General features: G+C 40.2%; 1 protein-coding gene across 1 annotated transcript; it reads right to left on the bottom strand.

Moving 5' to 3' along the window:
• Positions 1–3,042: 3,042 nt before the first annotated feature.
• On the bottom strand, positions 3,043–7,291 carry p2ry12 (purinergic receptor P2Y12). Its single transcript, XM_056267987.1, has 2 exons — positions 7,159–7,291; positions 3,043–4,704 (listed from the first exon to the last, which is right to left on the bottom strand). Exons 1-2 carry the CDS (start codon positions 7,164–7,166, stop codon positions 3,615–3,617), a joined length of 1,098 nt encoding a protein of 365 aa, XP_056123962.1. The 5' UTR covers positions 7,167–7,291; the 3' UTR covers positions 3,043–3,614.
• Between the last annotated feature and the right edge of the window lie 56,443 nt (positions 7,292–63,734).

Below are 63,734 nucleotides of genomic sequence, written 5' to 3'. Positions count from 1 at the left end.
GGGAATATTCCCTTCGAAAACAAACTCAGCCACTGCGTCTTCAGCGGTTCGGATTTAGGAACATTAAAATGACTGCTGTGTTCGTTATTACACCCAAGAACAGAACACCACAATCGCTTAGACGCCATTCTGCTCATAGACAGTGCTCCAGCATATCAACAATGACCACCCCGGTCCGCGCGGGCTATGATTGACAGCTCGCTCACGAGCGAGGGCGGGTCTGTGTTGAAACGCTGCTGTCAATCAACAATCGTGGGAGGGGCGTCCGAGCGTGTGACGTCACAGGCTCGAACGGCTCGATTTGAGACAGGGCAAAAAACATATAAGGAGATAAAAAAAAAACACTGGATGGATTTTTATCATTTTATGATGGTTGTGTACAGGCACTGCCAACACACATTTCAGTACAATCAACTTGTAAAAATTATATGACCCCTTTAACTTTTAGGTGGCAAAATATTTTTTAGTAATTCTATGAACTACACTGCGCAAAACAAAAGTAATACTACCCACCGGATGAGGGTCGGCCTCCACAGAACATAAAATATAATTATTATTTATTTTTCGTGTTTGCATTTATGAGGAAAATAACAATGTTTTGGACGTGACAATTCTCCGTTACGGACATGACCGCTCTGAAAGCGACTTTAAAACTTTCGCAGAGACCTCAAAACAGAAAGCACAAAGCCTTTCTTTAAAGTGAACTTCGTTTTATCTTAATTTTAATCAATTTTTCATCAACCAATTGCCTGGATTTAATAAATAAGAAGTAAATATAGTAGAAAATAGATCATCATGACCGGCGCGTGAACTGGACTCTCGTCTAATAAATTAACCGAAACACAGCGTATAATGTACTTGCCTCACAGACCTGATAAATATATAGAAAGCTTGAAATGTCTACTTTTTTACAGAACAATTCAAAACGAAAGAAATCAGACTCTCTGCTTATATAATCCGTATGAAATGTGCATGCGTTCACTACTGCGAAGATCGCGAGTCAGTATCGTCACCTTTATGTTTGCAGCCGACACTGACAAACACTTGTTTATTAATAAACAATTAAAATGTCTCCTTGCTATATTTGACATATTCATAATCATTACTTTTGCCAGTTCTTTGTGGCAGCTTTTAGATACTTTATTGGTAGCGCCACCCTTACATTTTACATGAACGCGTCACCACTGCATCAGCACCGAAAACATGATTTTTTTCAAAAATCGTGATACGAACCGAATTGTAGGTTTGGTCTATCGTTACAGCCCTAGCAAAATGAGAAAGCAGGAGTTAAGTTGTTTGTCATGGTTGTAAAAAAAAAGAAAAAAGGCTATCTGAACATCTTTGCCAAGCGCAAACCGGTACAGAAGTAATCAATAAATTATCGGGGCGGGTCATGCCTTTTTTCACAATCATTTTGTAGGGTCATAGAATAAAATGACTGCTGGCGAAGGGAGGGTCAAGTCTTTTTTGACTACAGATCTCAAATCTCCTCCGGTAGCCCCTTAAATAAATAACGAACAGTCCCTTAGATCTTTTTTCGCATACCCCCTGAAATCAGTCCACGTACCCCTGGGGGTACGCGCACCCAGTTTGACAACCGTGGATGTAGAAGAATGCAGATTAACGCTGCTGTGTTTAAAGGCGGTCAGGCTAGACTTTTCTCCATTGAATTTCATTGACCGCATATGAATGTGGGAGACCACAATCAGTTTCACATTGAGCTGTGTGGGGCAGTTTGGGGAACTCTGACCTGGGAGTTCAGGTGACATGAAGATGAGTGACCAATAAAAGATCAAAACAAATTGTCACAGACATTTTTCACATTTTAAATTCAATTAATTTGTGTCATTTATTAATTGACATGTGGTGCTCTGAACATTTTTTGAAGGTTTAACTGCAGCTTTAAGACTTTACAGTCTTTACAGTCCCACTTACCTTAGGGACCCTGCTTCATGTTCTCTCCACACTTGCCAAATTAGCCCTCAATTCCCTGCTCTGTTGAGTCATTGTACATGATGGCAGTGTCTGACATGTTGAAATGAGAGAAAACAGATGCTCCACGTCACTCACAAACTCAGGGTCTGAGGCGAAGATGCAGGGAATATAATTACAATATAACAATAGAGTTCCTGTGCCAATCTGTGGAGCACAGTTCACGGCGCAGTTGTCCTGTAAAAACTATCTGAGAATGTTAAAGGGTTCGTTCACTCGGAAGTGAAGATTTTTTGAAGATTTTTAACGCTTCCTTTTACAGTACAGTACTTACGTGTACTTACAGTGTACTTACCTAGAAAGTACTGGCTAATATAAGGTAAGTACATGGGTTAGGGGTAGGTTCAGGGTTAGTACCTAGTTATTACCCAGTAATTATAATTACTATAATAAGTACATAGAAAGTACATGGGTAACAGGACTGTAAAAGGAAGCGTTACCGATTTTTGATTTTCAGAGAGACATTTTTCATAATATCTTCTTTTGTGTTCCAGAGAAGAAAGAAATCCATAAAAGTTTGGAACAAAATGAGGGTGAGTCAATAATGACAGAATTTGTTTTATTAATTTATCACTTTAAATATATTTCTTCCTTTCTCTGAATAAGTTGCACAAATAAGTTATTTTATTCTATTTAGCCTCCAATAATCAAAGTGGTCATGGATGTCCTACATGAATTTTTTTAATTTTCGTTTGATAAATATGTTATAATGGCCTGTATTTATGATTTAATATTATTCTTCCTTAGCCTTACTTAGTGAAAACTGGCTAAAGGAAAAATGATTTAATTTAAAGACAAAAAAAAATAAACATGATTTATTTTGAGATGTATTTTGTGTGCGTTTGTTTTGGTGTAGGAGTATGGTATTAATTTGATTAGTTTGGGTCTTAAAAACATTACATTTTATGTTAAAGTGTGCATCAACCCTCGAACAGACAGTTCGGGAAGCAGCTTTGGTCCCACTGTGACGCACAAGAGGAAGAAAAACAGTGATGTGTTGCAACAATCAAATGGTTTACAATAAATCTCAGCTTTTTGCCATAGTCACGGTTTTATTTTTACAGTAGTAGTTTATTTATTACAAATATTGACTTCACAATGAACTGGACTTGGAAATGACTGACAGCCTTGAGCTGTAGAATCATTATTATCTGTGTCTTCATTACAGTAATGTCTTTAAACATGACCTGAAATAGTGTGATGTCCACAATACTTGGATTCATTATCATGAAAAATGTTAGTACTTTTGCATGTCTGGATGCCTGGCACTAAAGGTTTGTCAGTGACAACAAATACTACGCATCACACGCCTTTATAAATTAGTAAGGATCAGAGGTACTTCTGCTACTAGCACATGACATCGGTGGACATGTATGCTTATCTTAACACAACACAAGCTTTTAACAAGATCACACCTGCAAGAGGCAAGAGATCTCTCCTGACATGCTTTCCTCCGCTAGCCAGTCATGACATGTGAAACCTCTTGATTTGAATCAAGGTTGAGGTAATTAGGTTCTTGAAAGAGAGTGGAAGTTGTTAAAAGGTTTGATTCATCATGTAGCTGTTACAGCGTAGAGTAGAAGTGTAGGAGAAGCACATCAGAAGGACTGGGCGCTTGTCCATCACATCGGCGTGTTGTCCACAGGAGCGCTGGTGGAGTCGGAGCCGAGATCCCCACAGCGGCCGGGAGACAGGCGCAGGGTGTTGAACAGGGATGTCCGGAACGACTTGCAGAGGAAGAAGTAGATGAGTGGATCCAGCACTGAATTGAGGGAGGTAAGCCACAGCGTGCTCTCCTTCAGCTGGAAGAAGAACAGCTTCTGCTGGCAGTTGAACATCTGTCCTCGTGTCTGGCTAATAGTGTATGGCACTCGGGCAAAGTGGAAGGGAACAAAGCACACAAAGAAGACGGCCAACACCAGGAACACGTTTGCCTGAATGCTGTTCTTGTTGAGCGGCCTGTGGGGAACATCCGCTCCTCGCCTGGCCTCGTGTTGAGCTCGTGTGCGGGCGTACGACTTGTAGAGCTCCTTTGAGATGAGCGTGTAACATATTATCACTGTCACAAGGTTCCCCCAGAAGATCACCTGGCACACGTGGTTGACCACCTCATGCCACTTCAGTCCCAGCTCGGTCTTGAGGTCGCTGCACTTAATGCGGCCCGAAGTTTTGAGGCGGCTCGTCAGGATTACGTTGGGCAGCACGAGAGCCAACAGAGAGGTCCATATGCAGGCCGAGAGGAGCTTTCTGTGGAGCAGGCGTCTACGGCTGGTGCCTACGAAGGGCCACATGGTCTTTCTGCAGCGATCGATGCTGATCAGGCCGAAGAACAAGATGCTGATATACATGGTGAGGTAGAACAGCACAGAGGACACGCGGCACACAAACACACGCACGCCGACAGTTGCTAAGTTTGCATCGGCGAGGATCTTAAAGGGGAAGGTGAGGGTCATGATAATATCAGCCACAACGATGTTCTTCAGATAGATGATGAAGTGAGATTTGCTGGGGATCCGGAGGAACACCCACGCTGCCAGGCCGTTGAGCGACGCGCCCAGGAGGAAGAGGACGCTGTAGAGGACAGGGAACACGGCTGTCTTCAGAGCGCCCTCACGGGAACAGGCCTCCAGGGACTGGTTCCTGGTGCTCTGGTTGGAGTAAGTGTCCGTGACTTCTGCCAGCGCCGTCGGGAGCTCCATGGGTGTGTAAGCCCTGTCGCATAAAATACACACCGGCTAGATTTAGAATAGCATAGTACCATTACGTACAAGTGAAACTTAAAAAATTTGAATATCATGCAAAAGTTATCATTTTTATGATTATGGCTTACAGCTTATGAAAACCCCAAATTCAAAATCTCAGAAAATTAGAATATTACATGAAATCAATACAGAAATGTCGGCCCTCTGAAAAGTATAATCATGCATATGTATATAGTTATATATACTAAATATATTAGTTTCACCTTTTAATTTGAATTACTGAAATATATGAACTGTACGATATTCAATTTTTTCGAGTTTCACCTGTATGTGACTAAAGATGTTTAGCCAACTTTAGGCCACAATGTTTTTTTTTCCTTCTTGACTCATAAGTGTATAATACAAATGCCATATCATAGAATTATCTTTATATTAAGTGTCTTTAGCTACTATGGACTACATTTAACCCTTGAAAAGCCCTTTTGTGTTCCTGGTCAAAAATGACCGGCCTTTTAAAAATTGCTTGTAAATCGCTTATGCTATATTAATCAGCAAATATTGGATTCAATCTTTTTGTCGACTTGTTTTCTTTCAATTGGGACAGGGTTTTTTTTTCTTTTTGAAACTGATTGATCGTAAGCCTCATTGATCTGAGGATAAAGTTCATCTCTGTGTAAAAGAAAGCCTGTAATACTTAAAATAGTGTGTGTGTGTATTCACACATGCACAGGTCCGAGGTCTTTATCTTTGCAAGCACACATGTACATATGTCAACATGAACACGCGCCTGAACACTAAATGATTCTCTGATTTTCGATCTCCCACATTTATTTTCAACAGATGGTCATTTTTGATCAATATAAGCTCAATGAAGCCTACAAGCAGTTAGTTTCAAAAATAAATACAAAACTAGAAATACTTAAAAGAAAACAAGTTGTCAAAAAGACTGAATCCAATATTTGGTAATAATATAGCATAACAAGACATTTAAAAGCTACTTTTTGTTGGCAGGTCATTTTTTACCAGGAACATCACAAGTGTGACTTTGTGCCATTTTTCAAAATAAAAGCATTTTAAAACAATCTTCCTTGTTAACCATTAAAGCACACTAGTGTGATCAATTGTACAGAATATTTGTAAATAGTATTAAATGTGGCCAAAATTACCCACAAATAATGCTTTTTTTGGTCAAAAATGAAAGTGCGTAAGCTCAAATGAAGGAGGTGCAAGACAAAAGCTGAGGTAAAACTCTCCCTGCAGTAAAGCAATAATACGCATTCTGGACAGGAGACCACCAAGAAAGAGCACAGGACATGGTCTTGCCCAAACCTTTCTGTGCACCCCTCTCTCCCTCCTTGCTCACTTTCCCCCTGATTCAAGTCACTAAAAGTTCTCTAAGAAGATCTACATACTACATATTATGTATCTTTTGAATCTATTGTTTCCCTTTAATGTTTGGTATAATTTTAAATGCCTCAGTGCGATTGGTAAAATGGTCTTAATTTCATTGCAGTCATTGAACACAATAAGGATTGAACAACATATCCCCCGAAACCAGGTGTTACCTGCTGGGGCACATGAACAGACCCAAAACAACTCAAAACATATTTGTACAAGCCTTTTGTTCTGGTCTGTGTGTAAGAGTAAGTGGCAGAGCAGTCTTTGAGAAACTGAAACCAGGAAAACCCCCATGCAGTGCTGTGTCAGTGCAGTCTCGAGTCTTTAATCATTTACTTCATTAAATCACAAGAAAATTCCTCACAAAACAAATGTTGGGGAAGTAGTTATGCCCTGGGTGAGTAAAGTAAGGAAGTTTTAGTCCAATGCAATAATGTTAATTAGCATTTTTGGGAAAAAGAATATCCTCTCCAGGTCAAAATGACCTAAACACAACATTAAATAAATCATTTGATAAAAGTAGATTTTTGTGTACATAAATGTTTCTACATTGTACTTATAGTATTTAAAAAATACCTGCACATAATTACAACTGTAATATATTTCTGTAACTCCATATATAATGATCAATGATGGTTCTTACACCGTAACCCACTCGTACCTCTAAAGCGGTCCGAACCCGTTTCTCATCTCAATAGCGGCACAGCTTTGCAACACAACAGGAACACAATAAATACATTGTACTTGTGACTCTTTTTCATAGTAGTTAAAGACACCTAATATACAGTTTTTTTAATAGAATTTTTTTTTTTTAATGAATTATTTAAAATATATCTTTCAATATTAACATTTAAGGTAACCAATAATTAAAATGATTTCCTTAAAAAAAAAAAAACCTTTAGAGTAGTGGAGAGAGATCGATTAATAAATGTATTAATAAGTAAAGATAGCAAAACTCAATTACACAATGTAAGACATTTTGTGATGGTCCACAGAATGTATTACTATTGGCTTGTTTTGTAAATCACTTTAGTGTCAAGAGTATTATGCAAAATGTAACACTTACCTCAACATGACTCCAATGTGATGAGTTTTCCTTGAGATCGGTCTGAGTCACTTCATGGTTTTAGCAAACCAGCTTTATTTTGGACCTTTCTGAAACGAAACGAACCTTACTCTCTCCCTTCTGCTTTTTGCTTCCTGATATGCCATGCAGACACAAGAGGAAGTTTAAAACTGTCTGAAATCTGCTATTATGTCAACTATGTTTTAGTTCAACACTGTTTGTGCTGACCAAACCAAAAAGATCATGCATCAGTTTGTGACCGTAAAACCACTGCAAATGCAAAGGTGAAACACATTAGACCTCGAATTTAATGTATTTAAATGGTGTCAAAGTTTATTTTCATAAATGTAGTGTTTTTCTCAATCCATGTTGTTTTAAAGCAGCTTTACAGAAGATTCAGCCTTAAAACACACCAGTGAGGAACCAGACTCTTCTGGAGGGAACATATCGTCCCCTGGTATTACAACAAATGTACATATACTAAATATTATACAGAGAATACGTTATACAAGTCATGTTGACACCACCGACTCGTTGACAAGCCACCACCGGGTGTGCCCAGTCCCGAGTGACTGGAGAAAGGATGAATTCCTTAGATGGGCAGGCCTTCCACTCAAGGGGTGGGGATACTCGGTGGTGTCGCTCCTCTGCGAGCAACACATGGCTTGGTAAACCTGTGGGGTTTACTCAGAGACAATACATAGCCGCTCTCCAAATTCGGGCATGTGTATACCCCACCCAAGAGTTTCTACACAGAGGCAGGAGCAAGGCGGGGGCTGCCTGCAGGCGCTGCTCATTTAGGTTAGAATCCTGTTCGCACATCTTAGGGCAATGCCCAGCTATGCAGGAGGGTAGGATTGCCCGGCACTCGAAACTGTGCCGTCTCCTCAGAGCTGAGGCTGAGGTTCACGGATGGGAGGTTCGCCAAGAATGGGAGTTCAGAACCCTCCAGGGGGAACTGCTACGACTTGACTTGGTGCTCATCCGGGATTCCAAAGCCTTGGCCATCGATCTAACGGTGCGTTACGAGTTCGCTCCTGACTCTCTTTCCAGAGCTGCGCAGGAGAAACTTGAGACTGTAAAGCCTCCTCACTTGAATCGATGGGATTTGTCGAGAAAGCTTGCAGATCCCCAGGCCGCCATCCCGGTTCCTTGCGTAAATTATCCCATCACAGGTGGATAGTGGAAGGTGGAGCCATTTCTTCACAAACCTCCTGATCGTCCCATCTAGGCTTTGGAGTACACCGTCACTGACCTCACAGAGGTCAGCCTGGTAGAAAAGTCGTGGTACCGCATACTGATTTAGGAGGATCGCCCTCTGCAAGGGTTTAAGTAGTGATTTCCCGATCTTCCGGCACCACTTGTCTAAAACCACCTCCAGGTCAGGCCTGTCAACCCCTCCCCAGGGGTTGAACTTGACACCCAAATATTTTATTGTGTCAACTATACTTGTTTGCTGCAGGGCCATGCCCCCCAGAACCCATGGGGCGCAGTCATTGACCGTAAATTCACCGCTGCAGGGCTTGACCAGGAAGCTGTGACACTTCCTCGGATTGACGCGTAGGCAGGTGTTTTGACAAAACTTGTCCAAGAGCTGCAAGTTATGTGCCATATCACTCCAAGATCCTCCAATCAGCACCAGGTCATCAGCGAAAGCAAGAGTCGTTACTGAATGACCGGCCACGGTGTACCCCTTGCCATAGCGTTCAAGACCTTGGATAAGGGAAGCAAGGGTGACATCGGGTCCCCCTGCTTAACACCAACCCTCACTGTAATATCGGGGGTGTTCCCACCTCCGACCTCGACATAGGTCGTACTGTTCGTGTAGATCTGCTGGATTAGATCTACCATATGAGGATCCACGTTTATCTGCCCAAGAGCTGACAGGATGTGCTCATGGGAGACGGTATCAAAAGCCTGTGCAAAGTCGACAAATACCACTGCAAGTGGGCTCCGCTCTTCTTTGCAGTGGCGGATGAGGCCTTGCAGCACCTCGATGTTCTCCGCACATCCGGGGCTGGGACGAAACCCCCTTTGTCTAGGGTGAATCGGGCACGTTTCTTGCATTCTCTTATTCATCACCCTAGTGAAGAGTCTCAAGATCATTGACCCGATGGTGATCGGCCTCCAGCTACCAACCTCCATCACCGCTCCTGGGTCAGATGTCTTAGGGATTAGCACCGTGCGACTTTTCTTCAAGCTAGTCGGAATGACACCTGTGAACCACCACATGTTAAAACAGTCGAGTGAGGGTTGGATCTTGTGGTTTTTATGTATTTCTTATTTTATTTAACCAGGAAACATCTCATTTAGATTAAAATCTCTTACAAGAGCGTTCTGAGAAAAATGCGCAAATCCTGGAACACAAACAGTCAACAGATTTAGGTCTCGTCTGCTAACTGATTGGCTTTGGGTTTTCTTTCTAACTTGTGAGAGGCTGTAGCTACATTTGGTTGTGCGAAGCGTCAAAGCTCTCCCAAAGGAAACCTAGATGCGGTAAACTAGGGAGTAATTTACAGTTCTGTGCACAAAAATACAGGGCAAATCGCGTCAAATAATGATTCGGGGACAGCGCAGTTTTTACAATATCATGTATGACAATCGCGGGATAAGTGGCAAACATAATCATTAGTGTGTGTATGGGCGTGCGCGCAAAGAGCACTAAAACTTAGTAAAAACTTCACTTAGTATGATTTATAAGCCTTTTTCCAAAAAAGAAAATCCCCACAAGGACAAGGTTTTCCTATATTGCCATTTTTGTAGGGACAAAGACAAAATGTCCCCACAAAGATGGCAATTTCAGAAATCTTTGTCCTTTTGGGGATTGGGATTTTATTTTTTAAACAGCTTATAAATCATACCAAGTGACGTTTTTTGAAAATGCAGAAAAGTTATCTGTGATAGGGTTAGTGTAGATGGATAGAATACAAAGTTTGTACAGTATAAAATCATTATGACTATCGATGTCCACATTAAACATGAAAACACAAAATTGCTTGGTCATGTTGAATTGAGAGGTCTGTTTGAGCAAGTTGAAATCCGTGTCATCCCAGTCTCATCAGCTGAGGCTGAAATAAGTTTCATTGCTCTTAGGACACTGAAAACATGACTCAGAACAATGCCACAAGTTGCTGTGTGTCATGTCCAACAGGACAAACTGGACAGTATTGATGTGAAACAAATATGCCAAAAGTTAATTTCTGTTAACGAGATAGTTTCCTTAAAAAAATTAAATTCTGTCATCATTAAGTTGTTTCAAACCAGTTTCTTTCTTCTGCTGACCACAAAAGAAGTTATTTTGAAGAATGTTGGTAACTAGTCAGTTGATGGGCCCCACAGTATTTGTTTTCTTACTATGGAAGTCAATGAGGTCCATCAACTGTCTGGTTACCAACATTCTTCAAAATATCTTCCTTTGTGTTCAGTAGAAGAAGGAAATTCATAAGGGTTTGAAACAACTTGTGGGAGAGTAAATGATGACAGAATTTAAATTAAAAATTTTGGGCGAACTATCCCTTTAATGACAGATGCAGACATGTGTTTGGCTTCTTCAAAAAGCAAGGAACAAGACTGTATTGCACTTTTGCATTGCACTATGAAAGGAGTAAAGTTAAGTCTCCGAATGAATAATTCAACTTTAAGAGGATCATCACTCTGACATCACACAAAGAATGACTAAGTAAATTTGCACTAGTAAGGAATAGAAACATGTACTGTACAAAATGGTTAAAGTTACTACGTGAACTCACTCGAGGCCCACATAGAAGGAAATGAATAGTTGAATAAAGTCGTTATTTTTGTTTGTTTTTTTGTGCACAGAAAGTATTCTCGTCGCTTGATAAACTTAAGGTTGAGCCACTGTAGTCACTCGGACTATTTTAACGATGTCTTTCATAACTTTTGGGCCGGCCAGTTTCGATCCCTTAAGAAGCCTATGGAGGAGTGATCCAGCTCTCAGATATAATCAAAAATATCTTAATTTGTGTTCAGAAGATGAACGAAAGTCTTACGGGGTTGGAACATGAGGGAGAGTAATTACTGACAGAGTTTACATTTTGGGGTGAACTAACCCTTTAATACTTTGGGTGTACTTTATACTTGCAGCTCAGGAGCATAGCTCAAAATTTTCTTTGCAGAGCAGATATACGTTTTTTTATGTAAAATATAATAGCCAGCCAGTCCCTCCGTTTTAGGGATTCCGGCTCAGATTTGAGGCACAAATCGCAGGCAGCCTTTCCAGGAACACCACAGGATTCAATGAAGTGCATTCATGTGTTTTTCCACTGCTTTAACCTCCACCTTCTGCCAATTCTTTTTCTTGACTGGTTTGTGACCTAAATGAGAATGAAATGACTGAATTTGAAGCATTAAAAGAGCAGTGTGGAGGTTGTGACCCTGCCACCTTCTGGATACAGACACACCTGAGCATGTTTGGTTCAACGTATCGCTGCGAGTCAGCTTTCTCAACACTCATCATTATCAAAAGTAAATACAGGTCAAGAATGACCAATGAACATTTATATTCCAGTTTGAGGATTGCACTGACCCCATAAGTGTTAGCTGGAAAGGCCAGAGCCAATTTCTCCCATTGAAGTTCTCAATCAGACAATGTATGAAAATTAACATGAACGTAATGCAAATTTTTTTTCTTAGGAACTACAAGTTTTATGCTTACATCTTTAAGTTCAACCCAGTTCAGCCTAACAGACAATTTTATTTCAATTTCATAAGAGGTCAGTTATTTTTATGGACTTAAAGGAACAGTACAAAATAAGATACTTTTTCCAACACTGGTGGCACTATTTTTGCCTGTTTGTGTTTCTGAATGACATTGCTGATTATCTTTTACCAATTAAACTTGAAGCACAGAAGAGAGCAGTGTTCAACATTAGATGCATTTAGTTTAGTAGAGACAATACATGTGAATGAAGATAAAATGGGATATGTGATTAGTGGGATATTCTGATTAATTTGAACAAGGAGGTTTGCGTTCACTGATTGTGATTGTTCATCTCAGTTCAGCCGAAAAAAGCACTTTAGTTTTCCTTTAAGTTGTTAATGTTGAAATTAATGTATGTTCAGTGCAGATTTAGAGATGAAGGCATTTTTAACATTTTCCTTCATCATATGTTTGTCAGACATTACTGGTTGAATTTAGATATTTTGCACCAAAGCAACTTAAAGGACATAACAGAACAGCATTAAAACGAGATCAGTTTTGTGAAGGATTACTTATGTCTGCTTATACATATGAAAAGACATGTTTATCCGTAACATTATATTTTGTTCAATAAAAAAAAAAAAAAAGTTTTCTACACTCATTTTAGTTTCTACACTCATTTCTTTAGTCTGGTAAAACCCATCAATTCATGTTTATATATATGTAAGTGTCCGGACCTTTGGCTGGTGAGGAGGGTTCATTTACTGGACCTCAAGCAATTTTAGTTGAAGACCCCTGGCCTAGACGCTAGAAACAGACTGATCTCATGAAATGGCGTATGTATGACACGCCAATTCGTATTTCCATTTTTGGCGTGCTATCAACACGCATAATCGCTTTTCAGCGTGTTTATCAACGCCTTTGACTTAACGTTATATTACTGTATTATGCATATATAAATATATGACCTACCCCAACCCCGTCCCTAAACCTACCCGTCACTGGGGTTAACCCTCTGGGGACCAGAAACGCGCCGTTTTTTTTTTTCACATAGCAGAAAAATAGACTTAAAATACTCTGTTGATTTTGATCGTACATATAAGTGTTATACATCAATCGATCCTGTTAATTGTCTATTATTTTTCTGTATACTCACAATAAAAACAAAGTTTTGTGCTTTTTGTCAAATAAAGAAAAATAAACATGATGCGAGTTTTGCCTTCTCTGTCAGTGCAGTCCATTCTGAAACACGTCCGAAAAATTAACTCTAACTCTGCAAATACTTGTCATACAGGCACGAGAGATTTTTCTTTATGAAGCTTGAATTCTCTTCTTTTCAATGAAGTAATTTATATAAAAAACAAATATTCTCAGTTTATGTAATCTGTATGAAAAGAGAGTGCTGTCAGAATTTTTTCCCCCAGCTCATTACACTTCATTACGCGTTAATCTGACACACCCACGGAGGACGCGCGCTATTCAAACGCAAATGTTGAGGCAAGCCATGACAATGCCCACATCAGCCGTTCCACCGCGGCGGTAAAATGTGTGGTGTATTTGCTGCCTTTTACCGCTAAGAGGCGCTACAATCATAGACTCTGAAAAGTGTTCGTTTATTCTTTTTAATGCGTAATCTGCCGCCGCACCGCGGCTCATTCAGAGCGATTAAAAGCTGGTAGCAGATGAATTCAACAAGTGAAACGTAGTTAAAATAATTCATAATCACAATACTGAAATTAGGCTACTGAAATGAAATTGAATAAATAATGAAAACATAAAACATTGCAATAAAAACATTTACAGACGTACAGACGATAGCTCAGTGGTTAACGCAACAACACGAGCTTCGAGGAGCTTCAAACGACCCGAGATCGAATCTCAATGTAGCATACATGTTGTTAACCGATGTTGGCCAACAGCGTTTATATTTTACCTTCTTGATGCTTAAATAGCTAACTGTTTATAACTGTTTACTTATTTAAAGTCAAGAGTTTTGTTTAATTATCATAACATAAATTTGCTACATTCCTGTAGAACCGCAGCCGCTGCACAAACGACATAAACTGATGAAGGAAGATTGTCAGCCGATTGCATCAGAAAATGAAAATGAAGAAGCTCGTCTTTAGTCTGCTAAATTATTGTGTAATGTAAAAGAACACTAAAATTACTTAAGTTTGAAACCAAGTTCGAACATTTCAAGGTTTAAATAAAGTGTCGGGACAGTTTTTTTTATTATTTAAAACAGTGTTGCATCGGGTTTAGAGTTTATTTCTTTTGCGATGCAAAATAAGAAACACTGTAGGCTAATCTTATTCTTGCGACATTTTAAATTTGTATTGCCAAAGAAATGACAGCTATATTAAACAATTAAAACAGTAGGCCTACAAAACGAAAATTGTCCAAAGCAACATAATTAAATTAAAACATGCGTTTTTCTTTGCCTCTCTCGCGCTGGATCTCTTTTTAACAAGTTTATTTAGTCTCCCTCGCTCTCCATATGAAAGAGGAACATTAACACCTAGGCCTATTGTCCTGCGCTAGTGATGTATGTCTCGAGACCGGTCTTGGTCTCGAGACCGGTCTCGAGACCACTTTTACGTGGTCTCGGTCTTGTCACGGCCTTGACGGTATTTGGTCTCGGTCTTGTCTTGGTCTCGGACCTCTCGGTCTTGTCTAGGTCTCGCTGTCTCAGACTGACATAGTGGTCAGGGGATTGAGCAATACAATACTACAATATCCACGACGATATCCACAACGGATTGAAGCGCGCGTCCGAGTGAAGACAGTGCGGTGCGCGCGAGCCACGCGAGAAAACACTGTATCCGCGCCACTGATCGCAGCGGCAACGAGCACTTTGATCACTTGATTTAAAAAACACATATCATCAGGGTGCGATTTGTGAAAAAAACAGAGGGGGGGATGTTTTGAAAAAGTTTTATTCATAAAAATAAATCATGAGAACATGAACTTCATCACTGCATTTGCAGGAATTGTAAAATCTTTTTTCTTATTAACTCATGAAGTAGCCTAACGCAATATGTTTTACTCTAATAGCTTATCATGTACAGTTTTTGATATATTAATATTTAGTAAAAGACATATCAGTGACATGATGGGTTTTACCTTCATTCAGGAGATTTTGGGTAACTGCACAACTGACAGATGACTTTGAGCGCACCGCCAACGGTGTGTGTGTGTGTGTGTAACCATAGCGACAAAAACGACCAACTTTCGGATCCTGCACTTAAGCCTATAATTTCGTTTTTAAAAATATAATTATGTATTTAAAAGTTGCAGAATGGATTCATTTGGAGACGTCGAAATCAGCAGAGATAGGCAGGCAAATGCAAAACAACATTTGACAAGTTATTGCTTAGCTTCAACACTAATGTTTTTTTTCCCCTCCGGTCTCGACTTGGTCTCGGTCTTAGTCTCGACTTGGTCTTGGTCTCGACTTGGTCTGTCTTGGTCTTGGTCTTGGTCTTGTCTTGGTCTCGATACCATCTGGTCTTGGTAGTGTCTTGGTCTCGGTTTAGGCGGTCTCGACTACAAGTCTATCCTGCGCGCACGATACAGCACTGAACTGTCCCTCCAACCCCCCACCGGCTATCGGAGTCTGAGGCTGATTTAACACAAAGAGAAGTCGCAATTCACACTTAAATCGCTATTCTAGACAGTGTTGATAATGAAGGAATTAAATGATTTAAGTTACATGTAGCCTAGTGATATTTCTGTCATAAAAGTTTATTACTAAATATTTCATTATTTCAATAATTGATGAAATAAAACTGGTTTGGGCCAGCTTTTTCCAAGCAAAACTAAATATAATCTGAAAAAACGCATGTTAATTTGTTGTCATGAACAAAATGTTCAACTCAATATTAAAGTCTACAGGGATCTTTGGATCCTTTCAACCAGGCATGCAATTTGTGAATTAAGTTTTTATTTTTTGTATTATTCAAATAAATATCGAAACACGGTGCTTCGTGGTAATGCTGCTAAATTAAATAACATTTATAGAATAATTATGAACTTAAATGAAACAATATCGCAACATTTCGACAAATACATTATTTGATCTGTTTTTACATTTTAATTCAGGGCGATTTAGCCTACATTTAATAAGAGCGAGATTTTCACCCTTGTCATTTTCTCATTGGGAAGCGCTTACAGGCTACATGTTTGAGTACATCCTCTGTACCTCTCGTTTTCATATGGATTACATAATCAGATAACATTTATTAGCCAGAATATTTAGACATTTAAAGGCTTTAGACAGAGCCGATTTCTTATAGTGACTGAGCTGAAGTGGCTTTCGGTTCATTTTTGTGACGCGCAGTTCCTGGAGACAGAGACGACAGATAAACTTTTGTCGTTAGCAAAAGTTCGAATAAAACCCGACTTTAGAAAAATGCATAGGGCCACTCAGCGTGGTCTGCCAAAACACTTAATTATAAACTTCAATATTTCATTCAAAATAATCTCAAAACGCTTTGTGAAATTTTGAAAAGCCGTGCATGCATTAAGGCCACTGGAACTAATGAACAACTGAAACGCTGGTTTTGATTTTATTGTTTGTCGTTGTTTAAACGTGCTTGTTGCATATCTCTATTTTATATTTGATATGGTCTATTGGTGAAGTAGCCTATAGCATTAATTACTGTGGAGGGAGGGGTGTGGGGATTCAAATAATTCAGCAGAAGCAGGGATGTTTAGACCAGAAGGAAATCCCCGTCCCCCCTGGCAAATCACACTTTACTTAAAACCATGTTTTTAAAAACTCTAGGTTGTAGGGAATCAAAATAATAATAATAATAATAGGCCTAATAAAAAAAAAATATATATATATATAGGCTATATATATAAAATTACTTTTTTTACAGAACTGCTTTTGAAATTACGATTGGTACAGATGCAAAGTCGTTCTGTTGGATACTATTGTTCCTTAGTGTAAAATGGAAATGCATGGTAATTTTATTTTATAAATATAAGCAAAAAACTGTATGGTGTAACAGAGTTTTAGAGCTAGACAAATCTCTCTGCATTAATAAATATAAAATTTACAGTAGACCATGTTTGATCGGGATTTGAACCCGTGTCATCTTGATGATCGAACCGTAAGTTCTACCGCTCGGCTATGAATTTTCTCACTGAGAAATGCCCAAACGTTTGTTTCTCACATGAGCGAGAAAACGTTTTCTCGTTAGCCTGTGATTGTAGGCCTACTTTAGCCTACATGAATAAAAGTAGACCTTTTACAGTTTTAAAAGATGATATCTTATCTGTATGACCAACAATTACGCAGTAAGTTCTTTTAGCTGTTATGAGAAAAATAAATCCAAATGAACGCGCCGCCGCGTTTGTCAAACTCTAATTCAACATGCCAGAATAAAGCCAGATTTTAGAATAATGCATAGCCACTCGGCGTGGTGTGCCAAAATACCCTAATTATAAACTTCAATATTTCATTCAAAACCATCTCAAAACGCTTTGTGACATTTTAAAAAGCCGTGAATGTATTAAGGCCACTGGAACCAGGATCGTAACTGGAACCAGGATCGCGCTGCATGTCTCAATACAGGAGCAGAAGCGCTGGTTCAGATTGTATTGTTTGTTGTTTAAACGTGCATGTTGCATATTTAAAAATATATGTTTGTTGTAGGCTTATTTGTAAATTACCATAACTTGTAGAATTTCATCCTTACTGTTAATTGACATTAGCCCCACTTACGTTTTGATAAATGTCCCTTTGCTCCACCTGGCGGTCATTTCGCGAGCGACTTTGAAATGCGACTGGTTTATTTTTATTGTATTGGTCTACCTTAAAAAATAATACTTTATAAGACATTTATGGGAAAAGACTATTTTCTTTTCAAGATGTTTCCAACTGTAACTTTGAACCAATTCTGTAGACTGGCCCATATAGCATTTGACCAGGATTTGTTTCCAGGTATGACTAAAAATGTGCTTCTGGCTTTCATTTATATTTTGATTGTTTGTATATATATATATATGTGTGTGTGTGTGTGTGTGTATATATATATTGTCCTTACATTCTTTCTTGTGGGACACCCCTGAATGAAAGGCTCATTATTATGCAGGGTCACTGTCTGAGAACCACTTAATTATTCATGATAGGGGTTGGGCCGTTCCGCCCATCCGCATATTGCCTTGACAAACAAAAAAATGTTTTTCACAATTTAAAACAATCTATTGTTTTATGTGAATGATTAGGAAGGATGATTTTCAGATCATTTTGAAGCAAAAACTCTAGGCGACAACGTACATTAGTCAAAAGTCTCGTGGACTCATATTTAGTATGTTTTTTGTGTCCTTATTTCAAAAACGTTATTTTTTAGTTTTTTCAATCACCACGCATAAACAATATTCTCTCAAAAATACAAACATGTACATACATGTTGCTCACACATTATGGTAGTCCTGTTTGTGCTAAATAGAGTGTAATTTCACCTGTGCCATTAATATGTTTATAAGCAACTGAAAAAAGCACAAATGTCAGAGCATGTCAAAACATCTCAAGGACCCCAAAAACACCTTGGTCCCCAGAGGGTTAATACCATTTATGAGTCTTCTCCTACCATCCTAGGAAAAGAAATATCGCTCCACAGATGTAGATATAGATTTTGCTTCGTTTCGCTCGGACATTTAACGGCGTACACATACACGCGGAATCACTCGGACATTTAATGGCGTAGACATACACGCAAAAGATTTCGGCGTGGACATACACGCGGATAGCTCAAAATGCATATAGATAACACGCCACTTGAATTGAAAGTGGCGTGTATGTTTACGCAAAGTCATGATGTCATGTTGCTAGAAATGTATCAAAATCCACGTGCTGTGCTGCGATTTACATGTGCAGGAAGAGAGAGGAAGCCATCAACAAATGTACAGGAAGCGATTCACAAATGAATGCAAGGCAGAGTTGTGTTTATGACATACAAACATGTGTGGATACTTTTTTTATCTTATTAAATACAATTTCATTTGTGAATCTAATACATTTTTGTGAAATAATCTATTTATAATAAATTTTTGATTATAATCTATTTATTTGGAGTTCATCGTTCAACTGATTTAATTTAGACTTTTATTGAACACTGAACAGTGCACAAACTGTATAAGAGCTTATCAATTAAATATGATACGATAAACACGAAAGCTCAAATCTTCTTGCATGACACGCTAGAACGAATTCAGTTTAGGTCTCATCATTTTTGCACTTTCAAACAAACATATTAATTTAATTTGAATGAATAAAGAATAAAAGTGATAGTAAAATGAATGGCATATTACTGCCGCGGTGGCGACCCATAGAGGAATAAGCCGAGAGAGAGAGAGAGTAATAGTAGTAATATGAATATTACTAATATTACAATTAAGCTACATTTGTCAACATTCATTTGGTAACCTGGCCTAACAATATTATAGCATTTATTAATCTAGATCAATCAGTAATAAAATTACCTAAAAAATGTAAAATACTAATACATGTTTAGCATGTTAACATTACTTTATGCAATGCATTATATGCATAATATGAACCCAAACAGTTACCAAACCAAGATGAATAAATGCTATAAATGTTGATAATTCTCTGTTGATGCATGACAGCTAATGGTTTACATGTCATTTCATTATTCTATTATTATTATTATATGTTAATATATTATTATAGATATTAACCTATTTTAATTGTATAATTTCAGGGGTTTTTTTTCTTCTTTTTTTCCCCTCAAAATCAAAATTTTACCTACTGTATGTTCCTTGACTGAATTTATTTCTTTTTTAGATTTTGATACTTTTTTGTTTTTTTTGATACTTTTCTTTGCACATTTGGTAGTGGAGAGTTTCAAGCAGTGTTTTTTAATAAAATTGTTTCAATTCACTTAAATTGAGACTTTTTTTTGACTGTGGAATCGATTTAGTATCGATACCGAGGTATTAGGTTCTGCAGGGCTCTCAAGTGTCACGCATTGAGCGTGACAGTCACTCATTTCGGTCTTTTGTCACGCTCTCCCGCCACACATTGTATTTCTCACGCTGCCGCTGAAAAACTATTTGTAATATATTTAATATGCCGCAGCACCCAAAACTCTGGCCGCGCCGCTCTCACTGTGGAACCGGCATGAATCAAGCACGTGTCCTTTCGTGTTGTTCGTCGAGCTACACAATAGCCAATCAGAAAATAGCAATCACACGCCCCTGCACTTTTTTAAAGTGGCCTCTGTCTGCTCCGTTGCTTTTAACGAAGCTTGTTGTCTTTTAGCTAGCTGGCCCATAACATTTATTTACTAATTAGCTTATAAATTTAACTTACCGAAAAAAACTCAAAGATCGATCGGACATGCCAGATCGGTTAGCACATTCTCCTGCAGAACAACCCATTATGTCGGTGTGGAATAACTAATTATAGCAATTTAGATATTTAATATAAAGCTCCAATCTTCTCAGTCCTCCGAAAATCCCGAAAAAAGTCTGTTGGTGCTTCAGTGACTACTTCGCTCAGAGAACCTGTCAATCACAGCTGTCAATCATGACGTAACAGCACCGTTTTTATAGCATCACGTAACTAACTAAAAACTAACTTATTTTAAAAACAAACACTTGAAATTACATCAGCGTGATAAAAACTACGGTAAATGACAGAAACTGTCTTTGGATAAAAGATATGTGAAGTGTAATTTAATTGTTTAGTTGGTCTCACGTCCCGTTGAATAACACGGGGAGGCGGGGTTTATGACATTTACTAGGACCAGCCACCAGGGGCAATCGAGTCGTTTTGGCTTCACTTTTCAGGGCTTGTGCGGCACACTTGGTCTAACGACAAAACAGCTCGCACTCATCCAGCTCCTTTACGACCTGTTCCACTCCCTGACGGTCCCTGGATAAAAATGAGACCTTGATATTGTTGTGACGCAAGTTCACATCAGCTGAATTCCTTAAAGGGGTCATATAATGATACATGCACTTTTACAAGTTGATTGTACTGAAATGTGTGTTGACAGTGTCTGTACACAACCATCATATAATGATAAAAATCCATCCAGTGTTTTTTTTTAATCTCCTTATATGTTTTCCCCTGTCTCATATCAAGCCGTTCGACCGTGTGACGTCACGCGCTCGGAAGCCCCTCCCACGATTGTTGATTGACAGCAGCGTTTCAACACAGACCCGCCCTTGCTCGTGAGCGAGCTGCGCGGTCATTTTTGAAATGCTGGAGCACTGTCTATGAGCAGAATGGCGTCTAAGCGATTGTGGTGTTCTGTTCTTGGGTGCAATAAGGAACACAGCAGTCATTTTAATGTTCCTAAATCCGAAACGCTGAAGACGCAGTGGCTGAGTTTTGTTTTCGAAGAGAATATTCCCCACAAGCCACGTCAATGCTCTCATGTTTGAGCGAATCATTTCACACACCAGACTGCTTTATAAACGAGGGTCAGTATAAAGGTGGTTTTGCTAAGAAGCTGCTCCTGAATAAAGGATCGGTACCAGATATTCGTGTTCCCGCTGAACCTCCAGAAGAACTGAAATGAGTGTAACGTTTTATTAACCTTTATATTAATATTTATATTAATCTTTGCAAATCGCTTGCACGCTTCACGACGAATGCGTCTAAGGTTTACTCAGGGTACATTACGGCATGTTTTCTATGTACGACGTTCTCAATATAATTCATAATCCCACATTTATAATGAACAACGCGTTATGGTTATTGTGTTATTGTGTTACAAACGGTGTACGCACAGAACAGAGGGGCGGGGTGAGCAAAGCTCATTATCATTTAACCCTCTGGGGACCAAGAACGCGCCCGTGCGTTTTGCTGGTTTTTTTCACATAGCAGCAACATAGACGTAAAATACTCCGTCATTTATGGTCATATAAATAAAATCAATACATGATTATAAACTATAGAGGGTCTTCTTTTTTTGTGTACACTCACATTAACATCAAAACCTTTTTTTTTTTTTATAAATAAAATAAACAGGGTGCGCTTTCAGGTCACTCTCCGCAAAAATCTTTCTGAAGTATGTCTGGAAAATGAACGGAAACTCGCATTTGTAAAAACAATTCACATTTAAAACAAATTTTCTCCTGCAATGTAATCTGTCTGAAACTAAAGAGAAGTACAGTTTCTCCTGTCTCAGCTCATTATCGTTAATTTGTTCACACCAAACGCCCCCAGGCAAATGCTGTAAACACACTATATTTTTTAGTCAGATTAAGATTCGTCTTGCGCATATGAGGAATGAGGAATAATCCTGGGACATTTAATACAGAAGTGCTGGTTTATTTTCACTTCGAGGAGGAGCAACAGATTCAGCTGAGAACTGTAAGTGTTTTATGGCTGTGCTTTGTTCTAATCGTGATATAGAATAACGTTAGTGTCTGTAAACGGAAAAATAGCATACTGTTTAAATGTGAATCATGTTTCTCTCTGTGTGTGTGTGTGTAAATGAATGAATGAACGCACAGATACGCACTGTTACAGACGAAATAAAAGACAAAATTTCGTTGACTAGTTTTGGATAAAGTTTTTCAAATCAAATAAGCTTCAAAATAAAGACATCAGCTTTTGTTAGGAGTTTCTGGGGATAGAAGTGTCCAGACATATGTACCCTGTATTTTAAAGAAGAACATTTAATTATTTGCGATACATTATTCATTCACAAAGAATTCAGGGACATTATTCACGTCCCTAAAGGTTGGAGTTTTCCTCTTTTTTTTATTAAGGCATTAAGATTTTTTATTCCTCTTTTTAGTCAACTTTAGCATGGGTGTGTTCACTTCTAATTCTAAGCAGTGTGTGTATATATATATATATATATATATATACACACATTATATATATATATATATTAAAAAGCAATTTTAACCAGAAAAATCTACAATGCATGCCCAAAGTCGTGCAGCCATATAGTTTCTCTTGATATCAGCATGTTCACAGGTGTTTATTTATTTTTTTACAGGGACAAAATACCACTGATGAGTCCTGCTGACTTCAACATTCACAGGAGACTGTACATGAACATAGTAAAATGAAAAATCAAACACCTTGGAAATGACAGGTATGTACTATGTTTCAGGAATGGGACAATGCTGTGTGACTGTGCAAGCCTCTGTCTTTAGATCAGTGTGTTTACTAATGTGCTTTTTTGTCCTTTGTTGTGTGTCTTTGGATTATGTTGTGTTGTAAATAAATCCAAACAATCTAAAAGCCATTCTTTTTTAAATCTCCTCATTCTTTGTGCAAGGCTCCTCGTAATGGGGCCTGATAGCACCTAATAGGGCCATTATGGGAGGGTCTTTGTCTTTCTCAGGTGTGAAATGCCATACATATTAATGAGAGATCACGCCTCCTCGCATAAAGCTTACTCAAACAAAACACGTCATACACATTCTAAAAGACTTTATTGACTTATCTGAATGAGTTGTCAAGATGATTCTCACATAGTTTTGGAGCAAATATTCTAGACTATGTGTGTTACGGTTGGGTGTAGGCAGGAAGCACGAGGAGATCAGGATTTCCAAAAACAATATACTTTACTAATAAATCAAACTCAAACTGATACAGGCAGGCAAAGGATGCACAGGTAACATACACACACCTTTCACAAACGAGAACCGACAAGGAGTGAGGGAGAACACAGGGTTTACATACACAGAGAACGGATCATGGGAACAAGACACAGCTGGGGCAAATTAACTAGAAACAGGTGAAGGAACTGAACACAAACGAGGAGCGGGAAAACTGAGATACAGGACTGAACCAAATACACAATGACGGGGGGAAACTCAGGACACACATGTAACATAACGCCCCCTCCAAAAAGGCGCGTCCTCGCGCCGTATAACTTCAATAGGGGTGGGGGGGCGGGCGCCCTGGAGGCTGACGAGGGCGTGGCCTACCCTGAGCAGGAAGCCTCCAGGGCGGAGCAGGCTGGTCAGGGGCCCATGGCGGAGTAGGAGACCACCTCTCAAAAAGGCGCGTCCTCGCGCCGTATAACTTCAATAGGGGTGGGGGGGGGCGGGCGCCCTGGAGGCTGACGAGGGCGTGGCCTACCCTGAGCAGGAAGCCTCCAGGGCGGAGCAGGCTGGTCAGGGGCCCATGGCGGAGTAGGAGACCACCTCTCGGGCGGTCCTGGCGGAGAATCCCCTTCGGGCGGCCATGGCGGAGACGCACCTTCGGGCAGCCATGGCGGAGACGCACCTTCGGGCGGCCATGGCGGAGACGCACCTTCGGGCGGCCATGGCGGGGACGCACCTTCAGGTGGCCTATATCCCCCCCCCCCAAAACTTTCTTGGGGGGAATCACAGGCTCTGGGACAGGCTCTGGGTGGGCAGACGGGACGTGGAAAGTCTCTGGCTGGGCTAGCGGTGAAGGCCCGGCTATGCTGGATGGAACCAGCGGTGAAGGCTCAGAAGGGCTGGACGGGACCAGCGGAGAAGGCTCTGAAGGGCTGGACGGGACCAGCGGAGAAGGCTCTGAAGGGCTGGACGGGACCAGCGGAGAAGGCTCTGAAGGGCTGGACGGGACCAGCGGAGAAGGCTCTGGCTCGGCCGGCGTGACGCGAAGCTCCGGCCCGGCAGGCGTGACGCGAAACTCTGGCTCGGCAGGCGTGCAGGTAAGCCCAGGCTCGGCAGGCGTGCAGGGAAGCCCAGGCTCGGCAGGCGTGCAGGGAAGCCCAGGCTCGGCAGGCGTGCAGGGAAGCCCAGGCTCGGCAGGCGTGCAGGGAAGCTCAGGCTCGGCAGGCGTGCAGGGAATCTCAGGCTCGGCAGGCGTGCAGGGAAGCTCAGGCTCGGCAGGCGTGCAGGGAAGCTCAGGCTCGGCAGGCGTGCAGGGAAGCTCAGGCTCGGCAGGGCTGGACGGGACCAGCTGTGAAGGCTCGGCTTGGCTGGATGGTACCAGTGGTGAGGGTTCGGCTGGGCTGGACGGAACCAGCGGTGAAGGGGGCTTTGTGCTGGACGGAACCAGCGGCAAAGGATCAGCGGGCTTTGCTGGATCCTGGGTGAGGATGGATGGCGTAGCGAAGATGGCTGGAGCCATCACTGGGGTGATGGTGATGCGGAGACCTCTCTCCATCAGGATCCTGAAGAGGTAATCCGTCAGGTCATGGCCAGCCAAATCCATCTTGTCTTGGTCGGTTCTTCTGTTACGGTTGGGTGTAGGCAGGAAGCACGAGGAGATCAGGATTTCCAAAAACAATATACTTTACTAATAAATCAAACTCAAACTGATACAGGCAGGCAAAGGATGCACAGGTAACATACACACACCTTTCACAAACGAGAACCGACAAGGAGTGAGGGAGAACACAGGGTTTACATACACAGAGAACGGATCATGGGAACAAGACACAGCTGGGCAAATTAACTAGAAACAGGTGAAGGAACTGAACACAAACGAGGAGCGGGAAAACTGAGATACAGGACTGAACCAAATACACAATGACGGGGGGAAACTCAGGACACACATGTAACAATGTAATACAATTTTCAAAAGTCTTGTGAAGAAATAATCAATATGTGTTTTGTGGCCTTATTTCAGAAACTTTTATTTTTAAGTTTTTCAATAACCATGCATAAATCATATTCTCTCAAAAATACAAACATGTACATACATGTTGCTCACATATTATGGTAGCCCTGTTTGTGCTAAATAGAGTGTACTTACACCTTTGCCATTAACATGTTTATAAATAACTGAAAAAAGCACAAATGTCAGTGCATGTCAAAACATCCCAAGGGCCCCAAAAACCCCTTGGACCCCAGAGGGTTAAAGGCATATGCACTGAAACGGCGTGCTGAAAACAGAGCTGTTTTTGACCAGGTAAAATAAGTATTTTCTTACAATACTAATGAGAATTTTTAATTAAAGTATATTACAAACTTTTAATTTAGACCCTAAAGAATCATATTAGCTTGTACAAAAATGGCATAATATGACCCCTTTAAGACCCACGCCACACCGCCATTGAGCAAGTATCGTCCCTGGTACGATACAGGGGGGCGCGACTTTCCGAGTTGTTTAGGATGCCCGTCACCCATACTACCAGCGCGCTGGTATTCGGTCGAACGACCAGCACACTTGACGTAATAGAAATCGCTAAGCATAGGTAGTATACTTACGTCACCGTTTAGGCATGAAAGTCCAATTGAAGGCCCAATTGTGCTACGAATTGGTGTCACTAGTGCGTGCACTGTTCCAGTGAGTTGCACTTTTTCTAATCATATCGAGAACCCTTCTCTCCCATCTCCTGCCATCCGAGCAACCGGCCTTGTCCGCAACCGCTGTCCTGGCCTGCATCTGTAACAGAAAAACAAACAGGTTAGATTAGTATTATGGCTCTGCCCCCCCTCCCAGGTTCCAGACCCATCGCTCCAACCCACCATGCGGCAAAACCGGATCAGGCTGTGCGGACACCGATATCCCTTCACGGGATCAGGATCATGCATTACCCAACCCGGCCCACACACATCAAGGTAGGCTAGAACAACAGGGTTTTCCTTGTCCTCCCTCTCTAGGTCCAAGGTGAAACTTCGCATAATGTCCAACGAGTAGAGGAGGCATCTCCGACTAATCAACTTCGCAAAGGACTTCATCCTCGTCTTCCCCATGCCTATGGCTTCCAGCACCTTAGCGTTGCCATTCGCCACAGGCCCCGGGCGCCCAGGGGAAACCCGAAGACCTGCACCTGCCTAACACCCAGTTTCCTTGCAATCTGACTATCGTAGGGGCCGTAATAGTAATAGTCCACCTTTTACTGCCCTGCCACCGCGAGGGTGTCAGGAGCGAACTCAAAGCGGACCGTCACGTCTATGACCAAGGCGAACTCATCCCGGAGAAGCACCAGGTCAAGTCATCGCATGACCCCTCTCGGGGCCCTGAACTCCCATTCCTGACGTACCTCCCACCCGAGAGTCTTGGCCAGGAAATCCTGACCACCTGCATGGCCGGGCATTGCCCAAGTATGTGCGAGCAGGGTTCCAACCTGTATGAACACCGTCTACACGCTGCACCTGCCTTGTTCCGGCCCCTGCACCGGAACTCCAAGATGGGGTACACTCCGGCACGCACCTGAAGAGCCGCTATGAACTGTTTTTCAGACGGCCACGCGGGCTTCCTCAACCACGCATTGCTCGTGGACGAGCCCCTGAAGCCAGATATCCCCACACCCTGAATTAGCAGTCCTGTCCATCTTAGGAATTCATCCTTCCTCCAATCAAATGGAGATTCGCAGTTGTGGGTCAACGGGTCGGTGGAGTCTCCTTTGTCGTTCGAATCCTCGCCACTAACGAGTGGGAGGTTGGCCTCTGTGCCACCGGCCCTCATCCACGCCCCCTTGAACTTGGATTGCATGTGGGAAATCTCCATCAACGCCCTTACCGCCGGATCCGAGGAGCAAGCATGGCGAAACAACCTTCTTGCTTGAATGGACGGGATGTGTCGAGTGAGCTTGCAATTCCCCAGGCCGCCATCCCAGTTCCTTGCATAAAGTAGCCCATTGGACGGCGGCAGATGCAGCCACTTCTTGACCACCCACCTGTTCTTCCCGTCCACCACGGCTCGGAGTACAGCATCCCCTACCTCGCTGAGGTCGGCTTGATAGAATAACCGTGGCAATGCAAACTGATTGAGGAGGACCACCCTCTGCGAGGGTTTAAGGAGTGATTTCCTGATGTTCTTAACCCACTTGTCAAGAGCTCCCACCACATCAGGCTCGACAACCCAAGGGTTGACTCTGATCCCCAAGTACTTAACCATTTCCACAGTGGATGTTTGATGTAGGGCCCTGCCCCCCAGAACCCATGGGGCACAGTGGTTGACCGTTAAGGCGTCTGTACATGGCTTCACAAGGAAGCTTCTGCACTTCGCGGGTTGTACTTTAAGGCCTGTGATCTGACGGAACTCGTCCCAACAGGCTCAAGTTATGAGCCATATCACTCCAGGATCCTCCTATCAGCACCAGGTCATCAGCAAAAGCAAGACACACTACTGAATGACCATCTTCCACAATGTATCCCTTGCCATAGCGTTCGAGGCCATGGATGAGTGGATCCATGACTAGGTTGAAAAGCAAGGGAGACAGCGGAGCTCCTTGCTTAACACCCACTTTCACCTCAATGTCAGTAGAATCTCTACCCCCAACCTGGACACTTGTTGTGCTATTTGTGTAAATCTGCTGGATCAGACCTACCACATGGGGGTCCACGTTAATCCCCCCAAGAGCCAACAGGATGTGCTCATGGGAGACGGAGTCGAACGCCTGTGCAAAGTCGATAAATGCTACCGCGAGTGGGCTGCGCTCTTCTTTGCAGTGTCGGATGAGGCTTTGCAGCACCTAGATGTTCTCCGCACACCCGGGGGTAGGACGAAACCCCCTCTGTCTAGGGTGGATTGGGCACGTTTCCGTCATTCGCTTTGTTACCACCCAAGTAAGAGCCTTAAGAGCATTGACCCGATGGTGATCGGTCTCCAGTTACCCGTCTCCATCACCGCTCCTGGGTCAGATGTCTTTGGGATTAGCACCGTACAACTTTTCTTCAGACAGGTAGGAACAGCTCCTGCGAACCACCACATGTTAAACAGCCGAGTGAGAGTCTCACACCTAGGGTCCCAATTGAGAATATCCCGTTTCCCAATCTCATCTGGGCCAGGTGCGGAATCGTTCAATGTCTGTTTGAGGCTAGCTTGGATCTCGCCTTGGGAGAGGGGCCCCATGAGGTGAGTGTTGTCAGCACTCACCTCGGCCCTGAAACGACCCAGCCCTGCAGAAGGGAGGAGGATCCCCCTATTTAGCCTGGAAGGTGTTAAAAATCGTTCCGACAGGTATTGGACATTGCCCTTCCATAGAGTACTTCAGCGGTGAGGCCGGGTCATGTTTGAATCTGTGGAATGAGTGCCTTCGGGCGAGAGCTTTCATTTGGCGCCACCTCATGAACTGCTCTATAGACGTAAAATGCGAACCAGACTGGACATTTTGCCCATTGCACCTGTGTCGAATTCATCTGTCCACAACACTGTGATAAGGAAACAAGCCAAGATGAAACAGTACACTGGCATTAAGCGTGTGCACGTACCCCATCTTTTGCTCAAGGGGAGAGAGTGCTTTAGTCCCTAAATTAAAAAAAAATTTATTATACCTTTATTTAACCAGGGAAGAAAATCACATTGAGATAGATATCTCATTTACAAGTGAGACCTGGCCAAGGTAGCAGCACACAGTAAACATAATAAAAACAAACAAAGGAAGATTAAATACATAAAACAATAATCACAACACACTAACACACACACACACTCACAACCACACACATACACACTCCAGATTCTCTGCTCCGTTAACAGTGGAAAAGTGTGTGAGATGGCAGAGATGGAATGTCATACACTTGGCTCGCTCTCGTTCTGTGCCTGAAAGTGGAGGTCAAGATGGTACACCAACGTACACACAAGCCAGTGGCGGCTGCTGGTCTTTCAAAGAGGGGAAGCTCGTTTTTGGTCTATATCATAAACATGGTTCATTTATTTATACCTATATATATATATATACTGTATGAATGAATGAACAAACAATCTAAAAAAAGATATTAAACTCGATGGAGGAAAAGTGGGAATTAGGTTAAACTGAAACAAGGAATGTGGTGTATAATCAGGGTATCTTCTGTCTATTTCATTTCCAATTTGAAATGATATAAGCAAAAACGAGAAAACGCGCCTTTATTCGTTTTTTTTAAAAATCGAGATTTCTGCTTGATTTTTTGTTTTTTTGGTTAACCCTCTGGGGACCAAGAACGCGCCGGCGCGTTTTGCTGTTTTTTTTTTTTTTTTGACATAGCAGCAACATTAGACTTAAAATGACTCCGTCATTTATGGTCATATAAATAAAATCAATACATGATTATAAACTATAGAGGATCTTCTTTTTTTGTGTACACTCACATTAACAACAAAACCTTGTGTTTTTTTTTAAATAAATAAAAAACGGTGCGCTTTCAGCTCACTCTGTCTCCGCAAAAATCTTTCTGAAGCATGTCTGGAAAATGAACTGAAAGTCAGCTAATACTTATCACACAAACATGAAACATACGTCTAAAGAACACTTTAAATTTCTACTTTTAAATAAAACAATTCACATTTAAAACAAATATTCTCCTGCAATGTAATCTGTCTGAAACTAAAGAGAAGTACAGTTTCTCCTGTCTCAGCTCATTATCGTTAATTTGTTCACACCCACTCACAGAGCACGCTATTCATAAGATAATGTGTTGAGGCCATATGCTATAGATAAACGCCCCCAGGCAAATGCTGTAAACTCTGTAAACACACTATATTTTTTAGTCAGATTAAGATTCGTCTTGCTATGAGGAATAATCCTGGGACATTTACCACAGAACAAGTGCTGGTTTATTTTCACTTCGAGGAGCAACAGATTCAGCTGACAAGTGTAAGTGATTTATGCTTGTGCTTTGTTCTAATCACGATATAGAATAACGTTAGTGTCTGTAAATGGAAAAATAGCATACTGTTTAAATGTGAATCATGTTTATGTGTGTGTGTGTGTGATGAATGAATGAATGAATGAACGCACAGATACGCACTGTTACAGACGAAATAAAAGACAAAATTTCGTTGACTAGTTTTGGATAAAGTTTTTCAAATCAAATAAGCTTCAAATAAGCTTCAAAATAAAGACATCAGCTTTTGATAGGAGTTTCTGGGGATAGAAGTGTCCAGACGTATGCACCCTGTATTTTAAAGAAGAACATTTAATTATTTGCGATACATTATTCATTCACAAAGAATTCAGGGACATTATTCATGTCCCTAAAGGTTGGAGTTTTTCCTCAATTTTTTAATTAAGGGATTAAGATTTTTTATTCCTCTTTTTAGTCAACTTTAGCATGGGTGTGTTCACTTATTCTAAGCAGTGTGTGTGTATGTATATATATATAATTAAAAAGCAATTTTAACCAGAAAAATCTACAATGCATGCCCAAAGTCGTGCAGCCATATAGTTTCTCTTGATATCAGCATGTTCACAGGTTTTTATTTATTTTTTTACAGGGACAAAATGCCACTGATGAGTCTGACTTCAACATTCACAGGAGACTGTACATGAACATTAGGGCTGTTGGAACGAATTCCGAAATTCGAATATAATTCGAATATTTAAAAAAATCAATACTATTCGAATGCTGAAGTTACTATTCGAATATTGTATTTTTTATGTATATTTTAATTTTTTTTATATATACAATCTCGCCTTTCTCATGGCATAGGCTTACACGCATGTGAAAATGAAATGCTTTTGTTTCGTCTGATGAACAATAAAGTTTTAGAATCGTAACACAATTGTGCACGTTATCCACGCTCTATCATAACAATAGTCAAAAATGGCGGAGAGCAATGTATCCACAGAAACGGAGATCACCACTCCTGACAATTTGAGAAGCGATGTGTGGAAACTGTTCGGATTTCAAAGCATAAATGGTAAAATTACGAGTAAAGAAGTGGTAATCTGCAGAATATGCAAAATCCGAATGAAATATCACTCCTCAACTAGCAACCTGAGGGCACACCTGACAACGTTACACCCTGACAAGCTGGGCGATCTGTCCGAGGAACCGCCGCTAAAACAAGCGAGAATTACTTCTTTTCTGCCTCCTCATCACGGGGCTTACCAGCTGTCCGCCAGAAGGCGATAACAGACAAACTGACACGGTTTATCTGTAAAGATATGAGACCGATCAACATCACACAGGGATCTGGATTTAAAGATTTTATTCGTGAGCTTGAGCCAAGGTACACGGTTCCTAGCCGCGCAACAATCACTGACAGAGTTGTGAAACAACATCAGACAACGTCAGACAAATGATCAGTGGAAAAAAGATCGCCCTGACCACAGATGGCTGGACATCACTTGCCACAGAGGCATATGTGACGGTCACCGCACATTTTATAAATGATGATTGGGAATTAAAAGATGTCATTCTCAAAACGGCTGAAGCGCAGAAAAGCCACACCGCCGAGAACGTTGCTGAGTGCATCTCAAACATACTCGGAGAGAACAACGTTAGTCGTGAGTCAGTGCTTTCCATCACCACTGACAACGCGGCTAATTATATCAACGCTGTCGAGAGGCACCTGCAGGTCGTCAATGTCCCGTGCATGGCACACACCATTAACCTGGCTGTAAGGAAAGGGCTGGCAGTGCGAGCTATAGAAACTCCAGTGAGCAGACTGAAGGCCACACCACTGCATTTTAACAAATCAACTACCGACAGCTACCTTTTAGAATGCAAGCAGGAGCTGCTTGGTCTTAAACATGCGAAGCTAATAAACGACTGTGCCACGCGATGGAACAGCACTTACGACATGGTGTGTCGGGCAGCCGAGCAACAAGCTCCGGTAGCAGCGGTCATCATGGAGAAGAAACTTGGTCATCTCGAGTTGACTACCAGCGAGTGGACCCTTATGGAGCAGGTGAGTGACACAAATTATGTACAATAAATATACTATATGTATGCATTACATGTAATAACCAGGTGATATTGATTGACCAATTAATAGGCTAGTTTTTCATTAATAATAGGCTACAGAAGAGGGCATAGCTGTGTTACGTTAAGCTGCTAGCCATAAAAATTATGCCAATTATGTTTGTGTGTATTTTCGTAGGTGAGAGCAGTGCTTAAGCCATTCAAAGTGGCCACTGAGGCATTATCCACCGACCGATTTCCAACAGCATCAGCTGTTCTACCCCTGAAAGTATGTACTTTTGTCACATCTTCAGCCATCCACGGGTGATCCGGCAGCTCTCAAAGAAATGAAAACGAAGATAAAGACGGACCTCTACAATCGATACAGTCAAGACAAAGATGCCTTCAAGCTGCTTACAGTTTTTCTCGATTGCTTAAACACTATAACCAGGCTTTTGAACTAAAATTTCAAAACCATAATGCCATTTATCAAAAAGTACACCCATTTCACTGAACTATGAACACTATTCCCCTGTTTTGACACATTAGTCAGATTTGTTGAACTGTCACAGCAAAACTCTACACACAAATCCCTTCATTTCTCATTGCCTACACCACGTGGTCATTTAGAAAGCACTAGCATTTAATATTGTTCACTCAAGTCAGCACAGCTTCAGCTCAGTTAGCACACAATTACCCAGGTGAAAACACTAAGAGTCAAAATTGAACACACATCAGTCAGATCCTTCAATAGATAGATAAAAGGTTATACAATATTTTATAAAAGATAAAAATCAGTTTACTGAGTTTTGGAACAATGGATCCACAGAGAAATTAAGCAATAGGTCGAGGAGGGAGAGGAAGAGGAGGAAGAGGAGGAGGGAGAGGAAGAAGAGGAGGAAAAGGAAGAGGAGGAAAAGGAGGAGGAAGATGAGGAGGAGGAAGAGGAATTGGAGGAGGAATAGGAGGAGGAAGAGGAGGAGGAATAGGAGGAGGAGGAGGAGGAGGAGGAGGAGAGGAGGAGGAGAAGGAGGAGGAAGGGCAAGGGCAAGAAGACAAGCAGTCTCGGATGAAATTCAAGCCACTTTAGTTGGCCATGTCCTTGTCCATGGTATGACTATGAGGGAGGCTGGGCAACGAGTACAGACAAATTTGAGTCGCTTCACCGTCGGATCATCAGAACCTTCAGGGAGGTGTGGTGGCAAACACATTTCTATCACTGAATAAGAGACAAACATTTCCAATTGTCTTTAACCCTCTGGGGACCAGAAACGCGCCGGCGCGTTTTGCTCGTTTTTTTTCACATAGCAGAAAAATAGACTTAAAGTACTACCATCATTTCTGTTCATATAGAGTTAAGAAATATGAGAAAATAATCTGTTAAATGTCTACTTTTTTATGTGCCCACATACAATCGAAATAAAATATTGTGCTTTTGTAAAATAAAGAAAATAAACAGGGTGTGCGTTCTGCCTCTCGGTCACCGTGAACTTTTTTTCTGGAGCACGTCTCTAATCTTCAACACAACTCAGCTAATACTATTCACTCAGCCATAAGCAATATATCTTTTAAATCATTTGAGTTTGTACTTTTAAATGATCCGATTCAAAACTAAAATTATTATTCTCCGTTTATGTCATCTATATAAAAAGAGAGACGTGTCAGCCCATCTCATTATCGTTCTCTCAGCTGATTATCTGTGGTAATGTGACACGCCCACGGAGAGCACGCGCTATTCAAACGCAAATATGTGAAGCAACACATTGAGACGCGTTAACGCCCATAAACTCTGAAAACACACATTATTTTTTAGTCAGATTAATCTACTGTCGTCTTGCGCGGCTATATGTGGAACAATCCTGGGACATTTACCACTGGGTTATTTTCACTTCGAGGATGAACAGATTCAGCTGAGAAGTAAGTGTTTTTTGCAAGTGCTTTGTTCTAATCGCGATATAGAATAACGTAGTGTCTGTAAACGGAAAAATAGCATACTGTTAAATGTGAATCATGTTTGTGTCACACAGTTTGTGTGTGTGTGTGTGAATGAATGAATGAACGCACAGATACGCACTGTTACAGACTAAATAACAGACAACATTTCGTTGACTCGTTTTGGATAAAGTTTTTACTCTAAAATAGACATCAAATAAGCTTTTTTAGGAGTTTCTGCTCATATGTTAAATATATAGTATGTTTTGTCAATAAACTAATCAACTAAGATGTTATAGTGTTTGTTCAAGCTATATCAAAATAATGAATCCTCAACTTTGAAATATGTATGATCAAACTAAGACATTTATGGAGAAAGACAATTTTCTTTTCAAGATGTTTCCAACTCTAACTTTGAACTGAAATAAAACCATGTCTATATGGTGAAGGGTGTGTGATAGAAGTGTCCAGACGTATGCACCCTGTATTTTCCTTATAATATCCAAACAATCTAAAAGCCATTCTTTTTTAAATCTCCTCATTCTTTGTGCAAGGCTCCTGTAATGATATGGCCTGATAGCACCTAATAGGGCCATTATGGGAGGGTCTTTGTCTTTCTCAGGTGTGGAATGCCATACATATTAATGAGAGATCAAGCCTCCTGCATAAAGCTTTCTCAAACAAAACACGTCATTAAAAATGTAAAAGACTTTATTGACTTATCTGAATGAGTAGTCAGGATGATTCTCACATAGTTTTGGAGCAAATATTCTAGGCTATGTGATACAATTTTCAAAAGTCTTGTGAAGAAATAATCAATATGTGTTTTGTGGTCTTATTTCAGCAACTTTCATTTTTATTTTTTTCAATAACCACGCATAAACATTATTCTATTAAAAATACAAACATGTACATACATGTTGCTCAGATCTCATGGTAGCCAAGTTTGTGCTATATAGAGTGAATTTACACCTTTGCCATTAACATGTTTATAAATAACTGAAAAAAGCACAAATGTCAGTGCATGTCAAAACATCCCAAGGGCCCCAAAAACACTCTGGTCCCCAGAGGGTTAATGAGGTTTATCTTCTTGCAAGAAAAGGCCAGCAGTCGTACAGTCACACAGAGTGGCTGCAGAGTGTGACAGTGAAGGGAGGGCATCCTTTCTCCTTTATAGTCTTGACTCCCAGAATGTTATCTTTCTAGGCAAATGATGGTATTTCAACCATGTGGAACATTCTTAGACTTGTTCATCATATTGTATCCTTGAGTGGAGGCATGTACCAACACTCTTTACCATTCCAATACAATTCCATATTTGAATAAGGTTTGTGTGTGCTCTTTTACTGTCATATGATGCTCACACACATCTTACGTAAGGAGAGAGTAAAAAAAAGCAAGCAACATGACTTACCAGTTTTGGAAATGTTGTTTTGAATTTATAGCACCAGTGTGTAAGACTATGTTGTAGTGTGTGTATTTTTGAGGGCTTGTGTGTGCTGTCTGAGGGCAAAGTTTGGTTTTTCAGCAAGAGTGAATGGTTTTGAGTGTAGAGCTTCATTTTGACCTGAAAATAGGATGTTTGGGGAATTGGGTGAGACGTTATGGATTTGTGTTTACAGTTTTGAGAATACGAGGCATAGTTTCAAGAAATGTGTTTAAGCAATCGAGAAAAACTGTAATACGGCTAGCTACCTTGATCCGCGTTTCCTTTGGCTAATTCATTTAAAACGAGACCAACGGCAGGAGGTGCGCGAGAAAATAAAAGGAGAGATAAGTCAGCTGCCAGTGTTTGCGGAGCGAGCAGCCATGGCTACGGGGATAACGCGCCAGGAGAAAACCGCTCTCAGTGCTATGGGGGACCTTTTTGGTGATGTTTACCGCCAAGGAGCAGACGCGTCAGATGGTCCCTTAGATATAGGAGCCGTCCTAGAGCAAGAAATGTTGATCTACGAAAGTGAGACCCCACTACCCTCCGATTGCAACCCATTATCATGGTGGATGACGTCACAGTCTAAGTACCCCCACCTTGCCCAGCTGGCACGGCGCTACTTGAGCATCACGGGCACCTCAGTTAGAGCAGAAAGGGTTTTCTCTACGGCTGGGATTATAGTAAATAAAAAACGCTCTGCACTGGATTCAGAAAACGTGGATCGTCTTGTGTTTTTGGCCAACAACCTTAGGGTTTAAATCCTGCCAATGTTTTTTGTAATGTTAAATGTAACGCACTTTGATTTAGGCATCTTCATTTTTTTTTTTCAATTTGTGAAGATCGGTTGTGTTCAATAGAAGCTGTGCAGTTATTGATGCAGTCTCAGCAGCCATTGTTTTGTTTTTTTTATAGAAAAAATGTCTATTAAAGTTGACAAATTAAAGTCATTCATTTTGTTCTGCTATTTTATTGTTAATAAGAAAGCGATCACCTGTTTTGTAAATGTTTATTGTAACGTTAGATGTCCCTCTAGTGGACAGAACGTGTAACAACAACCACATGCTATAGTGGCATTGGCGATCCATAACGCCCGTTTCACACATACTCCGTTTGCAGTGCGTATGCGGTGCGTATTTTTTTCCGTACCCATGTTAACAGGTTAGAGCTTTCACACTGCACGCGAATGCGGTCCGTCGATCCGTTCCAGTTGCGGTGCGTATACAGCAGTGCAGAGATCGTTTCCGCACCGAGTCTATTTCTGCTGTGCTGCAAACGCTGAATTACAGTGACAGCGCACGGTTCGTGGTCAAAATGAACAAAGACTGACCTGAATATGTAGTAATTTCACCATAAATGCATTTAATTCAATAAAATGTAGTAATCTCACCATAAATGTATTTAATTAAATAACATGTAACCATAAATGCATTTAATTAAATACTACTTTGTTCACAGTCATCTTTTTACTTTAAGACCGGGGTAAAGCAAGCAAAGCTACAATTTACTTCAACAAGGCCACATAATGAACGACACTCGTCTCATTCGTTGAGGTGGAAAAACAAGTTAATTGTGACATGCAAGATTTATTGTATACAGATTTAAATTATGCAAAAGAAAAGGTATGAGTCTGCTGTTTTTGTCAATTTTAGGTTTTAATTTAAAATGTTTGCGATTTTAATATAAGTACATGGTTAAATATGTTACCACTTGCTTGAGCAACTTAATATATAATCTAGACCTATATAAAAGTAATGCATTGAATAATACGTTGTTTAAATTGTGTTTTAAACGTGAATAGGCCTACAAAGAGAATTGCACTGGAGGCAAAAACTTTTGCTGCTGATAACTTGATTTGATTGATGATTTTTTAAAATACAAATAGTGAGTAAATGTGTTTGTGGTACAGCCGCGGATCAGTTGCGCACTGCAAACGCAGCATATGTGAAAGCACTATAGCGCGTGCTGCTCCTGTACCGCATACGCACCGCAACACGCACCGCATACGCACTGCACACGGAGTATGTGTGAAACGGGCGTCAACTAGTGTAGCAGGGCCGTGCACAGGCGGGTGGCCCGGTGGCTAGAGCCACTGCCCTTCTGCCCTCATCAGCTGAGGTGCCCCTCTCGCCCCCCTCCCTAACCCTCCAGAGGATTTCCATAAAAACGTTATCGCTCCAGAATTTTCGCACGTTAAAAAATAAATACGACCTCACGTTATGTCAATCACACTTGCACACTGCCTCCGAAACTTTCGTCCGTCATAAAAAAAATCTAATCGAGTAAAAATCTAATCGAACCGTAGCCAGTTTGAATGGAGTTTGAATGGTGTTTTGACAATTCAGAGCCAACGAATCACGAATACGAAAAAACGCAGTGTGCAAAGGCCTTTATTCTGTATTCTTTTTCTGTGCGTGCACACACACACACAACCCGACGCGTGCAGCCCTGCACATAGACAGAGCAGCGCGCAAGGACTGAACTGAGCTCTCTTTCGCGTCTGAATGGACAAATACACACAACATTGTCTAAATTTCCGTTTTGGAGAGTATTCACTTAAACGCAGTCAGTTATGTCTTTACAGAACGTACAGTTGTGAGAATATCGGATGTGCATCAGTGCAATTGGATCTGCACACTCGGTCTTAATAAACCTAATGCCGTCTGTGCACTTAAAGGTGAACTAGGTAACTTAAAAAAGGTAACTTTTTTACCTTAACCGAACAGCTTTGGAGTCATTGTAATGTTTATATTACTGATTTCGTGTTGAATGGTGGTCGTCTCGCACCCCCCTGGTGCCTGTGAGCCGCAAAACCACCCTTGCAACTTTGGGCCGGCGAGCCGGCGGCCTCAGTGTTAGGAAGTATCGTGTGATATCAGGTCTCGCGAGGTAACGAATTGCTTTACGGCAAAAAACAGATTTGATAAAATGAGCATCAAACAGAAATAACCTGGTGCCGTATACATGTGGTGTTGGGCGCGCGCAGCTCTTAAAGGGGCCATACCTTATTTCCACTCGTTACAGCATCCATCCTACTGAACAGGTACCGGTGTACAGGGGGAGGGGATCCGGCCGTGAGTGCGAGCCATCTCTGCGTGAGTGCTATTCACGACAGTACAAGTGCTCCACAGCGACTCTAGGGGTCGCTGTTTGACAAAAACGGAATTCTTACTGAGTGCTGCTTTAATATTAATCAAACAACAAAATAAAAAGAGACAAGCATTCACTGCTCTTTAATAGCTTTAATAAGGATTAATTATATTTAATTCATACAAATAAATATGTCTGCTTGAAAGAATAAAGAATGATGTATGTAAGACTTTAATTTTAAGATATTATTTTATGTCACAGTGCTAAATATGTGTCTGTATTACATGTTCAAACTTTAAAAATTATTAATATTATCAGGTTAACAGATGTTTTCTACGGGAATATATAATGGGTTTGGACATTTTAGAGAAATTCTAAATTAATGCATTACAATTTAACACTAAACCCATTAAATTTTAGTCGACTAAATCTACTGTAAAACCTTATTGTATTTCGTCGACTAAAACTAAAACAATTCAGATGACTAAAATATGACTAAAACTAAATGGCATTTTAGTCAAAAGACTAAGACTAAATCAAAATTTGCTGTCAAAATTAACACTGATCTAAATGAATAGTACCAGTATATTAGCTAGGTTACAATGGGGCTAAAGGCACACCCTAACATTTGCTTTTCACATATGATTGCAGAAAAATATATGTTTGAAAATTGATGGAACAACAGATTTTGTGTGAAAATAAATCATAAAGGTGGTTTGTTAGTTTAAAAATCGTAATGTATGAGGTGGCAAGGAGGTAGCCTACACACGGGGTAAAACCAGCACAAAAGACACATAGTATTGATACAAATACTTTAGCTAAATTAATATACTTTTAATAATCCCTAAGTTGATAGTATAGGTCAACATCGTGTATGTTTTTCAGTCAAACTCCTTATAGTGCCCCCATTTTTTGGTTTAACCCTCTGGGGACCAGAAACGCGCCCGCGCGTTTTGCCGTTTTTTTTTCACATAGCAGAAAAATAGACTTAAAATACTCTGTTGATTTTGATCGTACATATAAGTGTTATACATCAATCGATCTTGTTAATTGTCTATTATTTTTCTGTATACTCACAATAAAAACAAAGTTTTGTGCTTTTTGTCAAATAAAGAAAAATAAACATGATGCGAGTTTTGCCTTCTCTCTGTCAGTGCAGTCCATTCTGAAACACGTCCGAAAAATTAACTCTAACTCTGCAAATACTTGTCATACAGGCACGAGAGATTTTTCTTTATGAAGCTTGAATTCTCTTCTTTTCAATGATGTAATTTATATAAAAAACAAATATTCTCAGTTTATGTAATCTGTACGAAAAGAGAGTGCTGTCAGATTTTTTTCCCCCAGCTCATTACACTTCATTACGCGTTAATCTGACATGCCCACGGAGGACGCGCGCTATTCAAACGCAAATGTTGAGGCAAGCCATGACAATGCCCACATCAGCCGTTCCACCGCGGCGGTAAAATTTGGGGTGTATTTTCTGCCTTTTACCGCCAAGAGGCGCTACAATCATAGACTCTGAAAAGTGTTTGTTTATTCTCTCTAATGTGTAATCTGCTGCCGCACCGCACTGATTCAGAGCGATTGAAAGCTGGTAGCAGATGAATTCAACAAGTGAAACGTATAGTTAAAATAATTCATAATCACAATACTGAAATTAGGCTACTGAAATGAAATTGAATAAATAATGAAAAAGTAAAACATTGCAATAAAAACATTTACAGACGTACAGACGATAGCTCAGTGGTAGATGTTGGCCAACAGCGTTTATATTTTACCTTCTTGATGCTTAAATAGCTAACTGTTTATAACTGTTTACTTATTTAAAGTCAAGAGTTTTGTTTAATTATTATTACAACATAAATTTGCTACATTCCTGTAGAACCGCAGCCGCTGCACAAACGACAAAAACTGATGAAGGAAGATTGTCAGCCGATTGCATCAGAAAATGAAAATGAAGAAGCTCGTCTTTAGTCTGCTAAATTATTGTGTAATGTAAAAGAACACTAAAATTACTTAAGTTTGAAACCAAGTTCGAACATTTCAAGGTTTAAATAAAGTGTCGGGACAGTTTTTTTAATTTAAAACAGGGTTGCATCGGGTTTAGAGTTTATTTCTTTTGCGATGCAAAATAAGAAACACTAGGCTAATCTTATTCTTGCGACATTTTAAATTTGTATTGCCAAAGAAATGACAGCTATATTAAACAATTAAAACAGTAGGCCTACAAAACGAAAATTGTCCAAAGCAACATAATTAAATTAAAACATGCGTTTTTCTTTGCCTCTCTCGCGCTGAATCTCTTTTTAACAAGTTTATTTAGTCTCCCTCGCTCTCCATATGAAAGAGGAACATTAACAGGCCTATTGTCCTGCGCGCTCGATACAGCACTGAACTGTCCCTCCAACCCCCCACCGGCTATCGGAGTCTGAGGCTGACTTAACACAAAGAGAAGTCGCAATTCACACTTAAATCGCTATTCTAGACAGTGTTGATAATGAAGGAATTAAATGATTTAGTTACATGTAGCCTAGTGATATTTCTATCATAAAAGTTTATTACTAAATATTTCATTATTTCAGTAATTGATGAAATAAAACTGGTTTGGGCCAGCTTTTTCCAAGCAAAACTAAATATAATCTGAAAAAAACGCATGTTAATTTGTTTTCATGAACAAAATGTTCAACTCAATATTAAAGTCTACATGGATCTTTGGATCCTTTCAACCAGGCATGCAATTTGTGAATTAAGTTTTTTATTTTTTATTTTTTTATTCAAATAAATATCGAACCACGGTGCTTTGTGGTAATGCTGCTAAATTAAATAACATGTATTGAATAATTATGAACTTAAATGAAACAATATCGCAACATTTCGACAAATACATTATTTGATCTGTTTTTACATTTTAATTCAGGGCGATTTAGCCTGCTACATTTAATTAGAGCGAGATTTTCACCCTTGTCATTTTCTCATTGGGAAGCGCTTACAGGCTACATGTTTGAGTACATCCTCTGTACCTCTCGTTTTCATATGGATTACATAATCAGATAACATTTATTAGCCAGAATATTTAGACATTTAAAGGCTTTAGACAGAGCCGATTTCTTATAGTGACTGAGCTGAAGTGGCTTCGGTTCATTTTTGTGACGCGCAGTTCCCGGAGACAGAGACGACAGATAAACTGTTTTTGTCGTTAGCAAAAGTTCGAATAAAACCCGACTTTAGAAAAATGCATAGGGCCACTCGGCGTGGTCTGCCAAAACACTTAATTATAAACTTCAATATTTCATTCAAAATAATCTCAACACGCTTTGTAAAATTTTGAAAAGCCGTGCATGCATTAAGGCCACTTGAACTAATGAACAACTGAAATGCTGGTTTTGATTTTATTGTTTGTCGTTGTTTAAACGTGCTTGTTGCATATCTCTATTTTATATTTGATATGGTCTATTGGTGAAGTAGCCTATAGCATTGATTACTGTGGAGGGAGGGGTGTGGGGATTCAAATAATTCAGCAGAAGCAGGGATGTTTAGACCAGAAGGAAATCCCCGTCCCCTCTGGCAAATCACACTTTACTTAAAACCATGTTTTTAAAAACTCTAGGTTGTAGGGAATCAAAATAATAATAATAATAATAGGCCTAATAAAAAAAAAATATATATATATAGGCTATATATGTAAAATTACTTTTTTTTACAGAACTGCTTTTGAAATTACGATTGGTAGCCTCGTACGATTGGTACAGATGCAACGTCGTTGTGTTCGATACTATTGTTCCTAGTGTAAAATGGAAATGCATGGTAATTTTATTTTATAAATATAACCAAAAAACTGTATGGCGTAACAGAGTTTTAGAGCTAGACAAATCTCTCTGCATTAATAAATATAAAATTTGCAGTAGACCATGTTTGATCGGGATTTGAACCCGTGTCATCTTGATGATGAACCGTAAGTTCTACCGCTCGGCTATTAATTTCCTCACTGAGAAATACCCAAACGTTTGTTTCTCACATGAGCGAGAAAACGTTTTGTCGTTAGCCTGTGTGAGTGTAGGCCTACTTTAGCCTACCTACATGAATAAAAGTAGACCTTTTACAGTTTTAAAAGATGATATCTTATCTGTATGACCAACAATTACGCAGTAAGTTCTTTTAGCTGTTATGAGAAAAATAAATCCAAATGAACGCGCCGCCGCGTTTGTCAAACTCTAATTCAACATGCCAGAATAAAGCCAGATTTTAGAATAATGCATAGCCACTCGGCGTGGTGTGCCAAAATACCCTAATTATAAACTTCAATATTTCATTCAAAACCATCTCAAAACGCTTTGTGACATTTTAAAAAGCCGTGAATGTATTAAGGCCACTGGAACCAGGATCGTAACTGAAACGCGCTGCATGTCTCAATACAGGAGCGCTGGTTCAGATTGTATTGTTTGTTGTTTAAACGTGCATGTTGCATATTTAAAAATATTTGTTTAAAAATAAATGTTTGTTGTAGGCTTATTTGTAAATTACCATAACTTGTAGAATTTCATCCTTACTGTTGTTAATTGACATTAGCCCCACTTACGTTTTGATAAATGTCCCTTTGCGCCACCTGGCGGTCATTTCGCGAGCGACTTTGAAATGCGACTGGTTTATTTTTATTGTATTGGTCTACTTTAAAAAATAATACTTTATAAGACATTTATGGGAAAAGACTATTTTCTTTTCAAGATGTTTCCAACTGTAACTTTGAACCAATTCTGTAGAATGGCCCATATAGCATTTGACCAGGATTTGTTTCCAGGTATGACTAAAAATGTGCTTCTGGCTTTCATTTATATTTTGATTGTTTGTATATATATATATATATGTGTGTGTTTGTGTGTGTGTGTGTGTGTGTATATATATATATATATATATATATATATACACATGTAGGTTATATATATATACAAGAAAGAATGCAATGACAAAATATATATATATATATATATATATATATATACATGTAGGCTATATATATATATATACAAGAAAGAATGCAATGACAATATATATATATATATATATATATATATATATATATATATATATATATATATATATTGTCCTTACATTCTTTCTTGTGTGACACCCCTGAATGAAAGGCTCATTATTATGCAGGGTCACTGTCTGAGAACCACTTAATTATTCATGATAGGGGTTGGGCCGTTCCGCCCATCCGCATATTGCCTTGGCAAACAAAAAAATGTTTTTCACAATTTAAAACAATCTATTGTTTTATGTGAATGATTAGGAAGGATGATTTTCAGATCATTTTGAAGCAAAAACTCTAGGCAACAACGTACATTAGTCAAAAGTCTTGTGGACTCATATTTAGTATGTTTTTTGTGTCCTTATTTCAAAAACTTTATTTTTTAGTTTTTTCAATAACCACGCATAAACAATATTCTCTCAAAAATACAAACATGTACATACATGTTGCTCACACATTATGGTAGACCTGTTTGTGCTAAATAGAGTTTAATTTCACCTGTGCCATTAATATGTTTATAAGCAACTGAAAAAAGCACAAATGTCAGAGCATGTCAAAACATCCAAAGGGCCCCAAAAACACTCTGGTCCCCAGAGGGTTAAGCCACTGCCCTTCAAAATGTCTGTGCACGGCCCTGCTGTGTAGTGTCGTAAATATCAATAAAAGGATGAATTTGAGCATTTAATATTCGAATATTATTCGAATATTAAATAAAATAAGGAATGGAATTCGAATAGTATTATAGAGGAAGATTGACAGCCCTAATGAACATAGTAAAATGAAAAATCAAACACCTTGGAAATGACAGGTATGTACTATGTTTCAGGAATGGGACAATGCTGTGTGACTGTGCAAGCCTCTGTCTTTAGATCAGTGTGTTTACTAATGTGCTTTTTTGTCCTTTGTTGTGTATCTTTGGATTATGTTGTGTTGTAAATAAATCCAAACAATCTAAAAGCCATTCTTTTTTAAATCTCCTCACTCTTTGTGCAAGGCTCCTCGTAATGATAGGGCCTGATAGCACCTAATAGGGCCATTATGGGAGGGTCTCTCAGGTGTGAAATGCCATACATATTAATAAGAGATCACGCCTCCTCGCATAAAACTTTCTCAAACAAAACACGTCATACACATTCTAAAAGACTTTATTGACTTATCTGAATGAGTAGTCAGGATGATTCTCATAGTTTTGGAGCAAATATTCTAGACTATGTGATACAATTTTCAAAAGTCTTGTGAAGAAATAATCAATATGTGTTTTGTGGCATTATTATAGAAACTTTTATTTTTAAGTTTTTCAATAACCATGCATAAATAATATTCTCTCAAAAATACAAACATGTACATACATGTTGCTCACATATTATGGTAGCCCCGTTTGTGCTATATAGAGTGAATTTACACCTTTGCCATTAACATGTTTATAAATAACTGAAAAAAGCACAAATGTCAGTGCATGTCAAAACGTCCCAAGGGCCCCAAAAACACCTTGGTCCCCAGAGGGTTAACGGGTCAAAAAAACGGATAAATGACTTCAAAATCAGTTTTGCACATGTGGGTGATCACGAGACGCCCCTTTCAGCCGATTGGTCAAGCAAATCTGAGCCTGTGACGTCATCAGTAATTCCCCATGTCTTTTCAACAAAACAATAGTCCTATGGCACTGCGTACCGCTTCTTAAACTGTACAGGGCTGTGCAACTTAACGCGTTTCACAGAAATATTTATTTCAGAAATATTAAATATTAATCTGCACCCAGCCGGTTTTATTTAGCTGTGCAGAGTTAAATCTGTGTAGTGCTGCATTAGACCGGGCAGAGCGGGTGAAGCACAGACCAATGATCTGTCAAGGGGGGGTGTACAGCTAAAAATGTACAGTATATTTGGGTTTTCATTATTATGTTTCTCTCTTAGGTCCATACTGCTGTCAGCAGAGTGGTGGAGTATTTGGAAAGGACTTCGGGGGTGCAGTTTCCCTCAGCTGATACGATTCTGCAAGGGTATCTTCACTTTGAAGCTCTTACTGAACATGACTATCAGTATTCGTGTGTTAACTGTGGGGACCATCCACCAGTGGTTATCATGGACCTCCATAAGAAAGGGCCCTTCCATTTGTCAGGTAAGCATGCTTTCATTGAATAGTGTTATCGTCTAGTATTAATTTTCACCCAGAATTTCACCTAGCTTTTAATTTACACACAGATTTTACTTTTGGTGTAATGTTTTTTACATTATTTCTTTAGTAAGTGACCTTTCACCGCCTCCTGTAGACTTCAACGGAGAGGTTGATATGCACAGTTTTTGGGAGGCACTTTCAGTGGAGATGATTGGACGAGGATTTCTAACAAGTAATTCAAGCCAAGCTTTTTTTTTAATGACTGCATAATTGTGTGGCAAACAAACAAAATAACATGGACATAGATCCAAAACATGTTTATATTTACCACCAAGCAAATCTTAAACTATTTTTAAACTAAAATCCATTTACAGTTCCACCAAGTTTTCACTTTTGGGCACCATGGATAGGTCCAAAAACATGTAGATCAAACCATGTCCTCAATACGGAATATCAAAAAGTTTGTCCTCCAAAACCGACTGAGGTCGCTGAAATAACAGTAACAGAAGACCGCCTGAGAGAGGAACTATACAAGCAGAAGGTAAAAACACAATTTATTCGATTATCTATTTTTAGTTGCCATTATTTTCAAAAATATGTCTCCACATATTTTCATTTTGTTTTATTTTATAGGTTCAAGTGGTTAGGAACTTATGTAAGGAGTGTGGGTTAGATTCGACTGGATCACGAGCTGACCTCCTTCTGAGATTGTCGAGTGAAATTAAATCAAGGCAGACATACGACAAGATTTTCCAAAAGATCTGGGCTGCTTCAGGTAGGCTACATTTTACATGGTTTACTTTGTGTGTGCTGCCACTATTTTGAAGGGTTTGTCGCTGGGTGGAATAACTTCCAAAGGTGCTTCTTTTTAATTATCTGACATTTTATTTTCAGTGTACTCTGTAAGGATGAAACCCTTTTTAGTTGGTTAAACAACTGTTTTTTTCCATCTCAGGTGGTTGGGCAGTGATTATGTGCCCTTGCGGCATTGTGTACAGTATAAAGTGTCAGATTCGAGCAGAAAGCCCACGTGACTTTGCAGACATCTTACTTTCCTGGAAGCACATGCCAAACGTTATCATATATGATTTTGCACGTGGGTTAGCAACCCACATGAACCTCAGAGAACCAGAAAGGTTACCATTCAAACCCTTTGAAGGACGTTTAAGGCCCCCAACTCCAGACAACATAGCCAAAGCCAAAGATGGGAAACTGAAAGTCTCACTACCTTGGCTGAATTGTAAAAAAAATATTCCAGACCCTGAAGCCCATCCAATTACTGGTTCTGCAGAGCATTATGCTCTGTATGACCGGTTCCACGAGGACAATACGAAAGATCCCCGTGATGTCCTGCCGAAGCTTCACATTGTCCCACAACTGGCTGGAAAAGTAAACAGTCAAGTTGCAGAACAGCTATTTTCCAGAATGAAGAAAAATAATTACTTTTTAAACATGGCTTTACCGTCAACACATCTGTTCCTTATGAGGAACATTATACACCATCATAACATGTACAGAAATGAACAACGGCTGGGCAACATAAAAAGGGCTTTTGGAAATGATGTCACAATGAACAGGCACAGCCAGGCAGTGTTGGGTAATATATTTTTTTAATTCAATTTTGTTTTAAATGCAGCACATTTATTGCTCAATGTTGAAATAATTATAATTTTCTTTAGGAAATACAGTATCCCCAGAGATGGACATTGATGTACCAACTGGTGAGTAATGAGGGACTCATTCTGCTCTTCTCTTGTCAAGTTTTTAATTTTTGTATGACAGAATGCTTATGGAATATCAGTGCTGAGAACTTCTTTTATTTTATGGGTTTATAGGAACACTTATAGTCATTTTTCTGTTTTAGTTTCAGCAGAGCCAGCGCCCAGTCCAGCGTCCCTCGGCTTCTCAGAACTGTGTAAGCCCTGGGAAAAAGAAATGAATCCTATCCAGGACAACTTGGTAAGCTAATTATTAAAATGTGATTTGTTTGGCATGTTTTGCTATTATCTGACAGTTAATAATAATAATTCATCACATTTATATAGCGCTTTTCTGGACACTCAAAGCGCTTCACATAGAAGGGGGGAATCTCCTCAACCACCACCAATGTGCAGCATCCACCTGGATGATGCGACGGCAGCCATATTGCGCCAGAACGCCCACCACACACCAGCTTACTGGTGGAGAGGAGACAGAGTGATGAAGCCAATTGGTATATATATATGGGGATGATAAGGAGGCCATGATGGACAGAGGCCACTGGGCAAATTTGGCCAGGATGCCGGGGTTACACCCCTACTCTTTCGAAAGACATCCTGGGATTTTTTGTGACCACAGAGAGTCAGGACCTCGGTTTAACGTCTCATCCGAAGGACGGTGCTCAATTTACAGTATAGTGTCCCCGTCACTACACTGGGGCGTTATGACCCACACAGACCACAGGGTGAGCGCCCCCTGCTGGCCTCACTAACACCTCTTCCAGCAGCAACCTGGTTTTCTCAGAAGGTCTCCCATCCAGGTACTAACCAGGCTCAGCCCTGCTTAGCTTCAGTGGGCAACCAGTCTTGGGCTACAGAGTGATATGGCTGCTGGCTTAGTTATGGGTGTAACAGATATTTGATCTATGATCCGTACAGGCCACCAGTGTTGGTACAAGCTACATAGAAAATGTACTCTACATTAAATGTAGCTTCACTACACTGAAGCTACCACCCTGGGAAATGTAGCAAGCTAAAGCTACAGCGATATGGCATACGTAGTTTACTACATCTAAGCTATTTTTTTAAATTTATTTTTATATTGAACCAACTTCATTCCCAAGTCAATGCTATCTCAGTGATCAATAAAACTGTCAATCAAACATATAGACGGGCATAATTTGTCAGTTCACTTGTTTATTCAACAACTGTCCCAAACCAATTTGGCACAAAAAAAAACATAACATAACTATATAAAACCATATAACTATATAAAACTATAACAAAACCAGGTGTCAAGAGTGTGTGCATCTTTTCCCATTAAGTACAGTTCCCACGTGTCAGCCCAAGGATTGATATTGGTATGTGATGTCACACCGTACGGAGCAGAAGATGATAGTAATCATGAAATATGAAATCTGTTTTATTTTTCCCCACATTCCAAATTCAGTTTTATTTTGTTTTCTGGACTCCCATTTTAATGGTTAAATAAAATTTTAGTAATCAAAAACATGTGTAATTAATTGAAATCATGAAATGTATACAATTTAACAATAATTTATTACAATTTTAAAATAAATTACATTAAGGGCGCTATGAAATGTTTTTTTTTTTTTAATGGTTTAAATTGTAATGACCAATTATTTAAAATGTAGGCCTAATGATTTAAGTAAAACTTTCTTCAAAGGTTAAACCAACCTTTTATTTTGACAGGGTGCCATGTAGACCTTTGAGTCTCTCTGTGTTTTTTTGATATGACGATAGTTTTTCTCAAATCAAGCTAAAATGCTACTAAAGTGACTCTCAGAGCGGCTGTGTAGATGAAGTGCATGCATTAATGTCCTCATATAGGCTGAAAACATTGCGAGCGTACTTCAGTGTGTGTGTGTGTGTCTGAGCCATTCCTTCAGAGACACGCAGCAGAACATGCATGATTCCTTTTTAAATAGTCTTTATGCGGTTTAATATTGACAGACACTAGTCTATATCGTGATTTTATTTAAGTTTACTTAACTTCTTTTCATCCAAGATCTGACAAATTCCATGAAATTCCGCTTTTATGCATGGATAGCCTACCGCGATTCGGTCCATGTTTTCCTCATTGCGGTAAAATCATATGGCCCGGGTTGTCAATCACCGTAAAACAAGAAGTCGTCGCCGTCACTACTGATCCAGCATCAGTGATACTTAGCAGTTGTATTTCCGATTTGAGCATGAGCTTTAAAAATGCTTGGGAAAATGTAGCTTGTGTGGAGTGGACGCTACCGCACTACTCAATCAAAAAAAGAGCTTCACTACTGAAAAGCTATTTGATTCAGAAAAAAGTGACGCTACCACCACGCTACTGAGAAATGTAGTTAAACTAGTAGCGTCACTACTTGTAGCGACGCTACCGCCCAACACTGCATGTCACAAAGCTCGAATCATTTCAAATTGGTTTCTTGAACATGACAATGAGTTCACTGTACTAAAATGGCCCCCACAGTCACCAGATCTCAACCCAATAGAGCATCTTTGGGATGTGGTGGAACGGGAGCTTCGTGCCCTGGATGTGCATCCCACAAATCTCCATCAACTGCAAGATGCTATCCTATCAATATGGGCCAACATTTCTAAAGAATGCTTTCAGCACCTTGTTGAATCAATGCCACATAGAATTAAGGCAGTTCTGAAGGCGAAAGGGGTCAAACACAGTATTAGTATGGTGTTCCTAATTATCCTTTAGGTGAGTGTATATTCATTCTGCAATGGATTTATTGACATCCATTTATACTAGCATTTACCTACCACTACTGTCACAGCAACATCTATAATTGTGGTTCTTGTTCAGAACTTCAGAATTTAAGTTTGTTGTTTCAACTAGCATTACTGTTCAAATCTTGACATTTTACTCAAACAATTGGTAAAAACATGTTTAAACATTCACTAATGTAAACACATGTTAAAACAAACATTGTAGAATAATTGAAAGAACTGAAAAGTGTTTTTGCAGATTTTATTTAACAGAATTTAACAGACACTATAATAACAAATGGGGGAAAAAACTATACATTGAAAAAAAAAATAAACGCCACAATGTAAAACACTTTAAAAAGGTCTTCATCTGAATCTTAATCTGTGTCACTGAATTGCTGGTTATTGATCTCTTGTGGGACCGCCACTTCTGGGACTGACTGCACCTAGACAAACAATTTAAATAAATTCAGTGAACAGACCTTCAAGATTTAATGTCAACCAAGGAAGTAAGTGTTAACCATTTTGTAAGAGTAACTAAACCAAGTAACTAGGGATTGGCCGATACCAGTATCGGGCCCGATGCTGGGCTTAAGTACTCGTACTTGTGATGCAGCAACATTTTTTTTCCCCTTCCCATGAAGGCTGTAGTTCTTCCAGACACTGCTAGAAGCTACAGCCCTCATGATACGCCTTGTAGCACCAATCAGACTGAGATGGTGTATCTACACAGAGGTAATACAGAAAATTAAAAATCAGTAATGCAGTAAATATTCAGCTCTTCATAAAACATAGCTTTATGTTTTTAACCATTACCCACCAATCTCTTCTTGTAGTCTGGAAGCTCTTTCAGTATTGCCTTCAAGACAGCAAGTTCTTCCAAAGACTGGGCCACATCGATTTCTATTGGGGTCTCCGGACCCTGGCTGGCCCCTCCAGTCTGGTTTAACCGGAGGAGGATCTCCTGGATGTTTTTTGCCATCACATCCTGGCGGGTCAACATTGCCTTAAAGGGTCATGAAACCCCCCTCTTTCAGCTCAAGTCTAGCTCACAATCTTTTTGAAAAATGCAACTTAAATGGGTGTGGATGGCTGTGAGAAGGGGTGTGGTATGGCCATCACTGTCATCGCCAGTATCCCATGCATATCGACTGTCACTAAGCAGTGGTAAAACGTGAGGAAATGCTAGATTTTTTTTATAGCTGGCAAAGTTAAAGTCTTATGAAATACGACACTTTATTATTGTCCTTTCAAAAGTAACTGAATGCCCTGCTATATTAGCCTACAGTAATCGTAATTCTATTGAGAACATATTAATGTAGACTACATGTATAATTATAATGTCATTATAAAATATATAGTTGTTTATAGACACTATAAATACATATATTTGAAAATTATTCATTTTCCGCTTAAAAAAAAAGGTTCCGTGCATGGCCTAGATCTACGCGCCCCCTGAACCCCCATAATAAAGATGGCTCTGTGGAGGTGGATGACTTCTCATTTTAGACGCACGCACACACACACACCTCTGAAGGGATAGAAAAGTCCTCGGGACTTGGTACCGCATCACTCGCAAGACGCAACCTGCATTGGTTGTCAACAAGGCGAAGTCCACCATTCTCCAATTCTCGAAGCTCAAAAATGTTTGCGGCACACACGTTTAGATGTGTCCGTGGTTGATGGAAAACAACCGCCCGGAGCCAGAGTCTAGCCCGGGCAGCATCGCGGGGAAACATATTCAACCCAATTGGACTTCTACACCACGAAAACAAATCTATCATCTACTACGCGATATCACAGTTTGGCATGTCTGTCACTGGAAAGATCCACTGGTGTCATGAATAATTAAGAGACAGTGTCTTCTCATAGGATATGAAAACTCAGTCTCATTAATAATCATGAGACACCGATGAGTCATCAACGCACTCACAGTGCACTGCCACGTCACAGCCTGCGATGAAGATTTTAAACCCGGAAGACGAAAATAGCGGAAAGAAACTAAAATTTAACCATTTTCACCCTACTATTAAATCTAACAGATGCTAACATTGTCTTCAATGGTGTTCAACACACATACCTCTGATAAAATCTCAGAAAATTTGGTTTAGGGTTTCATGACCCTTTAAGTGTCACTGTTTCAAAGAGATTAAAATGAAGGCCAGAAACGTACAAAGTGCAAAGATAACAGATTGCAGTTATTACATGACTGATTTACCCACAATAAAAATATTGTATTACTGTAACCGTTTGGGTTAAGGCGGAGATAGAGTCTGACACACTTGAGGAGCAGCTGGCAGTTTCTGTGTGCACATATGCAATACAAAATCCAAGCGATTAAACTCAACACTTAGGTTCAGCATGTTATAAAACAAGATCTACCAAAGTTCAAATCACCAGGCTACATTTCTTGTGTGTCACCATGTTGATAACTGTAACACTTACAAATAAACAAGATTTTCAAACGCATTAAACCAACAATAAAAATATAATCATACCATCAGACATCTCAGGCTGAATAGGACTAACTGGATCAAGGTCTGTGTAAATAAAAATAAAAATGTCAACATAAGGTATATTTTAATATAGATCCGCACAACTTGACAAAGCTAATGCAACAATTGTTAACTTACTGTTCATAGTGTTTGTCTGCGGAAAGATGCAGATGGGAGGTGGAGGGAGTGTTGGTCATGCAGAAGATTTCCGTGTAAGTGGCACCTCTGGTGGTCCATGAGACAAATCTAGATGATACATTACCAAGATACTTTGATTAATCATTCATTTACGGGACCCTGTCTAATGATTTCCAAAAATGTCATGCTAGCGATTTTCTTATAGAGGGCAGTCTTGTGAAGCATGGCATGCTTGAGAAATATTGAACATTTTTAATATCATACCTCTGGATTTCTTATTAGTATGGAGGACCTGTTCCGCAGAGTCTTCATCTAAAAAGCATACAATAAACTCCAGTCAACAAACCAATAAACCAATAAATGTCGGCACTTTCCACGTTTGACATTTATTTATTAGCTGGTTGTCCTGCATCTTCAATAAACAAGCTACAGTTAGTCCAAAATGCAGCCGCTAGAGTTCTTACTAGGTCAAGAAAATATGATCATATAACACCGATTTTATCGTCACTTCATTGGTTACCTATAAAGTTCCGTATTAATTACAAGGTCTTGCTTTTGACTTATAAAGCTCTAAATGGTTTAGCTCCATTCTATTTAACGGATCTTCTATCGCCCTATAATCCATCGAGCTCTTTAAGATCACTAAATTCGAGGCTTCTGGTCATTCCTAGGATATCCAGATCCACCAAAGGAGGGAGAACATTTTCACATTTAGCTCCGAAGCTCTGGAATAGCCTTCCTGATATTGTTCGTTGCTCAGACTCGTTCTCCCAGTTTAAAACTAGACTAAAGACGCATCTATTTAGCCAGGCATTCATATAGATTTTTAATCTTACAGATCCTGTAAATTTGGCCTCTACTTCATAAACGCCAGAGGAGAACTGGCTTTTTCTCCATTGGGTCATCTGATGGAGTTTAGGACACCGTCGGGTCACTTGATCACTTTCGGTTCCTTGCCACTGTTGCCTTTGGCTTGCTCAGTTGGGGATATTCAAATAAAATGACCCATCATACCACTGATCAGCTCTACCAAACTTGGATGTCTTTTTCCAGTAATAAACAAACACTGTTAAGTTGTTTTGATTGATACTGTGAAGCAGCTTTGATACAATCTGTATTGTGAAAAGCGCTATATAAATATATTTGACTTGACATTGTTTTGGCCTTTCTCAACCACCGAAGTGCCTGGTTAAAGTCAGCTACAAAGAAATGTGAACATTAGGGAAAGTACAAACAATATAGGATTAGTTGAAACATTTCACAAGTATTCTACATGATGCAATGTATTTTGCTTTCTTAGCAGCTTTCAAAAAAAAATTACTTAAGCATGCACAGCAAAAACAGGACAAGAAATTAATACAGCTGTACCTGTAACACCACAAAACACCTTGACTTTCCTGGAAATCCAAGTATCAGGATCAAGTTGTTCCCCTCTTCGTGCTCTGGCTGTTCGAGTTGCACACGGGCCAGTAACAATACTCATCCTGAAATTCATGAAAAACATTTAATGACCACTGTATTTTCCAAAGTACAGTACATACTGACACCCCCAGAAAATAGTCAATAGCCAATGATCTGATAAAATACTGTTAGTTCCTTATACGTCCAACATTTAGCCACCACAGCTACACTCCCTTCATTGAGTTATGACGTAAGACATACTGTTGATTAGAAAGAATAGACAACCTCAATGACCACTGACATATTCCTGCCTGAGAATTCTATGCATTTACCTAGAAATGAGACAACCACAACACTGCATTGTAATCTTCCCAGTTCAGACCTCCCGTTTCAAAAGTCAGGTGTGTCCTGCACAGTCTTAGGCCCCCAGCTGCCATTTCCGAGCTTCATTTAATATTCAGAGTCCAGACCTTCTATTGCAGAAGCACAGTCTTTAAGCGTCGAGGTATATTCTACTGCCTGACAGGAAGTCACGGGGGTATGAGCCTATTTTTACAAAAATTTGAGTCTTTAAACGATTCAGCCTTTAGGCTAAGACTTCCCCCTTGGTCTTAAACCCTCAGATCCATTTTCACCTTTCTTCAGACCTGATGTAGAATTGCCATAAAAGTTGTAATCTTCCCCCTCTCTACTAGTATGGCGCTCCTCCAGAGTTCTGTTGTGGGAATCCTCTTCATCAGTGTGTTCCTCCTGTGGTATTGGAACACCCGAATCAAAAACGAACTGCATGGCTGAAAGAAAAGAGGTTCATGGTGGCGGTAGGGACATGGTAGCCAATTTATATGTTTCTGAAAAGGTGTAAGTTAGGGGATTGTCAAGTTCTAAAAAATAGAATAGTTTACAGTCCCTCAAGAACAATATTTGTATACTGCATTTAATACTATCACTTTTTTAAAACATGCTTATCTGAAATACACTGTCAATTTTAACTGAAATCACGGAAAATCTGCAATCACCGAAAGCTGCAATGGAAGAAGAAAATTGATGTGAGTTTAATAGTTTCCCACACCACTATTGTGTGAATACAACATTTCCTGACAAAAACAGGGTTTCTAGGAATTGGGAAAGGAGAAAAACAATATATAATAATACAAAACAATTAAATAATAAAGCTGAAATAAGCTATTCTATTTACCAGGATAGTGAAATAAATGACCACAGTAAGAGACTACAGCAGTAAATTCCACTGATATAAATCAATTACTGATATAAATCAACTTTTTGATGATATTTTAATTATATGCCCAGCACCTGTACATATAAAACATCTGAAAACAAATTCTTCTATTAAAATGTACATCTGCTTAAAGTCAAGAAATGACGTGGCTAAGACATGGTGAGGTTAGAAAATGATTGGTCATCAGTTGGTCTTTAGACAACATTGTGGGAAGGTAAGGAAGCGACCAAGCGCTGTGGTCACGAGACTACTTCTGATGACATTGCCACAACGTCGTGGCATAATCTTTTGGTGACGCGACTGACGTCACTTTTGGTCGGCGTTACGTCACGTGTTTGCTGGGTACAGACTTCGCCTTCTTATGTAACTACTGTTGCCGCTGTTAGTGCAGTCATTTCATTATATGAAAATGGTTCATTTACTGAAGTAGTGTTCTTAACAGAGAGGGAGGATGTGTTCTGTGAATCATTGTAATACTGAGTATGACCGCTAGAGGGCAGTAAAACCTAATATGAAGAACCTAGAGAGATGATGAAGAACAGGTGTTGATGCACTGTTGGTTAATGCTTCATACATTAAAGATAGACGTTTGGAGTTAGGTTTTGTTTTCGTTCTTTCGCATACTACAACATCACAAAAGCACAGTCCATATAAAAGACTCCAAAATAGCCAAAAATCGCAAAATAGACTTAAAATACTCCGTCATTTTTGGTCATAGAGACTTAAGAAATATGAAAAAAAAAAAATTTAAATGTCTTCTTTTTTATGTCTCCACTTACAATCGAAATAAAACATTGTGCTTTTGTAAAATAAAGAAAATAAACAGGGTGTGCTTTTTGGGTCTCCGTCAACGTGAACTTTTTATTTGGAGCACGTCTCTAAACTTAAACGAAACTCAGCGAATACTATTCACACAGGCATGAGCTATAAATCTTTTTAATCATTTAAGTGTGCACTTTTAAATTATCTAATTCATAACAAAAACAAATATTCTCTGTTTTTGTAATCTATATGAAAAGAGAGAGATGCCAGTCGTTCTCATATCAGCTCATTATCTTTAATTTGATTCTGCCCACGGAGAGCGCGCGCTATTCAAACGCAAATGATCTGAGGCGATACATGCAAACGTGTCAACGCCCACACATTAACTCGATAAAACACAACAAGTTTAATCAGATTACAGTAAGCTACTATACGTCGTCTTGCGAGGCTCTAAGGAATAATCCTGGTAAAATTTATATAAGAAGTGCTGTTTTAAATTCATTTCGAAGAGCAACGGATCAAGCTGATGTGAATAGTAAGTTTTTTATTATTAAGTGCTTTGTTGTAATCGCGATATGGAATAGCCTGTAAACCGCAAAAAGACTGTTTAAATATGAATCGCTTTATGTGTGTGACTGAATGAACAGATTTTACCAAACTATAATGCTATACTGAGATGAGTAAAAATCGACTGAAATATGTTGAAATAAAATGTCTTTGTATAAGCAACGTATTAAACTGAAAATTAACATTTATATGCCCTAATATATCAAAAAAACAACACAATCTCACGAAAGTACGAATTTAATTTCTCGTACCATTTATACGCCAAAAATAGTTTTTGCGTGCAAATGATAACCCCTTGGGTAGAATTAGGTGTGTGGAGTGAGAGCCATAAATGTATGTATGTATTACACGCCATAAAGTGCGTATCATATGCACGTGTAAACTGCATATCATGTGCACGCAAAATCTATTTTTGGTATGAAAAGAAAAAGACTACTGCCACATAAAATAACCTTTTGTTCGCCAATTTCTGCTCATATGTTAAATATAAATATATTATGTTTTGTCAAAAATAAAGTCATCAACTAAGATGTTATTATAGTGTTTGTTCCAATGTAGGCTTTATTCAAACTAATGAATCCTTGAAATACGTATGATAAAATGTAAAGGCCTACTTTAGTTTTTACAAAGAAAGATTACACTTTAAATATTGTTACAATTTTAATTGTTGTTGTAATTGTAACCTTTTTAATAAAATAGCAAAGAATATATTTACAAGGTAGATGTAAACAAAATCTTAAAAGCTCAATATAAGCCTTTTCTTTAAATTATTTTTATTGTGTTTTGTTAGTGACAATTTTGGGGAGAGGATACATATCCAAAACTTTCTAAAAATACGGTATGAGAATGAACTACACAATTACTAGAAATGTTTACCTTGGATATTATACAATTTGCAAGCAAAAATACAAGTGGAAAAAATACAGATTTTTTTCGAGATGTTTCCAACTGTGGACCAATTTTGTAGTGTATATATATATTATTTTTTGTCCTTGCATTCTTTCTTGTGGCTCAGTGACACACCTGTGAGAAAGGCTCATTATGCGGGTCATTGTCTTCTCAGGTGTCAATCAGAGCATTATTCGTGATCCTCACGATCATTCACTAGATTTAAAAAATATGGCAAGGGCAAATTGAGTTGCTACAGGTCTTTATCATGCACACATATTTATTAAAATGTGTAATTTAAAAAATAGTCATCTCACAGGTCCATCTAAATGTTCTATTGCATGGATAATCAGCCCATCCTTGTGATTGAATTATAGCACAATCCTCATCTTGTCCATTGAAACTATTAGGCTGTCCGGTCTCCCAGAACCTGAAAGTACAGATCAATATTAGATGTGATACTGACTGTGCGAATCATTTATTAGATAATACTCAGTTCAGTTCAGTGATTCCTCACCCAGAGGTCTGTGTGCTGCCATTAACCCATGTCCATGTGCCCTCCACAGCACTGTCAGTCAGACCAATCCAGACCTGGTCAGAAATGCTCTTTGCTAAATCCTAAGAAGAATAACACAGATGCATTTAATCACTGACAGGTAGCAGCTAAACACACACACACACACACTTCACTCACGTTTTCCACTCTGTTGTTGATGATGATCAGATCTGCTCCTCTCTCTCTACAGTATCTTCTGCTCTCAGTCCAGTTCTTCTTCTCATTCACAGAGGAAATGAAGTAAAGACTGGATTGAGAGTAAATCCATCCATCTGTAAAAAACAGTTTAACTATTAGCACTTTTCAGTTCACTTTTTAACTTGTTTCAGTTATCTGTGAGGTTTAGTGTAAATGGGTGGTAACTATCTCTTTCAAAATAAGTGACTTGAAAAGTGTCAGCTATGAACACAATCTCAATGATATTCATAGGGATTGTACCTACACATCAAAAATCTATGCATTCCATAAATTTGTTATTAATGATCCTAAAAAGAGAAAACATTTGTACATTCTTTACATTTGAATTTATTTAGCAGAATTACACTTGACATACAAATACCAATGAAGAAACTTACCCTTAATTTTATCAAGACTTATTTGAAGATAATTTTTCTCCAATTGTAGCCGGTCTCTCTCGTTGGTCAGGTTTTGATTCTTGGATATGAACGTGACACACAGCACTATGACTGCAGTCAGCAGAAGAACACACAGCAGCACCACACACACTGCCGCTGCTCTGGAGCTTCGGATCTTCACACACACACCGTCTGTAGAATGCAAACATGATATTATTATCTTTATCCATCCACTTAACACAACTCACGTCAACTGATATTATTAATTATGAATGAATTATTAATCTCAGTTCTTGTGAATTCAGATGATTTTCCTTCTCTTTTTTAAATTTACATTTTATATCGTCATCATTTTCGTAGAGATTAGAGGTTTGTCCATCTCTATTGTGCATTTTGCAGGTTGTACTCCTTTCTATATTTTCATTTACACTTACAGACAGCTTTGGTGTTGTCAAGATGCCAACAAACTACCGGTAGTACTAGTTTCTCTCCTGGAATGGACTGTGTTTTGTTCCTCATCTGTGTTTGTGTCTCAAGTATTTATGTAAAAGGAACTGTTTTGTGGAAATGTTAAGTATATGCAAAAGGAACTTCAAGAAATGTCACTGGAAAGATTTTTGGTTTCACTTTATTTGGATGGTCCCTTTAACACATTCAGTTGACTATAAGTAACGTTGCACCTACATGTCTACTAACTCTCACTAGAGTGTTAGTAGAGTATTAGTAGACTGGTAGGGTTAGGGTTGGAATAAGTTGACATGTAGTTGCAAAGTTACCTATAGTCAGTAGAGTGTCTGGAGGAGCATCACAATAAAGAGTTAGTAGATATTAAGCAGACAGTCTACTAATACTCCAATGAGAGGTAGTTGAGGTGTAGTTGCAAAGTTACTTATAGTCACCAGAATGTTCTAAAGGGACCATCAAAATAAAGTGTTACCAGATTTTTTTAAAACAAAACAGATTGTGTGCATTTAAATGAATTTATTATCAAAGAATGACTCAGTGTCTTTATACGTAAAGTCTAAAGTACAAAATTAAGTCCAGAAATTGCTTTTTGGTGGTAATCAGCCTTAGGCTATGCTACATTGAATTTGAGCTAAATCCGTTTTGAACCCAGAATATTCCATTAATTGGAAGATAGCCATGAATAACATAGGAAAATTATGAAATTGGACTAGGGATGTCAATTTTCACAAATTCCCATGATCGATCGTCGTTTAAATTAACGATCAATTAATCGATTAATCGTTAGCCTTAATACTGCAATATGCGTCTGCTGCAGTGCATATGGCCAACAGCATGACAGCGTCTGCAAATGCTGCTCAAACCGCTATGTTCCTCACCAAATTAAGAATGGTTTTAATCTAAATAAAGGGCTGGTAGGATTGTAAAATGTTTCGATGTGATTGATAATTAAATTACAGGGCTCGAATTTCGGCGCGGGATTGCGGGTATTGCGCATAATTCTAATAATTCCCGCAGGTCTCCCATTTATAATGCAGGAAATTCCCGCAATCGTAATCCACACAGATTATAAAATCAAATCATTCTTTTAACAACTATCTTCCAGACGCAATTTCACAAACAGCGTGAGTGTTCAGCGGTGCCGCGTCTTCTCTCTCTTCTCTTAAAATGTGTTGTGCAAGGCAGGCATCAAGCACTGCGGCGATAATACACACTCGCGTTTAGGAGTCGGGACCATAGACTGTAAGGTCGGGACATGACGGAATATTCACTCGCACAATCGGGCCAGCACTGCATCGTGACTGAAGTTTACCATTTGCACGTCTTTTTAAGTCTTACCAGTTTAAACATTCAAGCGATTTTAAACTTATCAGTGCTCGTGCGCTCTCTGAGATGATTTTCTATGCGCACATTCATAGAGAATCCGCCTCAAAAACAGCTGGCCAGTAACAAAAGTTATTTTTCGCGGATTATATTGCTTTAACACGCAAAATTGTGTCAATTTCGGTCTTCGTGAGTATACTCTAAACATAGTCGGTTTTGTCTTTTAATAAGCATAAAACGCATGCCAGTATAATGAACACAGGATCCGTGCACTAGCTCATTAATTTAGTTGTCAAAACAACAAAAGATAGCTTTAAGTTAAAGGAATCAGGATTAATAGCCTATATATATTTAATTTATTCAGGACTAAAATACTACCCAGTGTTATTTTCCATTTGATTACTTTATTCAGTTTCTGTAGGCCTATATGAAGTTAGACTCATTGAAAAACTTTTCTCTTTATTTGTCTTTATTTGTATCTTTATTCATCCATCCATCCATCTTCTTCCGCTTATCCGGGGCCGGGTCGCGGGGGCAGCAGTCTAAGCAGAGATGCCCAGACTTCCCTCTCCCTAGACACTTCCTCCAGCTCTTCCGGGGGGACACCGAGGCGTTCCCAGGCCAGCCGGGAGACATAGTCTCTCCAGCGTGTCCTAGGTCTTCCCCGGGGTCTCCTCCCAGTGGGACGTGCCCGGAACACCTCCCCGGGAAGGCGTCCAGGAGGCATCCGAAACAGATGCCCGAGCCACCTCAGCTGACCCCTCTCGATGTGGAGGAGCAGCGGCTCTACTCTGAGCTCCTCTCGAGTGACCGAGCTTCTCACCCTATCTCTAAGGGATCGCCCAGCCACCCTGCGGAGAAAGCTTATTTCGGCCGCCTGTATCCGGGATCTTGTCCTTTCGGTCATGACCCAAAGCTCATGACCATAGGTGAGAGTAGGAACGTAGATTGACCGGTAAATCGAGAGCTTTGCCTTACGGCTCAGCTCTTTCTTCACCACAACAGACCGGTACATCGACCGCATTACTGCAGAAGCTGCACCGATCCGTCTGTCAATCTCCCGTTCCATCCTTCCCTCACTCGTGAACAAAACCCCAAGATACTTAAACTCCTCCACTTGAGGAAAGATCTCTCCACCAACCTGAAGTGAGCAAGCCGCCCTTTTCCGACTGAGGACCATGGCCTCGGATTTGGAGGCGCTGATTCTCATCCCAGCCGCTTCACACTCGGCTGCAAACCGTCCCAGTGCATGCTGATGGTCCTGGTGTGAGGGGGCCAACACGACAACATCATCCGCAAAGAGCAGAGACGAAATCGCGTGGTCCCCAAACCTGACACCCTCCGGCCCCTGGCTGCGCCTAGAAATTCTGTCCATAAAAGTTATGAACAGAACCGGCGACAAAGGGCAGCCCTGCCGGAGTCCAACATGCACCGGGAAGAAGTCTGACTTACTACCGGCAATGCGAACCAAGCTCCTGCTTCGGTCATACAGGGACCGGACAGCCCTTAGCAAAGGACCCGGGACCCCATACTCCCGGAGCACCCTCCACAGCCCGCCTCGGGGGACACAGTCGAATGCCTTCTCCAAATCCACAAAGCACATGTGGACTGGTTGGGCAAACTCCCATGAACCCTCCAGCACCCTGTAGAGGGTATAGAGCTGGTCCAGTGTTCCACGGCCTGGACGAAAACCGCACTGTTCCTCCTGAATCCGAGGTTCCACTATCGGCCGTATTCTCCTCTCCAGTACCCTGGCATAGACTTTCCCAGGGAGGCTGAGAAGTGTGATCCCCCTGTAGTTGGAACACACCCTCCGGTCCCCCTTCTTAAAAAGAGGGACCACCACCCCGGTCTGCCATCCCAGAGGCACTGTCCCCGACCGCCACGCGATGCTGCAGAGGCGTGTCAGCCAAGACAGCCCCACAACATCCAGAGACTTGAGGTACTCAGGGCGGATCTCATCCACCCCCGGTGCCTTGCCACCGAGGAGTTTCTTGACTACCTCGGTGACCTCAGCTAGGGTGATGGACGAGTCCACCTCTGAGCCCCCAGCCTCTGCTTCCTCAATAGAAGACGTGACGGCGGGATTGAGGAGATCCTCGAAGTATTCCTTCCACCGTCCGACGACATCCCCAGTTGAGGTCAACAGCTGCCCACCTCCACTGTAAACAGCGTTGGTAGGGCACTGTTTCCCTCTCCTGAGGCGCCGGACAGTTTGCCAGAATCTCTTCGAGGCCAGCCGATAGTCCTTCTCCATGGCCTCACCGAACTCCTCCCAGGCCCGAGTTTTTGCCTCCACAACTACCCGGGCTGCAGTCCGCTTGGCCTGCCGGTACCTGTCAGCTGCCTCAGGAGTCCCACAAGCCAACCAGGCCCGATAGGACTCCTTCTTCAGCTTGACGGCATCCTTTACTTCCGGTGTCCACCACCGGGTTCGGGGATTGCCGCCTCGACAGGCACCGGAGACCTTACGGCCACAGCTCCGAGCCGCCGCTTCGACAATGGAGGTGGAGAACATGGTCCACTCAGACTCAATATCTCCAGCCTCCCTCGGGATCCGGTCGTGGCTCTGCCGGAGGTGGGAGTTGAAGATCTCTCTGACAGGAGATTCGGCCAAACGTTCCCAGCAAACCCTTACAGTACGCTTGGGACTGCCGTGTCTGTCCAGCTTCCTCCCCCGCCATCGGATCCAACTCACCACCAGGTGGTGATCAGTTGACAGCTCCGCCCCTCTCTTCACCCGAGTGTCCAAGACATACGGCCGCAGGTCAGATGAAACGACCACAAAGTCGATCATCGACCTACGACCTAGGGTGTCCTGGTGCCACGTGCACTGATGGACACCCTTATGCTTGAACATGGTGTTCGTTATGGACAAACTGTAACTAGCACAGAAGTCCAATAACTTAACACCGCTCGGGTTCAGGTCGGGGGGGCCGTTCCTCCCAATCACGCCCCTCCAGGTGTCACTGTCGCTGCCCA

The sequence above is a fragment of the Rhinichthys klamathensis genome, unplaced genomic scaffold (assembly GCF_029890125.1).
Source record: "Rhinichthys klamathensis goyatoka isolate OS25496 unplaced genomic scaffold, OSU_Roscu_1.1 h1tg000267l_1, whole genome shotgun sequence".
Taxonomy (NCBI): domain Eukaryota; kingdom Metazoa; phylum Chordata; class Actinopteri; order Cypriniformes; family Leuciscidae; genus Rhinichthys; species Rhinichthys klamathensis.
The sequence above is the reverse complement of the archived record's forward strand: the minus strand, read 5'-3'. Positions and strand labels throughout refer to the sequence as shown.